Below are 71,685 nucleotides of genomic sequence, written 5' to 3' on the forward strand. Positions count from 1 at the left end.
CCCAGCGGCCGGAAGCCGGACTGTGGGGGAGCGGCAAGAGCTCCGGACGTTTGGGGACATTCATTCCGGAAGAGAAAAGTATGCGCTCTGGTTACCTGCACACTGGTCTCAGATAGCTGAGTAGGGAGGAAAGGATAAGTTCTTTTCCGCTTCGCCCGCTCGTGCCCACCGGGAAGAGCAGCGCGCCGGTGGCCGCAGAGTGAGTCACCTCCTGGGCCTCCTTGGCCCGGGCGGGGGTCGGAAGGAATGAAAATTCTGCCCCGGAACCGCACGCAGCCTGGCGTTGGAGGCCTGTCGGCCTTGCGGAGAATGGGTTCCAGGCACTGAAAGGCCCCCAAGCCACCCGGGTGAACTTCAGCATCCCGACCTTCCTAACTCTGAACGCCAGCGCAGGAATTTGGCCCTAGAGCCCGCGCTTTGACCACTAGCGCCCGCGCTTCCTGCACCAGCGCTGACAGTTTCTGCTAAGACCCTCTTCCCAGCCGCTCCCCTGGACAAAGGTGCAAAACTAGGAAGAACGTCCGAGTGGATTTTCACTATTAAATAAGTGCTACTCAATTACTACTCGTGGATGTGCCTCAATCGACATTCTACTAGATGTCGATTTAAAAAGAGTTACTAGAGAAAAACGCCTAAGAATCAATGTCATAGGTCAGAAAACCAAACAATCTCCTAAGTGGGGCAGGATGCCGGCTTTATTGTTTATTCGAGAGAAAGGGAAGTTACAGTATTTATCAAATTAATGTTGCCAAGGACCAGATACCCATATAAAACCTCCTACATGCGACTTAAAGTTTCAGCTAGGGTCTTAAAATTAAACAGATTACCCCCTCTTCCCTCTGCTCACCTCCCCAGCCTTTTCAAGACAGTTTGGAAAGCGCGAGAGAGTGTACATCTGTCCCAGTTAACCGGCAGGCGCAAGGAGACCATTCTCAACAAATATTAAGACAGACTGGGGGGAACGTTGTCAGTGACTTCCGGCTAGATTTTCCCTTGCTTAACTTTCTAAATCAGGGTCTGTTGGGGCCCTCCCCTGAGCCCAGAGTGTGGAATTGGGTACGCGGTGGGGCTGGATATACGTCCCATTGGCTTTCCCTTTTCCATCCTTATCTCTGCTCTGTAACTCTCACACTCAGGAACCAGATGGCGAACTCTTGGATGGGGACTGCACAAGGCAACTACAGCCAAGGCTGGCTCCAGGATCGAGTGCGGAAAAGCGCGCGTGTACAGGAGAGCGCCACTCAACTGGGTGGGACCAAGCTCCTCCAGCTCTGGGTCACTCCAGCATCCTCACCATCTGCTCCTGTCACCAGCCGGTAGCCCCGCCTCCCCGAGCCCGCCTCTTGAATTCTGAAGCCAATACTAACCCCAGACTGCTCTCCCCCCCTTTCCGAGCCCTTTCCACACCCCCACGTTCCGTGAGACGATTGGCTGTTTCGACTTGGGTGAAGCTCTGACATTTGCATGCTGCTCGCGGTTCCTGGTAGGTAGCGCGGCCCGTCACTCGGAAGGCCGGGACCGCCCACTCCACCTCAGTGCCGGGCTCTCTTCCTGCGCAGTTCTCCTCCGCAGCCTCTGCCGGCAAGCGCCGGGGCTGCTCTCAATCTCCTGGCTGCGAGGAGGCAGCCCCGGCGAGCTGCCGTGCGTCCCGTCCAGAGTATCCGGGGTGCGGGCTACAGCGTCCTCGCAGCGCGTCTGCCCGCAGTTCCCGCCGCCCGGACTTTGCGTTCCAGTCCCGGCTTCTGGTGGGCAACATGTCAAGAGCCGTCGCCGCTGCAGCTGCCGCCGCCACCCGAGGAAGAGCCGCAGCCTCGGCAGCCGCGCGCCCACGAGGGCAATAAACCGAATCCCTCGGGCGCAGAGCGGCAGGGGACCCTACCGGTGCTCTCTGCTCCGGCAGGACTCGCGCCATGTGCTGAGCCATGCCCCTGGCCGCGCCCGCGGGCCGCGTATGGGGCAGCGCCTGAGCGGCGGCCGGTCCTGCCTCGATGTCCCAGGCCGGCTCCTGCCACAGCCGCCGCCGCCCCCGCCGCCGGTGAGGAGGAAGCTCGCGCTGCTCTTCGCCATGCTCTGCATCTGGCTGTACATGTTCCTGTACTCGTGCGCCGGCTCTTGCACCGCCGCGCCCGGCCTGCTGCTTCTGGGCTCGGGATCCCGCGCTGCTCACGCTCAGCCAGCCCTGGTAACAGCTCCGAATGAGACATCCCCAAAGATGCCTTTCCGGGCACCGCCGGCCAACTCACTGGCTGCAGGCAAGGATAAGACAGTAGTCGCCGGGAGCCAAGAGGAGCAGAGTCCCGAGGCACCGGACTCCCCCAGCCCCATCTCCAGCTTCTTCAGCGGCTCCGGGAGCAAGCAGCTGCCGCAGGCCATCATCATCGGCGTGAAGAAGGGCGGCACGAGGGCGCTGCTGGAGTTCCTGCGCGTGCACCCCGACGTGCGCGCCGTGGGCGCCGAGCCCCACTTCTTCGACCGCAGCTACCACAAGGGCCTCGCCTGGTACCGGTGAGTTTCCTATCCGGGGGCCAGCTACGCTGGCCGCGATCCCGACCGTGTCCCCCCACGGAGCCGTTGCGCGTCAGGTGGGGAGGTAGCAGGGGTACAACTTCGGGCAACCGAGGGAGGGCAGGGACCAAAGAGTGACCTCACATTGCGGGTGGACGGTGGCAGAAATCCGGGTGCGCCCGGCTAGGCTGTGACAGCAACCTACAGAAACTTGTAGCGGGGCGCCGGTGGCTCCGTAGTAGTCCGCTGAGCCCTAGAATCATTCTGGCGACCTCGCTGCAAAGACACCCGGCAGCTACTGAGAAAGCGCCAGAGGAACCGGCTACCTTCCGGCGGTGGCGACATCCCACTCGAATAAATCGGCGTGGCTAGTACTTTGTTGTCGTTCTCGTAGCCCGGGACGCGGGGAGGAGTGCTGTCGGAGTGTTGTGCGCCTCTGGGTCGCAGCCTCCTCCATGCACCAACAACTAGAGTCGCTTCTGCTGCCCAGATGGAGAGAGGGGCTCAGGCTAAGGCGCAGCGCCAAGGCCGCCTCGAGTCTGTTAACTTTTTGTTACAATTCTCCTTGTTACCGGAACCCGAAGGGGGTCTGACCCGCTTGGCTGGCGAGCCCCCCTGTGTTTGGGAGGGTGGCGGTGTGGCTACGCGGCTTTGCTAGCTGCAGCGCGCCGGGCGTGGAGCTGTGCTGGTCCCTGTCGGGCAAAGGCGCGCACTGCAGCCCGCAGCCTCTTCAAGGCTTCTAGGCTCCCAAGCTCCCGGGAAGCTGCCGGTCGGTTGCCTCCTCCCCAGCCTCTGTGCTGGGAGAGCCTAGGCAAGGGCGCGAGATTCCGCGGACCCAGTACGTGTCCGGACTCAAAGAATATCCCTGGATCATGGATTGAGAAATAAGGGTTGCCTCGAGGTCGCGGCTTCCGGATGTGAGTCCAGTTCCAAAGGGACCTAGACTCCGGGGTCACAATCGCGACCTCTGCCCACTGCATCCCGGGTTGCTGGTCTGGTGTGAGCTGCTGGAAGGGTCACACCCCAGTCTCCGGAAACCCGGTCGGGTCCCCAGCCCCTTAGGTCACCACCCAGCCCTCGCGTCTCCCCCGAGTTTTTTCCAGACCCAATTACTTTCAAAGAGGGTCACGACTTCCGAAAACAGGGAGAGACACGAACCGAACCCCGCTCTCCACTTCGACCATACTTTCCAGGACGCCATGGCGTGGCGAATAAAAGGGCCTGACCCCTAGGATTAAAGCAGCTCCTTTCCCAGCCTCGCTCCCTCCCTCCCCTTTGTCCTTTATGCTTTTTTTTTTTTTTTTTTTTTAATTGTGAGGAGTTGCCCAAGTCTCGAGATTTAAGCCCTCTGTGACGGCCGCCCTTCTCGCAGTTCCCAGGACACTGCGGGTTAAGAATGGGTACTCGGATGCAACGCCCGGGTTCACATCCCACCGGTGGGCCTGGGTGCTCTTATCCGGGCACTGGGAATAACGTGGATTCTGGGTGGGCCCGGAAAGGTGCAGTTTACCATGGGGGCCTCGCTAACCGTAGGCTGTTGCCATCGATGTGTTGATAATATTACCTCTATCCCACCATGCTCCCCATACACACCCCCGCTCCCGGGATAATGTTCCGAGGACCGGGTGGCAGGCTAATGATTAGAACCATTTGTGTCGGAGCCGAGCCCGAGCCAGCCCCGGCTTTTTGGTCAGACCCACTTGAGGCCGGCTTGGGAGGAACTGGCAGGCGAGTCACTGCGCCCCTGAGGGTGTTAGAGGCACCTGAGGCAGGCGATGGAAATCCCCACTGGAAGATTCACGCGGAGGCGGAGGTGGCTGCCTCCACCTGCCACCGCCCTTGGTGCGCTGGAGGCTCTGGCTGCTCTCGGACCGCGGAGAGCGCAGCCCAAAGAGCGTGGCGGAGACCGGCGACCCGAAGCCGCAACGCCAGCAGCCTCAGAGACGCGCGGACCACCGGGCTCAACCAGGCCGCGGTGGATCAGGGTCCTCTTCCTTCTGACGCCACCGGGAGGCACAGGCCCCGAGGCGGTGACCTGGTGGATCTAACTGCCATGGTACAAGTGTCCTTCCCGGCCGCGGCCTTCCCGGGCTGTCCCACCCAGGGATCGGCGGGCCAGCCGAGTTACTGGATATTTTCTTAAAGAAAAAAAAAATATTTAAAATGCTATCTGTTTACTTAAAACTTGTAAATCATTTTAGACCGTTCTGGGTGCCTGGCAATGTAAAAAACTTCACGATTAATTTGAAAGCAACCCTGAAACTGTAAATCCAACAAGCGCCCAAGACGCTGACCCAGAGGGTTGCACCTAGCCCGGCTGGAGTCTACCAGGCTCGCAGGGCTGCGCTCCAAATCAGGCCTGCAGGGTCCCTTCTACTCTGTCCGGAGATAGACCGCCCGCTGGAGAACAGCATAAATAATAATTAACCAGGGAGTTGCAAGGCAGAATCGTGGTTAGAACAAGTCCTCAGAGCCAGAGTGTGAGCGAGGAGAGAGGCCTTTTTAAAGGCATTTGAGACGAAATGGGAGGGGGTGTGGAATGGATGGCTGAGTTCTGGGGTCAGCAGGCAATCGGTTGTAGAATGAGGTCGTAGCTGTGTCTGAGCGAGCCGTTAATGAGTTTAATGGGTTAATACACAGCCCCGCCAGGGGCCTGACCAGTGGCCCAGGGCCTGGTGGATTTTCCTGGATGCCAGGGAATTGGCAATCTTTATACTCCCTACCAAGAAACTATCAGCCAATGGGTGACCCAGACTCCTGGGAGGCCAGAGCCTGCAGAGGTGGCAGCTTGGGGCTGACTCTGCGCCACCACCCAGCCATTGGGATTCTTTACAGCGCCCAAGTTTGCAAAAATCACAAAGCTAATGTGAGCTCGTTCGGGCCTCTGTCTGCTCGGGTCCCAGTTTGTCCAAGAGTTCTGAGCTGACTTTCCAGTTCACATCCTGTGTTCTCTAATTACCCTCCAAACTTAGTGAGTGCCTGATAGTGATGTCTAAGAGGCTCATGGGGGCTGTCTGGTGGCCTTTACTCTCAGGTGGGGGTGTGGTGTCTGGGAGATTTGGAGCTAGGGGAGCAGGATCTTTAAATCCCCAGGTGGAGCAAACATCCAACTAGCTTGGTACTCGAATTTAAACTGGAGAAGTGTTTTTTTTTAATTAATCTTTTTTTTATATATTTTTATATAACCTGGTCACAAATTTTTATATAACCTGGTCACAAATTTATTATTATGTATGGAAATACTAGCTTTTAAAGATTTTCCAAAATGGAGAAGTATTAATGATGCAGTTTTTAAAAAGCATTTCTTCTTGATCCAGCTTAATTTTTTTGTATATTTCCACGAATTTGATGATCGGAGTTGAAGAATTAACTTACTCAGACCTTGTTTGATTGTCATTTGCTCCACAGTTGACAGTGGTGGGAACTCCTTTCTCAGAATGGCTCCCCTTTCAGTTGTACAAAATAAGCTGGCACTTCAGTGCTGTGGCCAATACCACACCCCATCCCGTGTGTGTGTGTGTATGTGTGTGTGTGTGTGTGTGTGTGTGTGTGTGTGTGTGCGCGCGCGTGCGTGTGTGTGGTTTAACAACGTTGTAGTTAAACTGTACTAACTGTTCGTACCAGTTTCAAGTGTTTAGCTTAGCTAGTTTAATCCCCGTTACTGTTCTGTGAAGTGGATACTTTGACAGGTGAGGAAACACGGGCACAGAGAGGTTAACCAACTTGCTCAAAGTCTCACAGCTAGAAAGCGGCAGAGGTCTTATTCCAACAAGAGGTCATTCTGTGCCAGGCTCCCTGATTTTAGTGACCAAAACATACTGTTAATCATGTGTAATTATTCAAAGTGATTTCTGCGCTAATAGAGTTTCTTGCCCACTTCCAGTGCCCCCCCCCCCATGCAGAGTGCCCACTTTGTCATTTGTCTTAAAGCCTTTGTAATGCCCGGACAGTTGACTTGGAATCCTCCTGCACTGGTTTCTAACTAGATGAGGACAATCATACCATTCTGGCACTTTTATTTCTCTGCACAGGACAGCTAGAATCAAAGGAGTCATTAAAATGACAAAAATACCCCTCAGGTCTAGTGGCTGAGAAAACAGCCAGTGTCTCCCGGAGGAAGTGGTTTATTCAATGCCATTTGCCCCTTTCAGGCTGGGAGGCCCAGGTTAAGTGACATGTTCTCAAGCTCCTTGGAATTAATTTGTTCATTTAAAAAGATAGAATGATCCGAAGTCAAGAAGGACACAGTGATTACTGGGTGCTTATTAATCAAAAGGCAGATGATGTAACTAGAACTCAGATTTTCCTAGAGATCCTAAAACCCAGTAATAAATGTCTCTCTGAGACAACTGAAAAATAGTAATTTCCTTTATATTTTTAACTGATCTCCCACTTCCATATGCCTAGTCTGTTTCTAAAAACTTGGTGGCTAGCCCTGTTTCTGACTTCGCTGGAAGCTAAGATCTCATTGGAGATAATCTGTTTCTAAATAATTGCACTTCCTCGGTTCTGGAGTTTAAGGCAAGTATGAGGCTCACTTCTAGGCTGCTGGGAGAAGATCAGACATTGATATCGAGATGCAACAATGTGAAATACAAACCATTATGTTAGAACGCTGTCAAGATTTACCAGCAAGACTGTGTAGCATGTGTTGAGCTCTGTTTTTAATTAGGCCCCTAAATTACACCATAAAATGGTTGATTAATCTTTTACAAGTTGGGGGGAAAATATAACATAAATTAACCTAATCATAAGTGTTTTCCCAGATGCTGAGTTAATAAAATTGTCAATATTTAATAGCGGCCTATTAGTTTTAGATAAATAAAATGCCGAAATGTATGAATTAAATTACACTTATTATCTTCCAAATGGTGTTACTCTCCAGCAGGTCTGTGAAAATTAGTTTGCAGCCCATATCTTAGGAGACATTCTTAAAAGATAGGCTACTACAGTAAATAGGAATTAAATGCTGACCTCATTTGATTTTGCATTTTTTAAAAGGATCTACTTATTTAAAAAGCGGTAGTTTAATGCACACTAATAATGACAAGATCTATTTTCCCAGTCAGAAGTATCCTGTTTGCCACTGCAAAGTGATCTTACACGGCTCCTGTTTTTCTGATTTTTTTTTTTTATGTTTTGAAAAATCAGTGTGTCACAAATTCTCATTCTAAATATGCATGGTTGAGTTTAATCCCTTCAGTTTAAAACAGACCATGAGACAAGGTTTTCTCCTTCGACAAAATGACTGTTTGAATCACTAGAATTATTTACAATCTAAAGCTCACTAGGAGTACACATTTTTGTTTTCAAGCAAAACAAAAACAACTGACAGCTCTCTTAGATCGGAGGTGGTGTGTTTACACAGCATCAGAACCGAAGCCCAGGACCCAGACAGCGAGCCCACTGGGTCCCTTGGAATGCTTTGTGCTCTGACTCTGAACACGGAAGTTAAACTGACCGGCAGAAGCACAAAATGCCCACGCTACAGGCACAGCGTAAGGACAACTTCTAGTGCAGAGAGTTTCGATGGGGCTCTAACAGGACTGTTCCAGAGAGTCAGAGAAACTTCAGGGCGGGGCTGGTGGGGGAGACTTGACTCCCCCAACTATGTGGCACAGTGTTGAGGCCAAGGAGAGCTTATCCTGCTCTCCTCAAGTGACAAGAAAGAAGAAATGGGATACTGGTATCATTAAAGACTAACAGGCCAGAAAACTTCTTTATATCTAAATTGTTACCTAGCCAGGACTGTCTTATTCCTTGCTCTCAGACTACCCAGCCTCAGATAAAATTGCTGTTTGTGCATGTCAGGTTAGTTCTTTTTCTTGTCCAGAGATGGGGGAAGTTATCTTTGAGGAACAACAATTATTCTTAGTAACTTGATAGTAAATTCTGTTATAGGCACGAGGCTAAGTGTTACAACATCCTTGGTGCTCAAGAAACCGCACAACACAGCTCTGAGCCAGAAGAGTGGCTCTTTCTTACATGCATTTAAAATTCTTTTATGTGTGCACTCCCCACACTTTGCTGTCATTTGACAAATTTTTTTTAAAAAATAGCTTAAGTTACTGACTCACTCAAAAAGCTAACTTCACTATGATATGTAAGAAACATGTATAAATGAAGTTGTACTACTCTATTTTTGCCCCACAAAGTTATGAAAATTATGTGGTAGGTACAGCAGGGAGAATCCAATTAACAATAAGGCATTCTATAACAGAAGAGGAGAAAACTGTATGTACCCACCACAAAGAAATGATAAAAGCTTGAGGTGATGGATATGCTAATGACCCTAGTGTATACAGGAATTAAGACATCACATTCAACCTCATGACTACATAGAAATGGTGTCAATCAAAAACCAAATGTAAAAGTTGAGTGTGTAGCCATGGAAATAGACACGATTAAAGACCTTTGATGAAGAGGATTTCACATTTCTCAGGACACGAAGTACGTTGTTAGAATGAGATATTTTCTTTGTGTGCAGGGTAGATGTAAACAGTGAGCATCCTGTTAGCATCAGGTTTGTGGCACTTCAGCTCAGCCAGACTGCTTTGAACCTCCTTGGATGAGACCTTAACCGTTCCAAGTGTGTGCATCCGTGATTTAGTGGGGCATGGGATCCAGAATCTCTGGGGTTCTCGAATTTGCCCCACACCACCCTGCAGCCTTATAGTAAACTACACACACACACACACACACACACACACACACACACACACACACACACACACACACACACACACACACACACACACACACACACACACAGTGTTATTGTAAAACGGTTCTGGGCATTGAGACTGGGATTAGTCAGTGAAGAGTGAAAACTGTACTGGGAGGGGCCGAGAGAAGCCGTTTTCCACGCCCTCTCCTGATATAAGGGAGGAGCCGCCGCCCCCTTTCCAGGCCTGGTGACATAAGTGTGCAAAGGGGCCCACGCCGGCTGACCGCTGCCACGCGTGCGCTTCCATGGGGTCCTCACCTGTGGGGCTGAGCGGGGCGGAGCTGCCTCGGGCCGCGCTGATTGGTCGGAAGGGCTGCCGAGAGACCAATGGAGTCGGGCCTGCACGGAGGCCCGCCCACGGGCTTTCTCAGAGCGAGTCTCTGGATGTTTGCCCAGTTCTAGCCTCTTGTTAGCCTTGCTTCCCTGTGTAACTGGACGGCGTTAGACTCATCTGCCCTGCAGGGCCAGCCTTCAGGACACCGGCCTGCAAGTGTCTAGTGGATACTAACTTCAGTTTGGCGTGAGGAGAGGGATGGAGATGCTTACTTATTGCTGCAAGTGGCGCTGAAAAAAAAAAAAAAATCAAGATTTAGCCCATTCTTGTTGCCCTAAAGTGCAGTCTCTCTCGGAAGAGAGGAAGGCTGGAAGGCTGACACAATCAGAGACACCAATCCCTCCAGACCCCTCCCAGGGCCTTGTGGAAGCTGGTCCTTGTTCAATCCAGCCCTTACTTTTGGCTTGCTGTTTGACTAGTCCCTGGAGCCCTCCCATGTGATTGTTCCAGAAGCTCCAGGCATTTAGCATATGCCAGCTCCGCCAGCTAACACAGATACACAAAGAAGAAACATCCTGTTTCCACCCATGAGCTTCGTTCGCAGAAGCCCCAAGTGGGTGGGTGGGTGTGTACTGGAGGGAGTGGAGCGAAGCTTAATTCCCAGGCAGATTTCCAGTCAAGTCACCCAGGCTGACCTTTATCTTGGGGTCCTTCTGGATACTGAGTAGGTTGGATTAGACGTTGTGTGCCACCAGGCTCCATGAATAAAGAATGCACTCTTATAAATTGCATTTACCTTTTTCCCCCTACTGATCTAACAAGGGCATATTTATCCAGCAGTTGCCTTTAAAAAATAGACTTCATTTTCTGGAGCAGTTTTAGGCTCAAAACAGAAGCAGGTGTGACGCACAAAGATTTTCCCATGTACCTTCACTTCTATACATCATTCTTCCAAGACCCATTCTCCACCAAGGGGTGCATTTCTCGAAGTGGACAAGCCTGTGCTAACAGGTCTTCACTCAGGCCCTGGTTCGAATAAGGGCCTTGCCACCACCCTGGCTTTTTATAGGGGTTTGATAGCCTGTGAACATGCTGCCGTTGATGAGGCTGGGCTCTTCATACAGCAGTCCAGAGCTGGTGCTACTTTGGCAAAGGGTCCAGCTGGAGAGCCTCTCTCAGCTGTCCTGGGTATGGAACACAGTGTTCGTCTGTCCTTATTAACCTTGTCATCCCACATGCAGCCTAGTTCCCTCATTTGTAACCTGGCATTGTGGGGAGCTCCGTGCCCTGCTCCATGCCAAGAACGCACTTTTCCTCGTTAGGTTTCCACAGCCCAGTTCCTCACAGACATTCTGAATGGGGTTTGCCATTCATTCTCAATCCATTTCACTTCCTTTGCATTTGGAACCCGTGTAGCCATCCTGGGACAGGCCTGCCTCATCAGGTGCCCTCCCTAAGTCAATTCCAGTGAGAAATTTCTGTCTTGAAGTTTATGGTTCCCTGATAGTATTTCCCCACCTGTTGGTAACTCTTAAGGTCAGGTCTTGGCTACAAACACTTACATACCTGAGAAAGTTACCTGTCTCTGATGCCAGCATCCCTCTCACACAGCTAAGGCAGAACCCAACAGGGTGGCTGAGCCAATGACGCAGTGTGCAGGATACAGCCCTGCCACAGAGTAGCTACACTGCACATTGGCCCATTCTGTGTAGTGAGCTCTCTGGCTAAAGTTATTGGTGTTATCGGAATGTCCAATTCTCTCTCTTTCTCTCTCTGTGATCATATATATGACATATATAATATATATGTTTAATTTTGTTCAACCTAGCATCTCCTTTTGAGCCAGAATCCTGTATGTATCCTGTTTTAATTCATAACAACCATCATCATTTTGTGACGTGTTTGTCTGCATGCCAATTTGGAGTATATTGGTGGAGCAAGCCTCTGAGTCTTCTTGCAGCTCTTTGAACTCCTGATCCTGTTCTCTGTCTCTTTTTGCCTCCCTCCTTCCATCTCTGCCCCCCTCCATCCTTACCCTAGGAACAGATAGCCCCTTCTTATTGTTAGAATCAAATCCCATACATAAGCCTGCTTCTTGGGGTATCTGTTCAGACGTCATGCTGCACCCTCCAAGATGTTTGCTACAAAGTGAGCAATAAAGAAGGAGCAGCAATAGACAGTCCATCCAAGGCTGGGTGAGGAAGTGGCCAGCTGAGGAGTGGGAAGCAGGCTTGCAAGTGAGGATTTCAAGTCAGGTCTTGCCGCCATCAGCTTCTGTAGCCGGCCTCCTCTGGCTGTTGTTGCCCAGAGCAGGCTAATTGCAGGTTCCACTTTCCCCAACAGCTTAGGTCTGCTTTCAAAGGCAGGTCTTGTGAGTTGGTGGTGTTTACAGAGCAGGGTGTTTGCCCTGTGTTGGAAACGATGGAGCTAGTCTCCGCCCTGCTCAGCACAGTGTTCCTGTGGTCTCTGTGTGTTTTGTCCTGGCCCCAAGATCTTTGTTCTTCCTGGATGCAGTGCCGAGGTCTTCACTAAATAATGTGAACAACACTTAGAAACACCAGCAGCCTGGGGCTGGAAACAAAGCCAGTAACAACAACAAAAAAAAACCCATGTTCTGTTTTTGTATCTGCAGCCATAGAGAATGCTGGAAGGCACCCTGAGTCCTCACGGCACCGGAAACAGAGGAGCTCTCAGGATTAGGTGTCATAAGGACAGGAGGCAGGTGGGACATTCTAGCTGAAGAACTTGGGGTCGATTACTGCTGATGTACACTTAGGTTTCAGGGGTGTCTGCATTTCAGCCTGCTAGGATCACCTTCTTATCTCTTGGCTCACTGTCTTGGGTAGGCTCCTCCCACTTGGTGACAGTCTAACACCTGTCAGGATGCCCCCGCCCCCAAGCCTGCTCAGAGGCAGACATTTGGCAGAGGCAGTCCACAGGGCACACAGCGGGATCCTGTTGGCTGGTCCTTGGCTAGATTTTCATGCTTATCTCATTTCTGGTCCTCTAAAGTTCCGTGTCTGTTTCAGGGACATTGAATGCCCTCTCCCTCTTCCCTTGGGGCCTTACAGGATCTGGGCAGTTACAGGGCAGGTTTACCGCCAGTCATGCCTTAGGTGGTACTTCTCACACCAGTCATTCATTCATGATTTTCTCCACCACATTTTCGAACATCTAAACTGGATCGAGCAGGAAGTAGACACTTAGTAAGTAGGCAAGCTGTTGGTTTACTATCGGGATCTTCGGGGAGCTCACAGTATCAGCTAGGGTGGATTGAATGAGGGGCATATGAAACAAAGGGAAACGCAGCGGGCCCAAGCATAGGGCCCTCCTGAGTTGGGCTTTGAAGGGTGGATATGAGTTTAGTGGCAGATCATGAAGGGAGCTGTTAAGGTGTTCGGGGCAGACAAAAAGGCCCGAGAATCATGGTAGAATACTAAAGGTTGGTTGGAGCACACAAGAAGTAGGAGTTTAGGTAGAGGCAGGAGAATCCTTCATTTTACCAGTCATAGGGACTTTTCAGGCCACCAGATTCTCCTGTGTCAAGCATGGTCACCAGCTTTGTTTGAGCTGTGTGTCTGAATTCTTCAATATATATCTTTGAGGGAAATGAAGTAATTCGATATGTCAAGGCAGGGTAGACAGGAAAATTGGTAAGGGTCACCCTGAGGTAGCTAGCACTGAGCCTGCTGGACCAGACTTGCTCAGGCATCTCAGGCAGATGCTGTGTCTTCCCACCTGCTACCACGGCAGTGTTCCTGCAGTTTTTTGGGTACCCACATGCCCCAGGTCCATAGATCTCTCCTTCCTCCTGGGCTCTGAAGCTCTGTAGGGAAAGGCTGTGGTCTGTTATTCCCATCTACTCCAGACACCAGGATGCACAGAAGCCCGTGGACCATAGTCTGCTGTGGGCCTGGCTGCCGGCGTCTCCCTGTCCTTTACTCAGGGTTAGAACTCAGGCATGCCTGGGCAGGGTTTCTCTGCCAGCACAGTGAGCCAGGAGGCCAGTGAAGGAATGCCACGTGGGCAGGGCCAACCTTCATTTCTAAGTCTCAGACTTCTGAGGCCTGGAGAAGCCACATTGGCTCCCGACTGCCCTTTTTCCCACATGGCTTAGGCCTGTCCCTGCCCTGACTACAAAGTAACTCAGTCCTGTCTAGAACCTTCCATGAGGGCATATAAAAGTGATCACAATTGCTGACTAGCTCTGGCTTAGAACTGCACCCTTATATCTAGTGTGCTGAGGTTCTGGGAGACCCCAGAAAAGGGGTAGCTCCTGGGTAGGGCTGCCCCACCCCTTCCTCCCTTCCTACCATCTCCTCTAGGGCATGACCACCCGTTCATTTTTAGTTATTTTTAGGATTGTATTTTCTTCCAGTTGCAGCTGGAAACCCCAAAACAGGCTCCTGAGGATTTTGTGTTCTGAATAAAGAACATTTGTCAAGAGCGGCCTACAGTATATGGGCATTCTCTCCTTTGGGAAACTTGGAAGCCACCTCTTCTTACCCATGTGGCCTCCTGTGGGAGAGGTGAGTTTGGGGCGTGGATAGTAGGTCCTGCAGATCGAGATGTGGAAGGCTGGAGCAGCCAGTGGGGGTCACCAGTCAGGATCAGCAGTGGGACCCAGCACCTGGCAAGCCAAGGCAGGAGGCTCGGGAGCTGATGGCCAGGCTACATTGCCAAATATAAATAATTAAAAAGCTGGCCTTTCATTTTGCCAGGTGACCTTTATAAAGAATTCAATTCTTTATTTCTATGTTTATTGCTGTTTTATTCACTATAGCAAAGAATTGGAATCAACCTAGTTGTCCATCAACAGATGAATGGACAAGAAAATTTGTTATCTATATACTATACTGTAAAGAAAAATGAAGTTAGAAAATCTGCAGGAAAATGGATGGGCTTAAAGTATAGAATATTAAGTAAGGTGACATAACCTCAAGAAGAGAAAATTGCATTTTCTCTCTCATACACAGAACCTAGTTAATTCTCTCTCTCTCTCTCTCTCTCTCTCTCTCTCTCTCTCTCTCTCTCTCTCTGTGTGTGTGTGTGTGTGTGTGTGTGTGTGTGTAAACAAATATACATGTGGGTAACAGTATAAATATAGAAAAGAAAAGACAAAAGGTTAACTATAAGAGGATGAAGAAAGACTGGAAACACATCATGGACACGAGCTATGACAGAGGATATAAAGCTAATTGTTTTTATAACTAACTCTAGCTCTCACAGCTTTTTGGTTTGGGGTGGTGGGTAAGTATTATAAAACATACTTGATACTGAAAGTGTAAAATCTAGTGTGAAACTTCACAGCTTCTGTTTCGAATGCTACCTAACCACATGCGTGTTCATTAAGTCACATAGACTTTGGACCTGGTCAGTTATGGTGTGTGATTTGTTTATTTTCAAGTTTTTCTTAATAATAACGTTTATTTTAAAAAAAAGAATTTTGCACTTGATGCTTGTCTGTCAATTGTGTTCTGACTTGGAATTGTTTGGATTGTCCCCGTTCTAAAAATCTCTGCATCTCCTTCCCCCAGAGAATAACTTGTAGAATTCTCCCTGCCAGCTGGGAGAATTAATCCCAGCACTCAGGAGGCAGAGGCAGGCAGATCTCTGTGAGTTCAAGGCCAGCCTGGTCTACAGAGGGAGTTCCAGCACAGCTAGGGCTTTTACACAGAAAAGCCTTGTCTTGAAAAAACCAAAACCACCACCACCCCCATTCCCCACCCCCGCAAAAAAAAAAAAAATCCAACTCCCCTAAAACAAAAAAAGATTACTCACTGCCAGGGGACTGCCTTGGGGACCAATAGCAGCCCAGGAAGGAATGAGGGGTTTTCATCAGGGATTTTGTTATTATCCGGATGTCCCTTGCTTTGGGTTTTGTCCTTTGTAGTTGCTCTTGTGTTTGAATGTGAGATGCTCTCCACAGGCTCATGTGTTTGAACATCTGTCCACAGCTGCTGCTGCCGCTGCTGCTTGGGAGACTGTGAACCTTTAGGAGGTGGAGCCCGGCTGGAGGAAGTATTTTAGCCAGCTCCACTTCCTGTTTACACTGTACTTCCTGTGTTCACACCATACTTCCTTCCAGCCAACTTCCTGTTCCTGCCTCCAGTCCTATCCTGCCATGGTGGACTGCGTCCCCTGTGGAACTAGAAGCCACACAAGCACTTTCTCCCTTGAGTCCCTGTTGTTCAGGGCACTTTATCATAACACAGGACCAAGAGAGGTGCAGTCTGATATTTTTTTGTAGTTTGCTGAGCGCTTGCTTTTTGTTTGCTTTTACCAAGGTGTGAGGTGAGGGTTCCTGCCTTCACACTCCTACCACAAGGAGCCGTCCTCCTCCAGGCCGTTCTCTCCATAGGACTGGGTCCCCTCATAAGCCCTTCCTCTCTATAGCGCCTTCTCATCATATATTTGGGCATAATGACGAGTGACTAAAACTGGGTGACTAATGCAGGCTGTCCTGTGCTTCCGTCCCCATGCCCCAAGTATTTCAACCTGGAAGCCAAAAATGGCAATTCTGTTGAACAGTATTCAGCAGGGACTACTTTCGCTCATGAGCAGTAACGATGGTGCCCAGACCAAGCGGCCATTACTAGAGAGCCTTCATGATGAGGGAGAGGGCGTCCATCCTCAGAGAGGTTCTGTTGCGTGTTGGGATGGAGCCTGTCATTAAAGGAAAGCCCTATAATTAGAAATTCTACTTGAAGTGGGACCTGCAGCCGGAGCAGCTGCAGACTCTCTGCACTGCGTTCCTGGATGCTGAAGAGGAGGGTGCTGGAGCCAGGGTACCCACCTGGCAGTGGGTGGGTGGCTCTGCAGGTGACCACCTGTACTGAGGGTGTGGTCAGTCCCCTCCCCTTTGCAGGGGCCAGGGTGGTGGATATACAGCTGATTCCCTCTTCACTGGTTCCTCATTTTCAACACCTCCCCCCCAACCCATCCCCTGGCTCCTTCTTTCTTAAAATTTTTATTGTGTATCTGTATGAGGGCATTGAATCCCGTGGAACTGGAGTTACAGACAGTTGTGAGCTGTCCTGTGGGTGCTGGGAATTGAACCTGGGTCCTTTGGAAGAGCAGTCAGTGCTCTTAACCACTGAACCATCTCTCCAGCCCCCTCTTTTTCTTTCTTTCTTTCTTTCTTTCTTTCTTTCTTTCTTTCTTTCTTTCTTTCTTTCTTTCTTTCTTTCCCTCTCTCTCTCTCTCTCTCTCTCTCTCTCTCTCTCTCTCTCTCTCTCTCTCTCTCTCTCTCTTTCTTTCTTTCTGATCTCAATATCCTTTCATCCCCCTGCCCCCAGTGCCAAACTTCTTTCTGAGTATTGAACTCGGGCTCTTGCGCATGCTAGCCAAGTGTCCTACAGACATGAGCCATCATCCTCAGGCCTCAGCGCCAAACATCATGAAGCTGTCAACTCGAGCCAAGACTGGTAGTGCACACCTGTACTCCCAGCACTTGGTAGGCAGGCAGTCCGCAGTGTCTCAGTTCAAGGCTGCTTAGTGCGAAGTCCACCTCAAAAGACAACGGGAAAATAGCTCTCTCTTCATTCGTTCGCATGGCACAACCTATTTTACTTCCACTTTTATCTGACCACCAAAGAAGAGGCTGGGGTCAGGGGACAAGACAGATAGAGGGGCCCAGTCCGTGGCTGCGTTTTCCCCGGGACTGCCGTCTCAACAGACCCATCCACTCTCTGGTTTATAGCTAGGCTAATTTAATTTTCAGCTCAGAGGCCACCCCGCATTTGGTGGTAATCTCAGATAGTTAATGAGCTAGAAGGAGAGCCAGCCTATGGGATGGCGTCTCTCTCCTCGCCTCAGTGACTTCGCAGGACTGATTTATTAGCCGTTTGTTCCTGGTGTGAGCGGGCCCAGGCAGTCTGGAACAGCCTCCTGATTCTCCCCTCTTCTAAAGACCAACTGAGCGCTGGCTTCTGGCCTTAGCTTTTGGACCTCTCTCTTCCTTTCACAGCTGGGGTTGAGTGGAAAGGAGGAGGAGGGCCTGGGACACAGAGAGCCTCAGGCCCGCTCATCTGCCCAGCCAGCCCGCCGCAGTGCCTGTGAAACTCCTCCAGCTCTTTATTTCAGAAGCATTTGTCCCCAGCCAAGCCAGAATTGAGCAATTCTGGCCTGAAATTCTGTCTCAACATTTGGGCAAGTGTTTTCCTTCTGCAGGACAGTGACACACTTGAGAAAAGAGTGAAAGCCTGAGCTGTGGAGTGGGCATTCAGCAACTGGGGTAGGCAGAGCTGCGGGCTTAGTTTTGTGACTACCAGCTTTAGGAAAGGCCATTTACCTTCCGCTTCCTAAATCAATCCGTCCTTCTTATGCACATATACCCGCAGTCACACGCCACTTAGTGATGTTCTGAGAAATGGCTCATATGCCAATCACACCCTTTGTGTCAACATCGGAGTGCACTTATACCCGGATGGTACAGCCAGGGACCCACTGAGGCCACATGGGACGCCTGTCACATATGTAGCCTGTTGATAACCAACCCCTGCTGTGTGTGCACACATCATCTCAAATATGTCATTTCATGGATGTGAATGTGTAATTCTATTTGTATACATATAAAGATATACACATGCTCTTTGTTTTATTATAACAGGTGGTCCTTATAATTACAAACAACATTAATTTTAAATCAAACCTTTCCAGGTTTGATTGGCAGACAGGGAGGGCAGAGATCCTTAGAAAGGAGGTTGGTGATAATGGACGGGTCCAAGAGTGGTGGTGATGATATTTGTGCATTTTGATCTCATGGGCTAGCTCCCCTTCTATCTCCTTCACTATCTCAGATTACCACCACATGGGGAGTGGCCCTTCCTAGAGCCATAGCCTTGGGATGGACATGGCCCTAGGAATCCAGCATTCTGGAGTCTGAGTTCCTGCTCCTTCAAATGATTTTTGGGGCCCATATCTGCAGGGCTCCGTGGTAACATGGCTGATGTAGTGTTAGCCTGCTTCTTCCTTACTAGAGGCAGACTGCTATGTTTCTGTAGGGGACTTTGAGCATCATACCAGGCAGTGCCTTTGAGATTTAGCCAAATCATGCAGACCTCATCCTTTCAAAGCTTAATAAAATGTAACTGCCCCAGCCTCACACAAACATCTAAGAATGACCTGAGCCCATGGGCCTTAGTGTGACAGGATCTGAACACTCAGGCGAAACCATCCATTTCCACTCAGGCCTGTTAGCACCTTGAGCAGGCTATTGGTCAGTGGCCAGCTGGTGGGCTGACATCAGGTGCTCTTACCCTGTGTCTGTGCACCCCTAAAACTGAGGACCAACTTCCATTTATTTGCTGCAAAGAGGTCCTCTGCTTTCTCAGACTCTGTAACTCCCAAAGGCTGAGGAACTCTGGCCCAAGGCATGGAATTCAGTGACTATCATTAGTTTCCTTTTGTTTTTTGCTCCCTGCCACACCTCCCCGCCTCCTTTTTTTTTCAACAAGAGTCTTGCTTTGTAGCATAGCTCAGGATTTTCTCCAACTTGAAATCCTCCTGCTTCAGGTTCCAGGCACATTCCACCATGCCTGGCTACACACCCTCCTTGCTTGCTGTGATATTTAATGAGCTTCATTTCTGTTCTTCACAGACAGGAGCTCCAGCCGCAACTATGACGACCCCTCTATGACGGACGGTACCCTCAAACCATGAGAAAAAAAAAAAAAAACCAGACCTTTCCTTCTTCCTTAACCTGCTCTTGCTGAGTGTTTTGTCACAGCAGTAATGAAGGCGTAACTAACCCCCAGCCTTGTGGAGATGGGCCACCCTGGATGGCTCTAGATGAGGAGGCTGGAGTAGGGCCTCTTCATACTGTGCTTGGTCCCCGGTTGTCTGTCACTTGGGCATCTTGACACCTCGGAAAGACAAGTTACTCTGTGCATTTAGCAAACCCAGGAGAGCTTTCAGTTTGATTTGTTTTCCAAACGTGCTAATGGGGCTGAGGAAAGCAGGGCTCTGATCCTTCCTTTAGGTGGTGTTTACTTATGGGCTTAGTGTGTGTTCTCAGCCCAGGGACTTGGGAGTGGATTCCCAGGGCGGGGGGGGGGGGGGGGGGGGGGGGGGGGGGGGAAGCTGACACTTAGAAGTTTGATCTGGCGTTTTCAGAGCTCAGAGAACCCAGAGGCTCAGTGGCGCCTCTCTGAGGGAGGCAATCACTGGCTCACACCCGACCCGGACTCCCCCCCCCCCCCCCGACCCCCACCATCACGCACCCATCCAATATGCCCAAATGGCTTCGCAGCAGCTTGATAGCCTAGAGTCTGGAGCAGCATCAGACTTCTGCCCATTTCTGTCTGTGTTCACTCTTGGGCCCAGAGCCTGAATCTTCTCAGGCTCTGATCTTTCCTGAATGATCCCACCCCCAAAACTTCCGGGGAAGCAGCGCTGCTGCTCCTCAGGCGGATGAATTCAGAGCACGCAGGTGCCACACCCCCTGACAGTTTCCTTAAGGCCTTCCACCTAGCTCTCCTGTTGCTGGCTTTCCCCTCTTTCCAAGTTGTTTTTGAATGAGTTGACCCATTGCCAGCCACCCCACCCCACCCCCAGCCGCACCTTCAGATCCACATCATTTCATTTATTTTAATATACTCTCTTGGGAAGTGAGTGTGTGTGTGTGTGTGTGTGTGTGTGTGTGTGTGTGTGAAGTAAAGCATATAAAATATGGACACTAAAAGAAGTCCAGTAGCGATATAAAGAGGAGTCAGGAATTGGTCACATTCGTGCCTCTGGTGTGACTACAGCTTTTCAGCCTTTGTGAGGGGGTGAGCCGCCGTTACGCAAGGGCAGTCTTGCTGTGTAACGCAGCTCAATTTTCTCCAACTCAAAATCCTCCTGCCTCGGATTCTACCAACGGGCCACCATGCCTGGCTGCATACCCTTCTTGCCTGCTGTAGTAGTTAATGAGTCTCATTTCTGTTCCTCACAGAGAGGAGCTCCGGTGGGTATGATGTCCCCTCTGTGACGCTTGTCTGGGCAAAAGAAAAGAAGACTGTTCTGGAGTTGAGATGGGAGGCTGGCCACTGGCACACACACAGCTAAACCTCAAAGTTCCTCCAGGCTTTTTTTGTTACAGGATAATGGAAAGAAGGAGAGAGGAAGGGAGGGGAGGAAAGAAGGAAGGACCATGACTCATGTTGCAGACAGACAGACCGAGACCACATTAGGGTTTTTTTTTAAAGATTTATTATATTATATATATATAAAGATTTATTATATTTATTACATATACAGCATTCTGCATGCATGTGTCCTTGCAGGCCAGATGAGGGCACCAGATCTCATTACAGATGGTTGTGAGCCACCATGTGGTTGCTGGGAATTTAACTCAGGACCTCTGGAAGAGCAGCCAGTGCTCTTAACCTCTGAGCCATCTCTCCAGCCCCACATTAGGGATTTTATCTTACCCACTGTGAGTGAAAGAATTAGGCAAATCTTACTGTTTTAAGGGAAAAGTCAAAAGAATTTGTAAATTTTCTTGTAGTAAGGTAATGTTGACGTAAATTTACAAATGGATGATGGACTTTGTCTTAGAGAGGTGGGAAGGAAGATCCATGGAACTTGGGCCAGAGGCTTGATCTGCATCTCCATGCTCAAGACTTCCATCCCATTGGGACACATTGTAACTTCTGGAGCTCCCAAGTCACCAAGGCTAAAATCTTGACAATGCACAACTTTCGAGTGGAGACACCTTAATGTTTTCTTATTATTTCTTTGAATTCCTTAAAATTTCCTTCTGTCATTATTATTATTGTTGTTGTTATTATTATTATTTTGGTTTTTCGAGACAAGGTTTCTCTGTGTAGCTTTGCGCCTTTCCTGAAACTCACTCTGTAGTCCAGGCTGGCCTCGAACTCACAGAGATCTGCCTGCCTCTGTCTCCTGAGTGCTGGGATTAAAGGCGTGTGCCACCACCGTCCAGCTGAAATTATTATTTATTTATTTATTTAATATTGGTCTTTGGCAGGCCCATGATATTGATAATCAGCTAAAACCTCAAATCTTTTGAAGACATGCCCTGGTGTCTCCTCCACTCCTGAGATGGCATTTCATGCCACTCATCACGGTTAAGATGATAACCGTGCTTAAAACACTACGAAAGGCTTAGAAGGTTTTTAGATTTGTCTTTTTAAAAAAATGGCTGTGGAATCATCGTGTAGAAGTGATGGTCAGGGTGGGTGAGGGCCACCTCAGCCTGCTTCCCAACATTGATGGGAAGGAAGACAGTTCGTTCTCTGAGCCTGGTGTGTTAGTGTTCACGGATATCCATACCTGGATGGCTGAGGCAGGAAGATCATGAGTTCTGGGCCAGGGTGGGCTATAAAACATTGAGAGAGACAGAGGGAGGGATGAGGGGTAAGAAAGAGAGAGAAAGAAGGAGTTCCTTTTCTGAGCCAAATATGAGTTACCATAGCCTGACAATAGAAATTCAGGTTGCCTCAAATGGCATGTTCTACCATCAAAACGTTTACGTATGCTTTTATAATCATAGAACACTGTCGTGAATCAGTGCATTTCCGGATACACTCGTAGGGACATCAGCACAGTAGGCAGCTGTAGGAAGATTCTGCTATAGGTCTGAGACACTATCTGATGACATTCTTACTTTTGGGGTTGGTGGCATGTGGTGACGTGCTAAGTTAATACATTCTAGAGGTTTTTATCTGATAGTCAGAAGAATAACAGTTCAAATAGAGAGGTGAGTGATAATTGGCTATTGAGAATAAAGATCCAAGATTGCTTAGGCTTGTAATCTGCGACATTCCAACTTCTCGTGGTCACAAAGCTCAAGTCAGCCAGTCTCCAGTCTCCAACATAAGTGTGGCATCTTCCAGGAACTGCGTTTCACCCTTATGAGTTCTTTTCCTCATCTTGAGCTATATGGGCTCTCTCCATTGGGAGGCTTCCTGCATATGGAATAGCCCTCGCGGAAGTCACCTCATTGACTCATCCTTCGTGGAGGCTGTGCTGTTCAAATGTCAGCCTGCTTTCCTCTTGCCGCTGTCCCAGTCTTGATCACCTTAGCCTGCCACCGCCTGATGGATGCCTGGACAGGCAAACCGACGTTAAGAACAACCTAAGCAGAAGGGTGCATCCTGTGGCTGCTCGCCACAGCCAGCTTCTTCGCTGACACTAGCTAGAGTCCTTTATGAGTTTGAACCAGAGGGCATAGCTTATTACTGGCCGACCCTTGCTGGCTGTTTGATCGTGCCTCTCAAGTAGCATGGATTCTCTGAGTTCAGAGCACGTTTGTCTCTTCGCCTTTGATTGGCATTCAAGCCCGGGACCTTCTTAATGTTGATGGCCTCTTAATGTAATTGTGTCACTTAATGTAATGGGAGTGGGTGATACATAAATGTGTCATCTTTGAGAGTTGGGGGCTGAGGTCCCCTGGTAATTTATCCTTCCGGGTTGCCCCCAATTCTTTTTACATGTCTGCCCCGTGACCTTCCATTCTGAGCCACAAACGTAGCTCACAGCTTCCTTTTGGATGCTCGACAGCTTCCAGGTGCTCCCCGATATCCTGCCATTTCACCAATTCCTGTTTCAAAGATAAATGTCTTCAAAATTCACAACCCAGGGGCTGCAGAGATGGCTCAGCAGTTAAGAGCACTGACTGCTCTCCCAGAGGACCCAGGTTCAATTCCTAGCACCCACATGCAGCTCACAATGGTCTAGAACTCCAGTTCCAGGGGACCCAGCACCCATAAAAATAAATAAGTTAAAAACAAACAAACAAACATACAAAAATCCACAGTCCAATAAGTACAAAGCAAAACATGGAAGGTAGTAAGATGTAATAAAGTATTTTGCTTTCAGGTATGTAGGCTTGGGGCTGCAGCGGTTCAGAGCACTGGGTGTTCTTCCAAAGTACTGAACTCAATTCTCAGCACCCGACAAGGGTTCATGTTTGTAATTGCAGTTCCAGGAGAACCCAATATGCCTTCTGACCTCCATAGGTGCCAGACGGGAAAGTAGTGCACAGACATATATGCAGGCAAAAACAACCAGGTTAATACAATAAGAAAGAAATTAAAGCCAGATATGTGGACTTTAAAAAATAAAAAGTTACCAGGCTAGTTTTTCAGTGAGACTTGTGCAAGGTAAACAGCTAATCTCCTGTCATTCTCAGCTCCCTCAGTAACTGCGTGGGCACACTCGGTTTCCTTGTGTCTACTTTTGTTCTCTTGAAGTGGGTGTGGGGGCAGGGTGAGGATGCTTTCTTCTGAACGCAGGAGAGATGCTGGAGATTTGATCTAAGGACTCATCTGTTAGGCAACACCACCTTCTAAAAAGTTTCCATAGGATACAATAAGTGATGACGAGGACGACATAGTCAGATCCTGTACGGTATGTAGCAATCGCTTCAGCCACCAAAGCTTTCCCTTTCTCCCGTCTTCCATTGTGAAATATACCAAGCAAATTGGAGTCTGTAGCGATCTGTTGCAAATTCATCGAGCTTCTAGAAATCATGGTTGACTCCAGCAACAAACGAGTGAGCCTGGATGGTGTGAGGAGTCTTTTTCTCTTGCTGAGGGCCAACTCTGGGAAGCTCCAGTCATGGAAAGCTGAAAGTCTCTCATCTCATCCCTCTCATCTGGGAGGATCCCGGCCGGGGCTTCCACTGGCTGTTAAACTAAAAGTTTTCCTTGGTCAGCTTCAAACCAACCAGGAAATAAACCAGAGTGAAGTTGTGTGAGAGACAGCAGCTGGTCCTCGGTCAGCAGCCTTTCCAGGTTTCACACCTCGGGAGTTGCTGTGTTAGAAAGTACTTCTCTTGTTTTCTAAAATGTTCTGGGTTCCTTTAAAGTCAGCGATAAGAGGACTGGGCTTGCGTTTGCCCCCCTGAACCTGCCTTCCTAGTAGATTTTTGGTTGATAGGCAGAAAAAGGTGGGGGGAAGGGATTGCTGGCTGAACAGAAGAGGGGGAGGGGGTGGGGATTAGCCATTATGGCCAACTTAACTTCCCAGGAGGGAGAAGGGAGCTCACTGGTGGCTTGGATTATGACTTTTCACCTCCTCTCAGGGACCTCTGCCCCCTCACTCCTGTCTGCCCTATGAAAAGCTGCCTCATCCCCAGGTCCTGCCGCCAGTGTCTTTATGGCTGGCACCCTTCTTGGGGCCGAGAAGGAGACGGCACGGAGTGCAAAGGGATACAGGGAACCAGGGCTCTTTCAAATGCCTGTTTTTAAATAAATCTTTGAGTTTAAGAACCGAGATGGTGCAGTGTCTGTTGTCCACCCCTGACCCCGGAGCTAGGAGCCATCCGAAGGAATGAGACTAGCCCACCCGCCCACCTTGCGAGAATTCTGCGGTTTTCAGAGCTCATTCATCTACAAGCTATGCTAGAAAGGAGGAGGAGGAAGAGGAGGAGAAGGACAAGAAGAAGAGGAGGAGGAGGAGGAGAAAAAAAGGAAAGAAGGAAGAGAGAGGAGGGGGCGGGGAAATGGAAGGACAAATGTTTCTGTTTCACAGACCTGGACCACAGACAGCTTACAAGTGGGTGCCTAGATCTAAGGTATATTTGACACTGACCTTTCCCCAGTCAGATCCCCCTGGGGTCTGGATGATGCGCCCCCCCAGGAGTATCTTGTAAGTACTCAACCGTCAAGTGTTGATGGTTTCTGCTTACCCTCTGCTGGCTCATGCTAACCTAATGTGGCCTATAGGGGAAGGTGAATGGGAAGGCGGCAGTTGTAAGAGTTACTTTACACAACCTTTGAACCAATTCATTGGTCTTAAAAAAGTTATTGTATTTTGATTATTGTTATTGTCTGTGTGTGTCGGTGCCCACATGCTCCTGCGTGCGTGTGTGTGTGTGTGTGTGTATACATTAGAGGATGACTTTTGGGAATTGGTTCTCCCCTTCTCCCTTCAGTTCCCAAAACTGAACTCAGGTCATGGAGCCTGGGGGGGCAAATGCTTTTCCTTGCTGAGGCGTCTCCCTGGTCCAAATCCACTCATCTGTACACACTGGAGACACTGATTCCAAGGCTTGGCAGGGTTCATTCAAAGTCCCACCCTGGTGCACAGGCAGGGCAGGAACAGAAGCCCTGGGTTTCTTAGGTTTGTGGGCCACTGTGTAGAGAAGCTGGCTCTCTGTCCCTCCCTATGTATCTGGGGTCAGATGGGGTGGGGTCTTACTCCGAGATTTCCATTGGTTCTGTCTTGACCATGGCTGCCCAAGGGGTTTGAAGCTCTTGAGTGAGTCTGTACACACACACCACCACCACTACCACCACCACCACCACCACCACCACCAAGCTGCCTAAACTTGACTCCTAGTAGGAAGGTGAAGTCACAGGACTGGATCTGCACCCATCCTGGGTATTCCTGACCCTAGGGACCAATCATTGTGTGGTGAGACTATGCACAGTAGGATCTTGGGCCATTCCATTCTCACTCTGGGTCTCCAGCAGCCTTTTTTTTTTTTTTTTTTTTTTTTTTGCTTTTGCTTTCTACTAAGTCTGGCCAGAAAAATCTTCTGTCTTTCTTTCTGATGATTTTAAGGTTTCTTTTTTTTTTCCAGGAAAGAGGACACAGATCCTTCATATTTCGCAAGATTTGCCCCTCTCAGGCCTCAGTGAGACCCAGTAAACAGAAGCAGAAGCCCGGGGATCTGGAACACAAAAGCTCATTAGCTTTTCACTCCCCCTCCAAGGCCCAGCCCCTTCCCGGAACAGGAACCACCCCCTTTGTGAGCTGGGCCTAAGACCCAGGCAAAGGCCCCAAGGAAAGGGGGCTCCCTCCAGCTGCCCGGCAGTGAGATGCTCATTCGCACCCCCCACCCCACCCCCAGCATTGAGAAGCTTTTATTTCAGAGCAGCATTGAAACTCCAGGACAATGGAGGCCAAATCCTTGGGCAGGGGTTGGGGCCAGGACTGGGGAGCTCTCCTTTGTTATTTCTCTTCTTTCCAACCCATTACCTTAAAAAAAAAAAAAAGGTGAAAGGACAAAAGGACCCATGAACTTTTTAAGAATCATGACATCACTTCCGCAAGACCTGAAATCTAGACTATTTACAGTTTCATTTGAAATGATTTTAAACTCTCCCAAAGGAGTGCTTTGATATGCAAACATCTCCCCCAAAGGGAGACAGTTACTTATGGAGATGTGGCCCTTTGAAGGGGTTCAGCGGCTGGTGGGCTCCAGGCCTCTGAGGAAGTGAGAAGGCCCAGCTGAAGGCCCATACTGACAACTGATAGCATGGTCCTGCTCCACCACGTGGAGCCCCCTGGGAAGAAAGAGGAGTGTGCTGTAAAGAAAGACCCCAGGTCAGCTTCCGCTTCTCATTGGCTGTCTGTCCGCACACGCGCGCGCGCGCACACACAGGCTAGCTTTCCTAGCAGAGCTCTTTTCACAGCCTTGGCTGGGTACTGTCTTCCTGCAGAAGAGGACACGGGAGGAACAATTGTCCTCTCACTCCCCAGGCTCCCCGTGACTTCGACTATCACCAGGTGCAAAGACAGCAGAGGATTTGGGGGCGCCTTCTTCAAGCGGAGGCTGGCCTTTCCGCAGGAGTGTGTCTGCCACCGCCTCAGATCCTGTGATGAGGACTAATGGCCTTGCTGCACTCTGTCTTCCTTAGAGTTTCTTTTGAAAGGCCCTGGAGCATGCCTGCCTGGAGTGCCCTCTGCCCAAACCCTTCTGCTCCATTGGGAGCTGCTGGAGCTTTTAGGAGGTTACCCTTGTAGAAGGAAGTTGAGTTACAGGGGGTGTGCCCCTGAGCGGGACGTTGGCCTTCTCCCAACCTTTCCTCTCTCTGAACCTCAGGCACAATCCTCCATGGCCTTGATGTTCTGTCTTGCTACAGGCCTAAAGGCAACAGGGCCCAGGGTCCATGAAATGAACCTCTGAAACCCTGAGCCCAACCTTTCTTCCCTGGAAGTGGTTTCTCTTCGGTAATTCATCGCAGCAATGGAAAGCTGGTTAAGACTCCCCGTTCCCACTGTTGTAGTGTCTTAGGAGGTTTTCCTGCCTTGGAACACCTCCCATCTAGTCATCCCTCCCTGGACCCCAGGACATTTTTAGTTCAGCTGCTAGTGTTTATGGGTTTGCCGGATGCCCCAAAAAGGACACTTGGTTTACTTTCCCACTTTTCAAGGCAGCTTCCTCATTGCTGGGACCTGCTGGGAAACCGGTTTTGTTTTTTTTTTTTTTCTTTGAAAGGGGTGTGAGACACAATCTTCCTAGAAACCTTGGTTCTTCTGTCACGCGTCTATGAACGGTGCAAGGCTAGACATGGACTTTTCGGAAATGCTAAGCGGGCGGGTCATCCGTTTCCTGGCCTGGGCCTTGAGATTTTGGTCAGAGCTGTGGAACTGAATGGGCAGAGCCATTTTGGCCTCTTCTCCTGGCTAATTAACAGATGTGGGATCCAAGGCCTGAGAATCTGGGGATCTAGCCAAGAGGTCACACCGATTAGCAGCAGAGAGCCTCACAGAATAACTTCATTTTGATGCTTCAGAAACTCTATCTATTTTATCAAAATTTGGTCAAATGTTGAGTGACCATTTTCTCATTTCTCTTGTATTTTCCCTGGGATGGTATCCCGGACTTGGTCAGCCTTTGGCCCTGTATTAGGGGACATGCCAAGCCATGGTGGGCCAGGGCACCACAGGGAGCTCGGCTACGGTGGGACTGTTCTTTCATGATTGTAAGGGGGGCTGTTTCATTCTGTGTATTTGTCAACATTCTTAGTACGGGACATGATTGATTCTTTTCCCCTGTAAGTTTAAAAAGTAAAACTTTTTAAAAGAAGAAAGCGTCTTCATTGACATTCAGAAAACACGGGGTATTTCCGTAACTTGGCAAGGATGTGATTGTCCATGGAAGAGGAAGAGGAAGAGGGGTTTCATCGCCGCTGCCTGCTCAGCCCTCCTCAGTTGACTGAAGACCAGACAGACCTATCCCACACCAGCCTAGTCTCTGAAGGCCATTACCTCGCATCAGCTGTTTTGTGTGACTACCCAGCATCTGTCAGGCTACAGCGAGGGGGTTACGCCCATTTTAATCATCCTCCTTTTGGGCCATGTCATTTTCCCATTCAAGTAGTAAATTCCATTGCTGGATGGTCAGATGGGGGTATTGCTAGAGGAAAAAAAAGAAGAACAAGAACAAGAACAAAGGAAGAAAATCGGGGCAGCATTTGGTGCTCAGAAACTTCAAAACTGGTGCGTTTTGTAGAACTTCTCTGGTCCATTCTCATTTCTTACTCCCTCGGGTTTTGTTTTTAACAACCTGATTCCAGCCAGGCTTAGAAGCCCTACTAGGGCTTGGGATATTGCTAGTGGACTCTGATTCTCTTCTGGGGGAAACCAACCGCCATTCATGGACTCCACTTCTGTGCTGAGTTCTCCAGTCTGCAGAGAATGGCATGGAATATCTGATACCCGGACCCTAGGCTGGGACACTAGTTGTCCACCTTATCTTCCCCGCCTGAATATTAGAAAGGATAACCAAGCCTGTCCATGCAGGCCTGTAAGTCCACTGGCTTCAGAAGCTGAGGCAGGAGGATCACAACAAGTTCAAGACCAGTCCAGGCAACTTAATGAGACCCTGCATCAAAGTAAAAAGAAGGTTTAGAGTATAGATTATAGAGCACTTAGCACGTGCATTACCCTGGTTAAACGTCTAACATCACCACCAAAAGGCTCAATAGCCTTTTCTTCCTTCCTTCCCTCCTCTTTCCTTTTTTGGTCGGCAGCTATACTGGCCTCTAACTGGAAGCAGTCCTCCTGCCTCAGTTTCCCAAATGCAGGGATTCCAGGCATGTGCTACCATGTCCAGCTCTAGCTGCCGATTTTTACATTCATTGGAATTCTATGAGACTTTTAAAAATAGGGGATTTAAACCACCATCTTTGAGAAAAGCAAACAGGGCGATGGTGAGTTTATTCTTCCTTCGGTCTGGCACCGTGTGGTCTAGCCTTCGGCAATGAAAGGAGGAGGTGTACCTCTTGGTTTTCCTTGGTCTCGTGAGTAGGGGTGTGCTTCAGCGGCTGCAGTTGCTTCCTTCTATTTTACTCTAGTCAGATCTGTGTGTGGAGAGAGAACGATCAGTGACAGGAAACACCTTCGCTTCGGTTTGCAATAAGCCTGACTCTATTTGTATGTTCCTGTCTGCAATTTGCAGACCACCAGGACGCACAACCCCACTCCTATGAAGTATAATGACAGCTGAGAGAATGGGATACTCTTCCCACCTGACCTCTGGGACTTTGACCCATATGGTCTTAGAGTCACCAAATAATCTGCTCACGATATTGTACCCCAGGCATGCTTTTAAAAAGATTCATCTCATTTTTATGTATGTGTGCATAAGTGTGTGTGTGTGTGTGTGTGTGTGTGTGTGTGTGTGTGTGTGTGTGTGTATACTAGTGTCCACAGGGGCCGGAAGAACTAATTGGATCCCCTGGAGCTGGAGTTATAGGCAGTTGTGAGCTGTCTCCTGATGTGCTGGGACTCGAACTCAGGTCCTCTCCAAGGCATTACACACTCCCAGACTGGCCTGGAATTCACTATGTGGCCAAAGCTGGCCTCCAACTCTCAGTCCAGAGTATCAGGATTTTCAGTGTGTATCCCTCTCCCCCATCTTTTCTTCAAAGTAGCCAATGGTGGGGGGGAGGGTGGGGCACCGAAGTGCATGATAGAGTCTGAGGCCATAGATGCTCCATCCTGTCTGCACAGGAGAATTGTTAGGGTTCCATGCTGGAGCCCTGCCCAGCCAGGGCCTGGTTCATTGGGTCTGTGTGGGTGGAGCCCAGGCATTTAGTCCTTGTTAAACCACCCTCAGTGGTTCTGATGTGCACCTAGAGGAGAACTTGGGCAGCAATGAGATACACATGACTTCCTTGTAAATGTTCCCACAGAGTCAAAGCCCGTGCTCCTCTCAGGCCGCCTAGCCTGCCAGGTACTGCTTTGAGGTACAGCTCTTTCAGGCTGCGGATGTCCCTGGGAGTTCCTGGGCATCTCTCGAGGCTTTAAGATTGGGTGACAAGCCTGCCTCGCTCTGCAGGTTTCACTGGAGGAGTGGATCCTTTCTGCTATCTGTCTCTCTGTTTCCGAGGTAGGCACCCATGCCAAGACTGTCTCCCAGGCCATCCTAAGGGACGTTTCCACGCATGCGCTGTGGGTAGTGGCTCACTTCTTAGCCTTGGACTGAGATGGTCTGTGCCCTCAGTTTCACAAGCCTTGATTCGTGACGCGTTCCAGGGTTTTGGGCTTTCAGAGAGGTGTACTCTCCCACCCAGGTGGCAAAGGGGAAAGGAGGGGCTGAGCCAGGGATGCTGGAGGGCAGGGCTGTTGGAACCATTGGTGATTTTCCAGGCACCCTGTCATGCAGGTAACGATGGAGATATGTGAGCCAAAGAGGCTTATTGTTTTGAAATCTGACTCCTATTTGAACAATTATGATCAGCAGTGGTCTGATTGGGACTTAAGTATCTACCATTAAGATTCTAATCTACAAACCAGGGGTAGGTATTTAATCTACCAACACACCGGTATCTAAAAAGAGACGTGCCAAGCTCCACGCACTCTTAGGTCTTGTTCAGACACAAGGATTACCATCAGGGAGAGATGGGGATGGGTGGAATGGGGTGCACCAGCAGTCCCAGCTCCGTGACCCACGCATCACCCTCTCTGCTTTAGACTCAGCTTCTTCATAAGTAAATTGGGGATTACAATACCTACCTCAAAGGCCTGTGGTGAGGGATTAAATCAGATAATGCATGTGAAAGTTCCTTTGTGAGCCTCCAAAGCACAGCATAATTATTAGCTGTGACTATCCATTTGAGAAACTGGCTTTCGTAATGAGCAGCTCAATTACCCCATGGGATGTGCTTCTGTGGGGGCCAGCCCGGGGCTGCAGTGGCCTCTGGGATGCCTGGGGTGGGCAGGCAGCCTGCTCGAGAGGGAAGGGTCTTGCCCTTGGCTGCTAGTTTATCCTTTCTCCTCTGAACCACTGTTGAGCTCAGGAAGGTTGTGGAAGGTGTGTGCATGCATGTGTGCATGCATGTGTGCATGTGTGTAGTGCGTGGGAAGAACCTGGCTTCAGAACCTGCTGGTGGGATGTGAGGAAAAGGTCAGCTCCAAGTAGAAGGAGAGGACTTACTGGAAGCACCTGGAAAGTTCCGTGTAAGGAGTTCTTCATATGCTTAGGTGGTGCTCTGTTCCCTGCTCGGTGGAAACAAAGGTTCAGCCCTTGACTAATTTTGAGTCAGGCCTCTGAGCCTTCCCTTAGGCTTGTCTGTAGCTGTGTGGGAGATGGATGCCAGATCTGTCAGAGCTCCAGAGCCTGACATAGATGGGCCCCAAGTCTGCAGAGGGGGTTCTGGAAGCATTTAGTGGTGGAGAACCCAGACACACACTCACTTCTGACTGTCCACCGTCTGCATCAAACCCTCTGGGGAGAGCAGCCTCAGATTCCGTCACACCAGGGACTGAGTGTCACAGTCACAGAAGTAGGTCCCCTGGCTCTCAGAGTCCTATAGCTTGAGGAGTGTCCTGTGAGGCGTGTCTGGAGACAGTGGTTTCCCCAGCCAATGTCCCCTAACGCTCTAGCAGACTAGCAGGTGTTCAGGCACAGTTAAGTGCCCATAACTCGGGGACTATGTAATGCAGCCGCTGTTCCTTTTCACTGCTCCTACTACATGGCTTCCTATTCACAAATGACAATCAAGACATTTTGTTCAGTTACCACCAGGCCCTCCTAAGGGATGCCGTGGAGCCAGGCAGGCTGAGAGCAGATCCTTGTATGCATTGCTGTCTGTGAGTAGAGCTGGAGGAGTGACCAGTGCTCTGCGTGCAGACACTCTGTTCTGTCTTGCCAAGATCCTGGCAGAAGGTGATGGGTAGGTAGTGTTTTCCTAGTGCCAATGGGGTACCACCAGTCTAGGGTACGAAGATCAGCTTCCTAAACACCTGTAAGAGCAGGACACCATCCTTGCTGTCAGTGTTCAGCTGCGGAAGCTGTCACATGGATGGGCAGGTCACCCATCCAGGGTCACACAGTCTTTAATACACTGTGGTCTTGAGAGGTACACCAGGGCCAGACTTCAAAGTCTATGTCAGATCAGAATGCATCTCTGAAGACAGGTATCCTGAGTCTTCCGGTCTCTGGTGGCTCTGGCCACCCAAGGGGGTGGGGGGAAGGGCTGGGAAGAAACAACCCAGGACACTGGATTGCTTCTCAGCATGGCCATCTTGCTTTCATTTTGAGTCTGGATTTCTTATAAGCCGCCCAGTCGCAGACAGCTCAACACAGAGAAGAAACCTGGCCCGTGTCTGAGCTGACCCACTTTTTAGAGACGTGCTAAGTAAGTTGAGAGCTGGGACTCCTTAATCCTTGATTACTTCGGCCTGATGGCACCACTACCCTACACTAAGTGGGCAAAATGGGTTAATCTGGCTTTAGCACCCAGCGGGGCTATGAGGAGCTTCCTCTAGACCAGGTGAAGCGTGCCTGTGTGGAACTCCCAGTGGGCTTGTCCTGGAAGGAGCTGCGCTCTCCAGCAAAACAAACTTTCTGTCTTATGTAATAAACTTTATGCCGTCATTTCTAAAAATGGGCTCTGATTACTGCCGCAGGCAGTATGATGGCTTGAAATTAGACATTTAGAATGTTCTGCCTGCTGAGAAGGAAATATTTACCAAAAAAAAAAAAGTGAAAATTTCTCTCTTTTTTTTTTCATCCTTGTGCCCAGGCGAAAATCAATCAGAATCTCTACCCCACAGCTAACAGGTGACTTTAGATCTGTGACCAAATCTAGTGCCTAGTTATTTAATGTACCTCCTTTGACAGAGCTACCCCGGCAGGAATCATGTGCATGGGGATAATAAATGATGGGGCTAGAGTGATATTATTGGGCATTCACCAGACCCGGTGAGCATGTCATGTATGCTCTACATAGTGATTACTCACTATTTTTATCCTCATCAAACACTGATGAGGTAGCCACTGCTATCTCCATTTTCACAGATGAAGAGAAGATGCCCCACCCCCCAAAATAAGAAAGTCAAGGTAAAAAGCAACAAAAGCAAGAGCTGAATCTAGGCCTGACCTCAAGACCCACATCCTTCATGCCTTAAGCTAGATTGCTGTGGCTCTGAAATCCTCCTTTAATTTTCTCAACAACTCAGCAGGTAGATGGAATTATTCCTGTTTTGTACATTAGGGTACCAAAGCTCAGAGGTGTTGATTAACTCATCTCCTGGCCGTCCAGCCGTGAAGCAGTAGAGAGGGATTCCCAGTCCAGCTCACTCACACTGTGAAACAAGGCACAGACATTTGCCTTTACTATTTCTACTTGGGGCTTACCTATCAGCAAGACCACTTACCCGTCACTGTTTATGTTTATTTAGTGGACACCTGCTGGGGTTCTGTGCACCATGTTAGGCGCTAGGGATTGAACAGTGTGTGTGTGTGTGTGTGTGTGTGTGTGTGTGTGTGTGTGTGTGTGTGTCGGTGAGGGGGTAGAGGAAGATACCCATGGCTTCTGACTTCATGGAGCCTTTTTAGAATTGTCCTTACATCTGAACCTCTCACCATAGGAGGATTTGTCACTCAGCTCTCCTCTTTCTCTCTGTCCTTCAGTTTGCCCCCTGCAGAGATAGGCATGTCTGTATGTCTGTCGTATTCTTGTCTGCCACCCTCCCTACCCAGAGTTCCCCGGTTCTCTTTCTCCCATGCTCCCCTTTGCTTGCCTTTGATGGGTGCTGTTTTACTCCCTAGAGCTTCTTCATCCAATTTACTGAAAATGTCCTCAAGTCGACTAACAGGATCCAGACTCCTCAATCCGAGATTCTGGGCTTGGCCCCCACCCACCCCCAGCTTCATAGCAGTCATTTCATGGTCACATATCAGAATCTATGGACTACCACAAACTACTACAGATGGTGGCTAGTTCAGCTCCCTTTATTTTCACATCTTGGAACCAAGGTGCCACATCATTGAAGTACGTAGTCAAAATGATTGTCATTTGCCAATGCAAAAATCCAGTCCAGATGTCATGACCTGTGTTGACTGTGTCAACAGTGTTATCTAGTGCTTTGGGTGAAATTAATTCTGGTAGATATCTTGTAATTATTTTGCTCTAATGGAATCTAAGATTTTCTTTGGAAGTTTCTCGAATTGTGTCTTGAGATTTTCATGTGGTGTATTTCTGTCCGTTTATACTGACCTCATTGAGTTTTGGGATATTGCCTGCTTGGTTGCTTTTTGGCCATTTTGTCAAGTCACATTTCTGGTGCCCAAGACCATCTTGGTTGGTGGACATGTGAAGGATTGCTGGACATTACCATTTCTGAGGAAAGACCTATCAGGTGTGTGTGTGTGTGTGTGTGTGTGTGTGTGTGTGCGTGCCGGGGGTGGGGCATTGTGAAAACCAGATGCGATGAGTTAACTTAAGGAGAGGCAACACCCACACCAGCACCTCAAAGAAACTGGCCTTGTTCTTCCGCCTAGAGAGAAGATGCTTCAGCTGGGAGCTATGTGGCCTCCAAGCCTGGGGTTGGAGTCGCATTAATGTACCCTACCTCTAAAATCCTGTTTATGTTTGTTTTGAAAAATGGCCTCAATTATAAGAGGGAGCTGGGGTAGATGTAACATTGAGTCAGGAGGCTGAAGAAGCTCCTTTTTTTTTTTTTTTTTTTTTGGTTTTGGTTTTTCAAGACAGGGTTTCTCTGTGTAGCTCTGGCTGTCCTGGAACTCGCTCCCTAGACCAAGCTGGCCTCGAACTCACGGAGATCCGCCTGCCTCTGCTTCTGGAGTGCTGGGATTAAAAGTGTGAGCCATCGCCCCCTAGCTAGAAGCTCTATTTTCTGACCCCAGATTATTTCTTTGCCTCCCGCAGAGACCTGATGCCCAGAACCCTGGAGGGACAGATCACCATGGAGAAGACGCCCAGCTACTTCGTGACCCGGGAGGCACCCGCGCGCATCTCGGCCATGTCCAAGGACACCAAGCTCATCGTGGTGGTGCGCGACCCGGTGACCAGGGCCATCTCGGACTACACGCAGACGCTGTCCAAGCGGCCGGACATCCCCAGCTTCGAGAGCCTGACTTTCCGCAACCGCAGCGCGGGCCTCATCGACACGTCCTGGAGCGCCATCCAGATCGGCCTGTACGCCAAGCACCTGGAGCCCTGGCTGCGCCACTTCCCGCTGGGCCAGATGCTCTTCGTGAGCGGGGAGCGGCTGGTCAGCGACCCGGCCGGGGAGCTGCGCCGCGTGCAGGATTTCCTGGGCCTCAAGCGCATCATCACCGACAAGCACTTCTACTTCAACCAGACCAAGGGCTTCCCGTGCCTCAAGAAGGCGGAGGGCAGCGGCAAGCCGCACTGCCTGGGCAAGACCAAGGGTCGCGCGCACCCCGCCATCGCGCGCGAGGTGCTGCGGCAGCTGCGTGACTTTTACCGGCCCTTCAACCGCAAGTTCTACCAGATGACCGGTCGCGACTTCGGCTGGGACTGAGTCTCCCTTCGGGGCTTATCTATTGAGAGAGTATATGTATGTAAAATGTACAGAAATCTATTTTATAATAATTTATTTTTAATTCACAAGCAATTAATTCACTAAGCTGCCTAGCCACACTCTGCAGAGAGTTCGAGTCACGGTCTGTTAACATTCCAAAGTGTTTAACACGGATATTTTGTTCTGTCCCTCACAATCGATGGTGCTTCCGTGGTTTTTTTTCCCCCCCCTTCCCCGTTGTATTTAAGAAGAAGAAAAGCACAACTTGAGATTTTTGTTACGGGTATTCAGCCTTCGATCACCTTGGGTCCTCAACCTGCTATCTCCTTGGGTCTTGGCTGCCTCAGCTGGTTTGTCGTGTGTTCTTGCCTGGGTACCTCCTGGAAACACTGAGCAGCCTCAGCATGCTGTGGTCTGAGGGTGGAATTCACATAGGCAGTTCATCACCCCCACTGATGTAGCACCAAGGTGAGTTTCACTCGCCTCCCTTACAGGGACCTGTGTCCTCATGATCCCGAATCCCCTTCTGCTCTACCCCTCCATCCATTTTGGCTAGCTATAAGTGTATACAAACAATTGACCCCTTTGCCAGATTCCACAAGTAAGATGCTCCAGTGCTGCTTTACAAAAAAAGGTGATGTTCATTTGCATAAGAGTGACCACACCATGTTCCTCTCTTCAGTCAGACAGTTCTGCTGGGACACACCAAAGAGCCTCCCAGGCTTCCATACAGAGCCACGGGCACAAACCTAGGGTGCTGGATGTTGAGACCCAGAAGGGGGCAGATGTATCCTTCAATATCAGCGTTTAGAGAGGTATTGCGGTGTGTAGACCCAACTGGCGCTGGACAGTAGGCTCGTGGCCTCAGTAGAGAAAAAACAAAAACAAAACACTCAGATCTGACGAGCAGCCTGGCAGAGGAAGAGGATGCCCAGCACTGCAGCCAAATGCCTCTGAAATGCCTAGGCCACCCCAGAGATGCTCTGTAGGCAATGACCACAGCAGGGTTTGAAGGATGGTCCTCCAGGGCCCAGGCTGGGAAAGCTGGTGCTTGTAAGATACTCAAGTCTGACACTTGTGCAGCTTCCCCTGAGGCAGTCAGTGGGGTCTTACCAGAAGAGTTGCCAGCTCTGCTATTGAAATATGCAGACGATTCTCCCTGCATACCGCTGTGTTGGGAGGTTCTTTGGCCTGTTAGTGGCAGTTGTATAGCTGTATAGTGACATGACATCAAGATATATTCAGTTAATCCTCAACTTCCTAAACCAGAATGCTTCTACCCCAGAAGGATTGTTGTCTGAGTTAGACTTTCATCAAGAATGCATGGATGGTTGAAATGGCTGCACTGTGGCATTTACAAAGGATTGTTTGGGACACTTTATGGGCTAACTTGACTGGGTGAGCCAAGTCACGTGGACCGAGAAGACATGGTGTCTTTAGAAACTAGTGAGAGGTGTCCATGGTCTATAGGGATATTCTGGTGAGCAAATTTGTGATTTCCAACAAGTTATAGCCCAGCTTGAATTAGTTTATTCTGGGCAGCAAAATGGTCCCTGGGCAGGTTTAGAGCGGGAAGAAGGTGATCATCGGCTATGTTTATTCCTTAGATGTTACATCCATTCCTTTTCTTTTTTTTTCTTTTTTTGTGGGCCTGTTGCACACTGGGCAAACACTGAGCCACATCCCCAGCCCATTTCACGGTTATCTGTTCATTTTCTTCTCTCCATACACAGTAGTGTACTGCCTGCACTAGGCCCACACCGCAATCCTAGCATCTCCTGGCTGGCTGCTTGAGTGTGGAAACACCTGTGCAAAAGGTGCTCGCCACACTTGACCGAAATCAGAGTGAGGACACCATCCCTCACAGAGAGCAGCATCTTGCTCACGGGCAGAGGCCGTGTCAGAGGCCTTCACCAAGGTTTTCTGGCTGCTTGCAGAGTCTGATGTAACTCACGAAGCAGAAGTGTGGAGCGTTCAGAGAATGGTACCCAGCCAAGTGGGAGGAAAATGTGAGCCTGCCTGCCCGATTCCCAAGCTGGACACTTTTTTTTTTTTTCATTAAACTGTTTACGCCTGGCTTTAGACAATAACAAAAACAGGACGCATTGAGGTAGAAGGAGGTCCTTTAGTTATGAACCCTGAAGTGAGTCAAGATTCTGTTCCCGGTCAAGTCCTTGACTCTAAGCAGGTGTCAGTAATTAGTACTGATGGAGCAGGGGGAGGTTTTCAGTGTTAGTCAGATAAATCAAACAGCATGTGCGCCTCTTCATCAGGCCCTGATTGCTTACAGTTCCTGACTGATCCGGATGCTGCATCTGCCCAGGATGCTGCTTCATCATGTGATAGTTATTACTGACCCACATGGCCTCTTTTCGGAGAAGTTAGGCAACATGGAAAGTTAAGCCGTAGGTCTCTTCCTGTCCTGGCCATCTGCAGAGCTACTGAGCCTCACTTCTGAGCTGCTAGGAGACAGACACCAGGTCATGTCTTGGCAGTTTGTCCCACCACATGTTTGCAGTTTCTTCCAGTTTATGTAGGAAAGCTCTGACGTATTCCTGGTGTGCTTTATTTCTCAAAAGTTTCTCTTGTTTGAAATCAAACAAAAAAAAAGCGCCCACAAAAACTTAGATTATTATTATTACTATTCCTATCCATGGAAAGCCTTCTTGGGGATGTTCGCATGCAGGTGTGTTCACTTACTCTGTAGTACCTAAAAAGGTATTTCAGGCAGAATGACTAAGGAATAAACTCTTCATTGGATGGTGGAGGAGAGATGTTCTGGGGGACGGGGGAGGGGACTCTTCGGGAGTCATTTTGAGTGACAGATGCACTTGAGCTCCTGAGGGAAACCCAGTTGCAGATCCTGCCGGGCTGTTTTCCTAAGAAAGGAAAATGGAAGGCTCCACAGCCACGTTAGTGAGTGTCTAAGGTGCTGGTCCAGGGATCAGTGTCAGTTCTCCTTCCAGTTTTCCAGAAAGAATGCTTCCTGAGTTTGGAAGGTGTGGTTAGTTCCTTTGTTGTTGTTGTTTTCATTTTTATAACATTAATTTATGACTGAGTTTCATTCAGCCCAGTAATCAAAAATGCTGTGCAAGTTCCAGCAGCTTGTCTTCTATAACATGGATGGTAGAATAGCCAATATGTACAAAAAAAAAATAAATCAAGTATTTTGTCCTACGTATAACACAAATTAATTTTACACAGAGAAAGATGTTTCTAGGCAAATGAAATTCTGGTAATTCATACCTTTTCTTTGTATGGACAAATAAAATATATTTTACCAACATGTGGGTATGTTCCTGTTCTGCTGGGTGTGGCGGTTGGGAGAAGACAGTGGTATGCTTCAGTAACTTGTCACGTGTGGACGGACATGTTTGCACACTCCCAAAGTCATTCTGAGGCAGGTGGATAGATATCTTTTTCAGGCTTCTTTATTGTTTATGTTTCTGAAACAGTCTCACACTATAGCCCTGGTTGGCATCAAACTCCTAACAACCCTGCCTCCTGGATGCTAGGATTACAGACTCTGCTGATTTTTCAGCCTAATTTGTTATTACATTAAAATAATTCTATTTAGGGCCCACGAGCATTCGTGTGTGTGTGTGTGTGTGTGTGTGTGTGTGTGTGTGTGTGTGTGTGTGTGTGTGTAGGTCAAGTTGCAAGATCTGGTTCTCTCCTATCATGTAGTCTTTAGGATTGAACTCGGGTCATCAGAATTGGTTACAAGCACCCACCGAGGCGTCTTGCCAGCCCTGATTTTTCAATCCTTTAAAGGTGAAATAACAAAAGCCAATTGCTCCATAAATACTGTGGATGGATTTTCTGTTAAATGACTGTTAAAGCAAGACAGTGTGGAGCCCCGCGCTCTGGGAGAAGCTTCCACCACCCCACCATATATTGTCCATTACTCAGGATTCTAACAGCTGCTGAAGCCACTGTATGTCAAGGGCTTCCAGAGCCAAGGTGGGTAGGAGTGGGCAGTCACATGTACTTAAAGGTCTGGTGTGAGCATGCACGCATGGCTGGGTGCATTTAAATAACAGTGTTCCTTTCTCACATCTGCTGCGTGTGCTCATGTTAAGTGGGATCCTTATTTGTGAGGTAAAGACAGCCTGGAAAAGACAATCTAGACATTTAGTTTTCCCCAAACCACCTTATTTTCTTTCTGACATAGCGTAACATCTGCATAATTATAGGCTTTTATGTAGAAACAAAACAAAACAAAGCAAACCAACAATAACAAAAAGTTGAATGATTCTTATTGTACGTAATTATTAAAACAAGAACCTGTTTTATTTTTTTCTAGATACAGAAGTTTGCATGTTTCACAAATATTGCTTCTGTATGTATGGAGCCTTCTGTCCAATAGCATGTAAACACAAATGTGTATCACAGGGTAACAGCTGTATGTACAGGGCCTCGAGTCCAATAGCGTGTAAACACAAACGTGCATCCCAGGTGCAAATGTCAGCTCAGCAAGTTTATTTGCATACACTTGCCACATAAGCAAAATGAATGATCAAACCAGACTGTTTTGTCAAGGTCAGTAGGTGGACAGTTCTCAACAGAAAAAATTGGGCAGTGTGTGTCTATCCAAGTGGTATCAGTACTGTTTGCAAATAACTGATTCAAGGGCTCCAACTTAGGGGCTAATTCACTTTGACATAGGAATTAGAGAGAGACTGTCAACATGGCTTTAGGGTAGGGAAGAACTGGGCTTCTCAGAACATGAGGAATCGTCCTTGCTTCCTTAAGAATAAAGGTCACAGTGAAACCAGTTTCTTCTTTCACAAAACCTAAATGATAAGCCAGTTACGACCACTTGAAAATTAGGATTGTTCAGTTTCTGCTTCCCTCTTTGAACAAAAGTTAGTTTCCACAGATGCAAAACACTATACTCAAGTGTAGTTTCCTGAAAGAAAAACCTTAATTTAAAAAACTTTATTACATTTGCTTGTGCGTGTGTGTGTGTGTGTGTGTGTGTGTGTGTGTATACTCAGAGAACATCTTGAAGGAGCTCTCTCCTTCTACCATGTGGGTCCTAAAGATAGATCTTGGGTCAGCTGACTCTGTTTCAAAAGGAATATTACAATTCCAAGTGGAAATCCATGAGCACTAGCCATATAAAAAGGAGGTAGTCACCCAGGCATGGTGGAGTACTACCACAACCCCAGTACTCGGGGTGCTGAGGTGAAACTGTGCATTTGGAGTCAGCATGGACCCCACAAAACAATGCCTGATCCCCAAGGATGTAATAAAGCGTGTGAGAATAAATGATGTTAACGTCTGCAGAGACAGTGTAGCAAAAGCCCCACCAGTCTTGGTTGGGCTCACTATTCCCGGCGGGGGAAATGTTGCAAGATGGGTACTTGAGGGAACTCGGGATCTTGCCTGAAGAACAGAAGATTATTGAAGGTTTCGCCTGCTGCTCAGTGTTATTTAGTGTTGAACCCAGACATGCATTAAACAGGAGCACCTTCCCCAAATCATTTGAACACTCAGCCTTCCCACACTGGAAAGCACTGACTCTCACCAAGAGGACCTCTTGGGTAGAGGAACAGAGATGGGAATTAGAAAGCTATTGGGGGAAGAAGGAGAGAAAAGAGGAGGCAAGCTGGTTAGCCACCGTTCATGTGTGTGGAGAAGAGCTTCTTCACTCTAGGAAAACGTCATGTGGTAACGTGTGCTGTGGTGTTGTGACTCAGCAGCCCATCCCATCAGTTTATGCAGAGAGGCAATGAGGTGGGTGGACAGGCCAGCTACTCATGGACCTGACAGTACATGTTAGAGCAGAAATTTTCCATCTTGGGCAATAGATGACCTGGCCTTAATTCTAAAGTTCAGACAGATCCCAGGCCATTTTACATCTAGAATCTCTAAGGGCTGAGACCCTAGATAGGCAGTCAGGTGATGTATCTCTAATCTAAAAATCTGAAATCCAAAATGCTTCAGAAAACCAAACCTTCTCATCACCAACATGATGCCCCAGGCAGATGATTCCACGTGTACCCTCGTGACTGGTCACTGTCAAGACCCAAGTACAGTGGGTGAGTGTTGGATACAATTATCTTCAGGCTGTGCATATGGAGCATATATGGAACACAAGAGAGTACCTTGTTTAGATCTGTGTTTCACTCCCTAGATATCCCACTACGCAGAAGCAAATACTCCAGATACAAAAAACACCCAACATCTGGTATGTGATAACTCCAAATATTTTAGATAAAGATGCTCAGTCGACGCTTAAAGAATGTCTTCATGACCCTAATGGCCATAGTTGAGAGGCACCTGTCGTAGTGGTTCTCAAAGTGTGGTTCCCTGATGACATCAGCGCATCAGGGAAACATGGCAGATATGTATGTTTTGGGCCCCTCCTCAGACCTCCTGGATCCTAATTTAAACAAAACAAAAAACCATTTTAACAAGCCTTCCAAGTGTGTATCACTTTTCTCACAGCTGCGATTAAATACCCGATCGATAAAAACGGACTTAAGGGGGAAAGGGTTCATCTTGACTCACAGTTTAGGGATGGACACAGCCCACCATTGTGGGGATGTGGAGTCAGGAGCACAGAGGCAGCTCTTATACTATGTCTGCTATCAAGAGGCAGATGGGCAGTGGGTTGGATTACAAACCCTCAAAGCCCTCCCCCAGTGACCCATTTCCTCCACAAGGGTTCCTCAGCCTTCTAAAACAGCACCACCCAGCTGGAGACCAAGTTCAAACACATGAGCTTGTGGGGGAGTGTCCACACTCAAACCACAAGGTGATTTTGATTGACACAGAAGTTTAAGAACCCCAGTGCTTGAACACAGACATTATAGCATGCTAAAAATAGAAAGCTGTAATTTCTAAATCAAGGATGTTTTCCTCTGTTACATGCTTTACATCAAAAAATAGGGATAAGCTATAAAGTCACCCCTTATAAGTCTGGACCTCCTTTTAAGGAGAGCCCCCTCACTGTTGACTGGTAGCCTTCTCATGGTGCCTGGAGCACACGGCTGGCCGAAGCTGTCTGTGCGCCTGGAACTGCAGGAAAGCAGAGCTCCGGGCTAGGCGACTCTCAGAAGAGAAATCACTTTTCCTTACTTTGCTGAGTCAGACTTCAGTAGTACGTCCAGTGTCTTGTGGATAATCGATAACTGATCCTTATTATATCCTATTCTTTGCAACTGAACATCACTGACTGCCTATGCGAGGTGACAGCATCCCTGGTCCTTTGGCCTTCTTCCCGGGAAAAATGCTCACCTCTAGCTGCAGTTCCCACTGCTGGCATTTAGTTTAACGCTCACTCATGACCTTTACGTACATAGATGGCAAAATACTTACACAACTGCACAGTCAACTGTAGACGTACCTACAGCTTTATTCCCAACCTTCCCTAGCTGAGAACTTGTAATGTTTTCATTCCCATCCAATACTCGTGTGTGTGTGTGTGTGTGTGTGTGTGTGTGTGTGTGTGTGTGTGTGTGTGTAATCTGAAAGTGGCTGAAAGGCCTCCACCGATTAGGATTTTTGAGAGAAGTGACTGCAAGGAATTGAGAGAATTCCCTCAAACCTGCTTTTATCCCTTTGAAACACCCCCTTTCTCTACCCCTACCAGCTTCTTGCTTAGTGTCTCCTTTGCTGTGTGGAAGCCATTCAAAACTCATCCAAAAGATCCTGACATTGAGATATCCAGGACTTGCCTGATTCTCTTGTGAGTGTCGTCTATAAAAGAAGAGAGAGGCTGCAACCTCCTTTGGAGCAAGAAACAGCTAGAAGTTTCTAGAGATGCTCTTAAAAGGAGGTCCCAGGGAAGAGGGATGTTGAGAGGAGAATGTGCAGGGGATGGTTTCCCCATCAACTGGAGCAAGAGCGGGTCAGAGTCCAGTTGGTTCATTCATGGCATAGATTTACCAGACCGCTGCTATGCTTGGGACCTGCATCCTGCCTCAAGGAACCCACTCGCCATGGTGAAGTGGAAGGACCTGTGAATGGTGTCCCTGTGACTAAGGGGAAATGAGGTATTGCCAAGTATTGATCATGTTCTCCAGGGAACAATACTGGATAAATATATTTCTTTGATTGGATCAGAAGATCACAGAGACTTGGTCTTACTTCAAGCCATTGGAGAGAAATGGGCAATGTGGCTCAGGCTATAGAGCCACAAACTTTGGAAATGGGGTGGGGACCCACTCTGTCTTCTTTAGTCCAAAGCTAAAAGCCTGAGAAACCCCTGGAGGGACACTGATACAAGTTCCAGATGCCAAAGGACCAGGGGTCTGATGTCATCCAAAGGCGGGAGCGGGGGAATCTTATCCGGAAGGACAAGTCAGAGAGAGTTACTTTCAGTTCACTTTTCTCTTCCATCGCGACTCCCAGAAGAATGGATGGTGTAGGACGCATTCACAGCAGTCGGATCTTTCAAGTTCAGTTTGCTGACCCACAGGACAACCTTCTCTGACTGCCTCAGAGGTTCACCCATCAGTCTGCTTATCAGTTGTCTAGGCATCTCCATGGCCAGGTAGAACTCCAGGGCACTCAACAGGGCTGCAGTGTGGAGAGTTCCCAGAAGGGGAGAGTGGATGAGCCTGCGGGGCTATGGCAGCCCAGCCGCTTTGAGCGGCCAAACGCTCTCAGCTTATGTGCCTGGCATCATTTACAGTCTCACAAGTCCTGTCAGGATGACTTCCGTACAAGCTTCCAAATCCACTCACTCCTCTGAAACTCCACTGTTCTGTGTGCTGAGGAGCTCTTGTGGGAGAGAAACGTCCCCCTGGCCTCCCACGCAAGTCCCCTCTGCCCTCCAATCGATTCTGTACACAACAGATTAGGGACCTTTAGATCATCAGTTAGACTCTGTGCTCCCCTGTGAAAACCCCTTAGCTAATCTCCCATTTCATCTCAGACACACTTACCAGCTCAGCGACCTCAGGATACTGAGGCAGGAGGATCACCTGTGCACAGGAGTACAGGGCCAACCTGGGTCCCCCCATCTCAATTCTTTTAATATAAATACTAGCTAGATCTCAGTTCCGTTGTGCATCTTGGATGTCTATATGCATGCTTATTTCACCTCCTCCCTTCCTTGGTCCCCATGCTCCAACCACAGTGGGCTTTTGTCTCCCGGAAGAGGCCATTTACCTAAGGAAGATTAATTTCTCCCACCATCCTTTCCTCCACTGGCTAATTTACACTCTGTCAAACCTCAGCTTCCTCTCCACCCCTGACTTCTTCATTCCCCATGATACTTGCTAGTTTTTCTTATGGGTAGAAACAATGAGAACTTGGGTCTCTCTCTCTCTCTCTCTCTCTCTCTCTCTCTCTCTCTCTCTCTCTCTCTCTCTCTCCCTCCCTCCCTCCCTCTCTTTCTCCTCTCTCTGAGGAAGTTTAAGCCAGGGATGGTGGTACTAGCCTGTTACCTCAGTACTCAGGAGGCTGAGGCAGGAGAATCACAAGTTTGAGGCCAGCCTGGGCTACACAGTGAGCTCAAAGCTAGCCTGTGCTGTATAGGAAGATTTGTCTCACAAGTAAGCAGGACGTCCATAGGTTGGGAGCTCCATGATTCAGTAGGCTACCAGTGCAAACACATAGTGATTTTTGCTTTACTGCAGGCAGAAGCAGAAAAGCTGGTACTAGATTAGATGAGGAAGGAAGGGAGGTCTCAGGGAATGATTTCATCTTAATCTGGTTACATCTGCAAAGACTCAATGTCCAAGTAAGGTAGCCAGCATAGGTACTGGGGGTAGCACTTCAGTATGTCTTTGGGGAGGGACACCATTCTAGCCATAGAAGCCTCAGATTCAGTGTGTTTATTGGGGGGGTGTGTGTGTTCCAATTTCTTTCCAGTGTGCACCCCAGAGCCTGGCTGAGCCGTGATAGTTTTGTGACCCTTTACAGGGGACTATCAGAGACTTGAGCTCTGAGGCGATATGCAGCAAGACCCTCAGGAGGTGTGAGCCTCAAATGCGAAAGATAAGCGTGGCCTTCCTGCAGTTCTAGTCTCTTATTTTATTTGGCTGGAAAAGAAAAGAAAGGACTTGGAAGGCTGTGGGACTTGGGGGAAGCTCATGTTGCAGTCAGATTAGCACTTTAGAAAGATGATGCTGGCCGCTCCAGAGAATAGATTGAAGAATTAGGAGCCGAGGCAAAGGAGTCCCTTAGGGACTTTCAAGGACTCAGAGGAGGGGTGTGGTGATCAGGATATGGAAATGAGTGGGAAGTGGAGGGGAGCCAATAGTTTTGGGAACCACAGAAAGCTAACTGAAAGATTGAGGGGTAAAAAGTCCCCAGGAGAACAAACGGGTTGGGCTTATGACTCAAACACTTGGGTGGAGAGCAGAGTTCCGATGGGAACTAGTGGAGGAGCGTGCTGTTGCAGTAATGTAGACATTAAGAACAGAAATGGGAACTGGCTAGGCAGGGTTCTGACTTGCTGATTAATCCTTGCTTTCCCAGGTGACTTGCTGCTCAGATGTCCCAGCATGGGCACTGTCAGATCACAGGAGCTCCTAGGTGCTTAGGGAGACGAGGCTCAAATGGAATCAGAAGTCAGAGGACATTGACACTAGCCTGCCAGGGACTGTAGAAACACACACAGACAAATACTGCTTTTGGTTTTTTTGAGGGAACTCTAACCAACCATGCCCCAGGAAGCCAAGTTGTCCCAGCTGAGGATTTATTGGCATAATAAACACAACCATATAAAAAAGTAAGCAATGAAAAACACAGTCACAATGTGCCTCCAATCCCTACAGCCCAAGTTTCTGAGCCCTCTTCTGTGGGAGGGCCAAAAGAGGTAACCCCCAAACTGCTAAGAATACCATAGCTCTAGGCCTCACAAGGACATCCAGGTGCCACCTCCATACATCCAGTAGTTGGTGGAGCAGAAGAGCTCCAAAGTCTAGGTTGAAGGGGAAGTCCAGGTCATGGTTGTTCTTGGTATTGGGCCGCATACTGATCAGGTACCAAAGGTCCTCGACATCTTCACCATCAGGAATTATTTCATGTACACTGCTTCCAGGGCATGTGTGAGAACTTGGTCCTGGTGGAAATGTTGGTCTGCTTGAGAAAGCAGGTAAATTTGGTGTTTAAGTAGGCTACTAGTGTGGGCAAGTAGTCATTCTGCTTTGTTGTAGGTAGAAGCAGGAGGTAAAGGTTGGGTCTTCCAAACTGATGGTGTAGATGCTCATCTTTTTTTAAATGAAGCTGGAACTGGTGACCAGCTGCTTCAGGTCCATCATGCCCACCAGGGGCTCCTTGATGGCCACGTCTGGGAAGACAAGGGAACACCAAAGCCATACACTCTCTCCCACCAGTGGCTCTTGTAGTCTTTGTACTGCTGGTCCTTGATGGCCATGGCAGACAGGGTGGCCATGTCCGGGAAGATGAGTCATTGGGTTCCAGCCACTGGTCACAAGTGTGCAACAGAGTGTTGAACATGAAGATGTCTACCTTCTCCACCTTGCCCTCGACGACGGTTACTACATGGTCTATGTTTTTGGCTTTGAAAATCTCAGTTTAACCTGAGAACACTCATTTCCAAAGACCTTATGGGTCCGGCCTTGGTAGCAAATATGCAAAGGATGCATACTTGTAGTTGGAATTTTTTCTGTGTCCTGCCCAGCTGCGAGGTCCCTCAGCTGCTTATAAAATAGTCATTCAGAAGCTTATATTAATTATAACTCCTCAGTCATTAGCTCAGGCTTATTACTGACTAGCTCTTATATTTAAATTAACCCATAATTCTTATCTATGTTTAGCCACATGGCTTGGTACCTTTTCTCAGTTCTGCCTTGTCATGTTGCTTCCTCTGTGTCTGGCTGGTGGCTCTTCACTCAGTCATTCCTCTTCCCAGAATTCTCATCTGCTTACCCTGCCTATACTTCCTGCCTGGCTACTGGCCAGTCAGCGTTTTATTTATCAACCAATCAGAGCAACACATATTCACAGCATACAGAACGATATCCCACAGCACTTCCCCTTTTCTGTCTAATCAAAAAGGAAGGTTTTTTTTTTCTCTCTCTCTCTGTTCCCTCTCTGCTCCCTGCTCTCTGCTCTGTTCCTGACATCTTTCTTTCTCTCCAGGCCTGGCTGTCCTCCCTCCTATCCCCTACTTCTTTCTAATAAAGCTCTTTGTAACTCTGGTAAAAAACAAAAACAAAAAACAAAAAACAAAAAAAGGAAGGTTTTAACTTTAACATAGTAAAATTACATATAATAGAACAGTTATCAAGCAAGAATTAAAGTTACAATCTAGTCTATTTGTATTTGGTAAAATTAAAGAAAATATTCTATCTATCCTATATTTGTGAGTCTGAAGTTTCATATCTAATTTATCTTTTATCATAACCAAGGAAAATTGTAACTAGCTAGTCTTCAACTACATCAAAGTCCCAGAAGGATATAATATTACCTAAGTAAACAGGAAAAGCATTGTAAGCAACTTCCAAAATTCTGGAAACTAAGAGACAGCTGCCCACCTGGACAGTCATCCAAAGTTCCTCTGCAATGTTGGGGTATCCATTTTCATCCTATAGGCCTAGAGTTTTTTAATCACTTCTCTGTGTGTCCTGTAGAATGTCTTTGGATGTCATGTCTGCAGCATTGGACTTCTTGCTGGTTTTGGTCTGACCAGAGGAAACCATGATATGGTTTGTGACCTTGGCTGAAGCCATGGTCACCAAAGTTTTCTTGCCTCTCAGACCTCCAGCCCCTTCTGAGTTTTTAAAGTCTTCACATTTTCTCTGGAATTAGAGACTACTCTGGACTTTGATCTGATTGGTCAGATTTCTGTTGCTAGCAAAACAATTGAGATAATGAACTTAGAGAGAGGAAAGACTGATTTAGACTCACAGTTTTGAGGCATCAATAAATGACAAATTAGTAGCACATTGTGGTGATAGCATGTGACAGAGAAGTTCACCTCCTACCTGGAATGTGTAAGACAGAGACAGAAGCACCCCACAACCTTCAAGTTGGGACCGCCATTGACTTGACTGCTCTCCATCACAGGCTCCACCTCTTAAGTGTTTACACCATCATCCAATCAAACCAAGTTGAAGGCCAAGTGGTCTTCACAGCATGTTCCATATCCATGCAAAATCAGGTGCCTAATACCTTAGGGAACTCTGACTGCCAATTCGACCTCTGATGTTCTCTAGCCACAGGCTTGAAATTTCAAAGGGGTGAAGTAAATCATGAGGTCATATAGCTGAACGTGGTAACTCACTGCTCTAATCACATGACTCTGAAGGCTGAGACAGGAGGATTTCCATGAGTCTAATGCTAACCTGAGCTACACATCAAGACTATCTATGCTGGGTGTGATGGTGAAGACTTTTGATCCCAGCACTCAGGAAGCAGAAGCAGATGGATCTCTGTGAGTCTGAGTTCAAAGCCATCCTGATCTACCTAGCAAGTTCTAGCACAGACAGGGTTACAAAGTGAAACCCTGTTTCAAAAAAATGAAATAAAATAATATAGACTATTAAAAACGGGGTTGGAGAGATGGTTCAGCAGGTAAGGGCATGGTGCACTGCTCCTACAGGGTATCTGAATTGATCTCAACTTCCACGTTGAGGGGTTCACATGGTTCACAGCTGCCTGCAGCTCCAGCTCCAGGAGATCCAGCACTCATGTATACACACACACACACACACACACACACACACACACACACACACACACACACAAAATTTTAAATGATAGCCAAAAAAGAAGTGAAACAGCTTTGGAGGCCTTGAGCCAGGGAATCCCTTAAGTCTGTTTTGGTGCCTATACAACCTACTACCTCATAAAAACATTTTAAAAATATAATAGAGTGCCAGGCATGTTGGCTCATACCTTATCTCCAGTACATGAGAAACAGAAGCAGGTGGATTTCTGAGTTCAAGGTCAGCCTGGTCTACATTTCCAGTTCCAGGACAGCCAGGGCTACACAGAGACTTCATCTCAAAAAGAATTACAACTAAAACAACTAATAAAACAAGAGCAACAACAAAAATAGAGGTCTTTTATTATTGCACCATTGAAATATCAGACATTGGTCTTATAATCCGGGAACTTGGCCCTTGCTCACCATCCTGCTGAAGTTTTTTTTGAATAGACGTAGATGTTATCCAAAGCCCATCTCACATGCTTCTTTTCATTTCTATGGCTTCCTGGATCAGGGGAGAGGAAATTGGCGCAAGTGCAGGGCCATTTTCTCAAAAGTGGAACTCATCTTCCGGGTCTTGAGTTACTGACCAGGCAATTCCCACCTCATCTGGCCCCCAAGGATGCTTTGTACCCTGGGAACTGTGGATTTGAACAAGAGACCCATTCTCTGAAGTAAGAAAGCTATTGAAGTGAGCCCGCAGGCATTCTAGTAGGGAGAGCTACGCCACACACTTCCTTGCTCTGTACCTGACTGGAGGTAGAGGACTGTAGCCAGCTCCGTTTCTCCATCACTTGTCAAGCTGGAGCATCTTATGCTCTCCTGAGGCCAAGTTCCATTCATTGTTGATGTGACCTTGGGACTTTCCCAGAAGCCCTCCATAGTAACTGTATTCTTGCAGAGTGATGTGTCATTTTCTGGAGTTTCCATAGTGTGAATGCTGAGCTCACAGTGGGTACAGTAGGAAGCATGTGGCTGTAACTTCTAAAGGACAGTGCCCCCTACTCTAGCAGTCTGGTCCTCTAGCAACTCTTCCTCCCATCCTGTTCTCTGCTTCTTTCCTCTTTCTCTTGGCCTTGTAGACCGGGCTGCTACTTTGAGGTCACATTACAGATGCTCAAATGCATTCAGTTTCTCTGCAGGCCATCATGTGTCTTTTCTTGCGTCTGGTACCCTGTGAACGGGCTGGATTGCATTACTTAGAAGGAGAAGCAAGACTCTGGAAAAGCACATTTTTGACCTGAAGAGTTTGTAAAACTCAATTCTCCATCGTCTTTGATCATCTTTTGTGCTCCCAATGTTGGTGAAATAACATTTCAAAATGTTGCCAAGAACTTGGCCTGGATATGAGGGTTGAGCCACATGCCTGACAGCTTTGGTGCTTATCTTGGGTTTTTGAAGCTGAAGATTAAAACTAAACCCAAGAAAGTTCCTTCTGAAGTACGACCGTTTCTCCCCAACTAAGGACTGCCACACAGCTATGATTTACCGACAGCTCTCCTTCATGAGGAAAGTAGGATGCTCTGAATTAACAAACCGCCCCCCCCCATAATGATCTTTGTGCCTTAACCCAAACAGGCATTTCCAAAGTTTTGTATTTCCTTCTCCATTAAAAAAAATTAATGTCCGCTTACACAAAGTTTAGAAAGTACAGAAAAAAAAAATACTGAGAACATAAAAGCCATTAGAAAGTAACTGGATATAATCATGCTGAACACCTTCAAGCCAATATTATTACTTTTAAATATATAGTCACATGAATTTATATATGTGGGTTACAAATCTGGAATATATGGGTTTGGATTCTGCTTTTATCTAACATTATATCATAAATTATTACCCTTTATCTATTAGTGTTCTTAGAAAACAATTCTTATGGCTTCCAGGGTATCCATCTTATATATTTGTTTATTCTTTTTTTTGTATGTGTTATTAGAAATTGTAATTGCTCCAGGTTTTCTATTTTTTACTATTATAAACAATATTTTAATGACTAGTTTGTGTCATCAATTTAGATAGTTTTTCTAAGTCTGCATATGAGTAATTTGGTAGTATGAATATCTAATCATCCATTTTTCTTCCTTCCTTCCTTCCTTCCTTCCTTCCTTCCTTCCTTCCTTCCTCCCTTTCTTCCTTCCTCCCTCCCCTCCCTCCTTCTCTCCCTCCCTCCCTCCCTCCCTCCCTTCTTTCTTTCTTTCTTTCTTTCTTTCTTTCTTTCTTCCTTTCTTCCTTTCTTCCTTTCTTCCTTTCTTCCTTTCTTCACTGTTACAGAGACTTTATGGAGGCCACTGTTTCTGTTTTAAGCCTTGGCTGACTTTACCCAGGATAACAGCGGTGTGTATTCCCGCTCCACACCGAGCATTGCTTTTTCTTTTTCTTTTTTTTAAATAATTTATTTACTTTTATTTCATTTGCATTGGTATTTCGCCTGCATGTATGTCTGTGTGAGAGTGCCAGATCTTGGAGTTAGAGACAGTTGTGAGCTGCCATGTGGGTGCTGGGAATTGAACCCGAGTCCTCTGGAAGAGCAGTCAGTGCTCTTAACTGCTGAGCCATCTCTTCAGCCCCCATTTTTCCTTTTGTAGGAAAAAAAAATGCTTTCATGGCATCTTCTGAAAAAAAGTAGGTTGCCAAGTTACATTTTCACTCAAACCACAAGAAAACATTGGCGGAAATGCTCCCAAGTGACTGTCAGAATGTCCCTGGTCCTTTGAGCTTGTTGGACCTCCTAGCAGTCAGGATTCCTCTGGTGGATGTGAACCTGTCCTCACGTGACACCGTTTGTTAATGTTGTTGCTTTGTAGTTTCCATTTGCTCAGAGGCAGGGTCTCCTAAAGCCCCATTGGCCTCCGCCTCACTGTGAAGCCGAAGATGGCTTCGCCTCCTGACCCCCTTGCCCCCACTTCTCAAGCTCTGGGGTTATATAGACATACACCACTGTGCACAGGTCATACAATTTTTAAAAAAATATTTTATTTTGAATTATGTTTACATGTGTGCCTGTGTGCGGGTGTATGCCTATCACTGCAGCCTGAGTCCATGGAGGCCAGAAGAAGGCACGGGGTCTCCTGGAGCTGGAGTTACAAGCAGTTGTGAACTGCCTGATATGGGTGCTGGGAATCAAACTTGGGTCCTCTGGAAGATCGGTATGTGCTCTTAACAGCTGAGCCATCTTCCAGCCTCCCATTTTATACATACATAACACATACATGCATGCATACATACATACATTTATTAGCATATTTTTCTTCTGCAAAACAATGGCCATCATTCCAACACATTTGTCCATGTGTATAACGTACTTTACTCAAATTAACCCCCCATGACACTTGGCTGTCCCTTTCCTTTGGTCCCTTTCCTCTTTCCACACACTCCTTCCACTTTTTTGTTTGTTTTATTTTGTTTTTGTTTTTGTTTTTGTTTTTGTTTTTGGAGGCAGGGTTTCTCTGTGCAGCCCTGGCCATTCTGGAACTCACTCTGTAGCCCAGGCTGGCTTCCAACTCAGATATCCACCTGTCTCTGCCTCCCGAGAGCTGGGATTAAAGGACTCTGCTGCTACCACCCGGCCATCCTACTACTTTTATGCCTTTAAAGAAAACAGTTTTTGCACCTCAAACAAAATGCCTGCATGGCACTTTCGGTGCTGACGTAATACACCACGCTCATCTCCGCCCATGATCTGGTGTCTGTTATTTTTAACTTTTAATTTACTATTTTTCTTCTTTTTCCCTTTTGTGTTGTCGGGGTGGTTTGGTTTGGTTTTGGGGTGCTTCTTCAAGACTCCTAGCCCAACCCATATTGTGCTGTTACTTATTTCCAATCCTCACCGACAGTCAACACGTTTTGAGGCTTACTTCCCATCTCGTCTCTCTTAAATCGTTCTGATGCCCAATTACCTTAAGACCCCCAATTTATTAAAGTGAACAAAATGAGTGCTGAAGGCTCAAAGGATTCTGGATATTAATCATGTCCAACAAAAAAGTTCAAGGTGAGTTGAAATGAGCTTTGCTGGGGCTGAGGAGATGGTTAGGATTAGGTTAACGTATGATGAAGAACCATCAGATTTATGGAGAAAATTAAGTACTGAATTGTATATAACCCCATCAAAGAGGTTTCTGCGTGCCTCGTCTAAAAGGTTTGAGTAAGAACATTTGTTTAGGAAAATCTTTTTTTTTTTTTTTTGAAGAGCAAGCACATTCCCTGCGGTTGTCTGCAGTGATAGGGAAATGGTTGTGTGTGGACGGGAGAGATCATCTAATGAGAGGGAAATCAAGGAGCCTCAGGATGACTCTTTTCATGTTCTTAACTAGTTTTCTTTGTTTTTGATGATTTTGTAAACCCATACGATGAAATAAGATCACATCTACCCCATTTCCCTTCTTCAACTCCTCCATAACCCCCAAGCCCCACACTCCATATCTTCTTTTTAAACGATCCACTGATCATTAGCTCTGCCTGTGTATGCATGGGTGTGGGGTATCCTTGAAGCCCGGCCAAGAAGCTCCCTCTTTTTACAATGGCGCACTTTCCTGGGATCTAACCGGGATTCCTTGAGAACTACATTAGTTTCCTCTGAACATGGCCCTGCCCGCAAGGACCAAATTATTCCCATCAGTTTCCGTCCTGTGGGTTTACCAGCTCAGCATTGTCATTAGCAAGTAGCAAACTCCCAACACAGCAACCTTTGGGAGACACACTCAAGTCACGCCTGAGCAACTGCAGCATCCGATGGAATGCCGTCCAGTCTCCAGAAGAAGAAGAGCCAGAATCCCATTGCAGCACAGCGACCCTGAAGACACTATGGAAGGTGAAATGAGCAGGTCACCAACATGATCATACTGAGCTGGGTGCGAAGTCACATGCCTTTGATCCTAGCACTCAGGAGGAGACAGAAGCCAACAGATCTCTATGGGTTTGAGGCCAGCCTGGTTTACACAGTGAGTTCCAGGCCAGCCAGGGCTACACAGTAAGCCCCCCACTCCACCCCCCGAGTCTCAGCAAGGACACAAGTCTCGGATAAGCATCATCTTTGAGAGCCTGCCCTCAGGCCTCATTCTCCACCTGGCCTTTGAAGCTCTCTGGTTGGTTCAATTCTACCCATTCACATTTCCCACTCTGAGGCTTCACTACCTACCCTTCTGGTCCATCCTTCCATTCGCCTCTGTCAGATGCTGACCCCCCTCCTTATTTGGTACTCTGACTCTGTTCTGAGTCACCTGCTTCTCATACTGGTGGTTGAGAGTGAGCAGCTCTGGGTTCTGTGCTGTCATGCTGACCTCCAAAGCTGAGGAGCAGGGGCTCGTCCAGGCCAGGCATACCTCTGCTGTCTAGTGGGGACAGTGGCCGCTGCACACACAGACCTTAGGACTGGCGCAGAGGCACATACCGAAGCAACATACTTTCTCTCTTGCTCTTTCTTTTCCTTTACTTGTTTGTTTGATTTGTTCTTATGGCATATCCCACAATGCGTTCTGTGAATCATTTTTAAGTACAGTTTGGTGGTGTTGACTATGTTCACACTGTTCTGAAGCCATGACCACCATCCATCTCCAGAAATTTTCATCTTTGAAAACAGAAACTCTGTTCATTAAATAATCCCACCCCACCCCGACTCCTCCCAGCCCTTGGTAAGCACCTCTCCCCAAGACTCTCTCCCCAGGACTCTGGCTGCTCTAGCCATCTCAAGGAAGTGCAATTACAAAGTGGTTTTGTTGTTTGTTTGTTTTGTTTTTGTTTTGGATTTGGATTTTGTTTGAGAGAGAGAGAGAGAGAGAGAGACAGAGAGAAAGAGAGAGAGAGAGGTACAAACTTGGGATACCCCAAATCTTTGAAACCTACCGGCCTGCCTCTAGTGATGTACTCCCCCAGCAAGGCCCCACATCCCAAACAGTACCATCAACTGGGTATCAAGTGTCCAATACCTGAAACTATGGTCAAATCTCATTTAAGCTACCGAAGTCTATACTTCCAGCACTTGGAGGCCGAGGCAGGAGGATCATGAATTTGAAACCAATCCAGGCTATCTATAGAAACAAACAAACAAACAAACAAACAAACAAACAAAACATAGCCACAGAGGGAAGAGCAGTGTGTGTGTGCACAAAGTTCGTGTTTGACTCTAAGCACACCGGGAAGCTGTTGAAAAGGTTTTTACTTTTTAAAAAAGGCTTATTTAGTTTTATGTGTATGAATGTTTTGCCTTCATGAACATGCATGTCCCATGCCTGTGGAGCTCAGAAGAGAGTGCTGGATCCCTTGGAGCTGGAGTTAAGATGTGTGTGAGCTCCCATGTGGGTGCTGGGCATCAAAGCCAGTCCTCTGCAAGAACAACAAATGCTCCAAACTGTTGAGCCCTCTCTCCAGCCCTGGTTGTTTTAAAGTCTTAATTCAAAGGGAGACATGTTCGTATCTCTGCTTCTTAAAACCATCACCATGGCCATGCTGTGGCCACACACACAAAGCCAGCAGAAGCTCTGGAAATCATCTGTACTGCTGAGGTTTGGCGTTTCCCACATTACTTTGCTGGTACAGCCCCCTTCCTCTCCGGGGAGCACTTTGAGGCTTTGTGATGCTGCTCAGGAGAGACCTGGTGGGGTGCATGCAGGTCATTTCCCAATGAGTTTAATGTTCCAAAGATTTTGGGCATCCAAATTGAAATCTTGCATGTTTCCTAGGAGGTTTTAATAAAGAAGAGAAATAATAGCGTCTGGTATGGAGTACATACTGCTTGGCATTCCCTGGCAAAGAGTTATTTTAATCATCTTCATTTCCCAGCTATGTGAGGGGATGCTTTAGACCTGGATCAGCTCCTTCAGTTGCAGTAGCTCCTTAGCTGCCATGTTGCAAGCAGGTTCCTGAGTTTTAGCACAGGGAGGCTTCACATGCTGCCCTCTCCTGTAGGTTGTCCTGGGATTCATGGAGAATAATTGTGTCCTCCTACCACACAGCCTTTACTTTTGTCTTTTAAAAGCCTGAAAGGGCTTTCTGGTGAGCTTACATGAAGTCAGACCATCCTTCCTAACCCACTAATTCTCTTAAGAGCAGGTTATAAAAACAGTAGGCCTGGCCCTCGGGTCCCCTGGCTTCTCGTTTCTCTGGATCTCTGTCTGGCGCTAGGGTGTTTCCGTCTCCTCCATCCTATGCTAACACAGCTGAGAGGCCTCTCAGAAGCCAAACACATTGTGCTGTCTGGTCGTGAGCTACACAGTCCTCTTTTCTTCTCACATATTCAGCCTCAGGCCTTTTGTGACAATGGACCGATGCATATGCCACATTTTATTTACGAATTCCTTGGCTGGCAGACACCGGGGTGAGCTCTGCTGCTAAGGATATGGAATACAGGAGTAGAGTCCTTGCATTTAATTCTTTGGCCTGCAGGACCCTTAGATATTCTTTAGGGATCTAGTCCTGCTATTGAACACCATGGGACCACAAAGCAGACTATTCCTCAATTCACAAACTGGGGGTGGAAGGGATTCATTTTGGGGTGGAGCCTCCCTCAGATTTGCAGGGGGCTGAGACATTTTAAGTGCAGGCAGCAGGGAGATCTCAGAATGACTCTCCAGGGGGAGAACTGTTGCAGTCAGCAAGGCAGTAATGGGGATTCTGGGTTCAATGTCATGGCTGACTTCCTCCACCTCCCCTTAAATGGCTGTACAAATGGGGGAGTATGTGGGCAAAGGATTATTGTTACCTTAATTATTTTCAGTTCTTGAGAAATTAATCAGTGTCCCCTGATGGTTGTTTACATTAGGCCGTGAAGAACTGATCCCAACCCTGGCAATTCCTCCAGCTGTTCACAGATGTTGAAAGGGACCATCCAGAGCATCTGGGAGGCCTGTGAAGGGTGAAGCTCAGGATACATTCCTGGTGACTTATCAAACATGGGGTACTTGGTTCTACCTTCATTTTAGTTTTTAATAGTGACCTTTATTTGGTCAGAAATAGGGGTTTGAGGAAGCACCCCGAGGCAGGATTCTTTTTAATTTTTTTATATTTTTTGAGATAATTTCATCATTTATCCTTTCCCTTCCCCTTTCCTCTCTCCAACCCGCTTTCATATACCCCTCCTTGTGCTCTTTCAAATCCATAGCCTCTTATTTCATTAATTGTTATTATATGTATAAATACATATTTTTTTCTTAACACATTTTCCTAAACTCACAAATACAACCATCTCAGACTGTACACACCCTTTTAAACACAGCCCTCTTCCTGGGTGAAATGAATACTTCCATTACTGGGAGAACTCAGCCATAAGGTAAAGGTCCGGGCTCCCGGAGACCTGCTTTGTTCAGCTGTGCGTGGAACTTGTAAACAGCATTGCATTGTTTTATGAGAGTCAAGGGATGGCAAGTTCACCCTTGAGTTTCCTTTTACAGATCTCTCTCATGGGCTTGTTTATACGGATAATGTCACGTTATGTACCAGAAAAGGTTTTTCTACACATTGCTCCCTAATCAGTCATGGCGAGAGTGGATTCAATCATCCTCCCTTTCAGCAAATCCCTGTCTCAGTCCCACAGTCAGCCAAAAGCCTCGGGTTTGCTCGCCCCAAGGCAGGGCTGGAGACAAGAAATGAGGGTGCAGCTGGGTTATTTGGTATGTCGCTTATCAAGCCAGGGTAAGATAGGTAGAAATGTAAGCCTACAAGGATGAGGAGCTCATGGGGATCACATTGATGAGGGGCTCAGTCTTGCTGTGGTCACTGAGGAAGCACACAGAGCATTTCAGCCTGGTCTACATAGAGGGTGGGGAAACAGGCTGGCTGGGTACCAACTCCTCGCCCTCAGCAGTTGAGACATCATCTGGGAGGCATTGATTTGCCTGTGTCCTTATGACACCACCCGAGATAGCAATGACGACTTGACATAGAATGCTGCCAAGTCGCAGGTCAACTCAGAAGTATTCAAGGTGTTACGGGCCTAGACACTGTGAGCATCTGATACCCTGTATTGTGCCAGTGCCAGGAACATAGCGGGACGCTAAATCAATATTATTATATCGAAGATATACCTGCCTTGGCAGACATGAAACAAAGACCATTGTGTTTAAGAGATAGCTGCATTCCCAAGCTCCTTGTAATATGTGCACTGTGCATGCCAAGATATGGAATGAGCCAAGCCATTCGTTAGTAGAGGACTGACAGGGATAATATGGTAGGTATACGTCAGCGAGTACTAGCCACCAAGAAGACAAAATCCTGTTACTCGCTGCAATGTGAGTGGAGCTGGTGTGTATAGTGCCAACTGCAATTAGCCTGACGTTCAAAGCTGGACACCACCGTCACTTGTTTATCTTATTTTTATTTTTTTATTTTTTTTATTTTTATTTTTATTTTTTTTTTTTTGGTTTTTCGAGACAGGGTTTCTCTGTGTAGCTTTGCGCCTTTCCTGGAACTCACTTGGTAGCCCAGGCTGGCCTCGAACTCACAGAGATCCGCCTGGCTCTGCCTCCCGAGTGCTGGGATTAAAGGCGTGCGCCACCACCGCCCGGCAACCGTCACTTGTTTATCAAAGGTAAAATGTAGACCATGTAACAGTGGAGAGCAGAACAGTGGTCACCCGGGGTTAGGAGAGGTAAGAAAGAGGGATAGAGATACTGATTGGATGATGGAAACCAAGGTCAAATTAGCAGGAGAAATTCGTTCTACTTCTCCAGGATAGTGAGTGAGTTCACGGTAGTCTACCACAGTTCATGGTATATTTTAGAAGAACTAGAAAATTCCGAAGGGTCCCCAGAGAGAAATGACAAACGCTCATTAGTGTAGGTCACAGATAGGTGCCAACACAAGGCATGGACTAAAAGTAGAAGCAGCGTCACCAACCCTGTCCTTGTCTATTAGAGGAGTCAGGCTACGAGCAAAGACACACACACACACACACACACACACACACACACACACACACACACACGCCCCACTTGGGGGCATGCTTGTAAATCCCAGCACTCAGGAGGACTGAGGCCTAGCCTAAGCTACTGTGTGAGACTCTGCTTTAAAAGAGAAAAAGAAATGCACAGCTTAATTGTGATGGATGCTGTGTAGGAGAGGCTCAAGGTAGGCAGGCATGTAACAAGGAGCAAGGAGCTTGGCTTTTCCTGGGGATTAAAATTCTTTTGAATTCCAAACACTGAGAGTCCTGATTAGCATGACTTATTGAGTGAATGCTGAAAGTGAGTTTTTTAATTGGGCATCATGACAAGTTCCTAAAAGTTTTTGTGTTCATCCTAATCATTCTAAGAGTCACGGAGGTATGAACCAAGGCACTAGGCAACAAGCTAATTCTGGAACTTTCTGGAAGTCCTGGCAGCTTGAAACCAGGCCTACATTGTTCTGCTTGTAAAGTCTGGACTGTTCTGAGGAAATCATTTACACAGGAATGCATTTTTAACAATCACTTCATTTTAAAACACAAAATACAAGTTTAATAGTTGGATACGACTTTTTAATTATAAACAACGATAATAGGTTTACTGGATAATATAATAGGCAAATGCACAAAACATTTGTTAATTAGTTTACATGCATACATGTGGTGCATATTTATATAATAAAAACCGTTCCAGAGGAAAACGGAACGGCTGGAGTGGAGCCTCCTCTCATATTTTGAGTCCCAGGTTTGGTAAGACTTTGACAGTCCTCAGTGTACTGTATGCTTTCTGTTCCTGACAGATCTGCAGTCCTCTGTGCTCAGGAAGCTGCAAAAATGCAGGGGTGTGGGTATCAGTGATATACCACCAGAGCAGATGTCCCCAGCCAGCCAGTGAACAGGCTCCATGTACAACAAAATCTTTTGCTCTTTGATACTACTTGTCAATTTGGAAATATGTGCAAATACTCAGGCTTCCTGTCCCTTCCTTGTGAATTTTCATAGATAGGTCACATATAGGCAAACTGAGATCATGTGTGGGTATCGAAGCACACATGAGTGTATATTTCTCATATTTGACATCATACAGTACCTGATCTTATTTCTCGTTTTTTGCTAAAATCGCTTTCTGCATGTTACAATTTTTCCTGGTAATTTTGTTAGCTGAATGGCATTCTGTGACAGTGTGTGCCATAGTATGTGCTCAAGCCTCATTCTACAATGGAAATGTGAGTTATCCCCAGGTTTCTGTTACAGTGATCGTAACTGGGAATCTTGGGAGTAATAGAGGCCAAAGCGTAAAATAATTTCTTGGTATAGACTTATAAATTTTAAATTTCTGGGTCAAAGGAATGAACACTTTAAAGGTTTTTAAGTTAATGTCCTCCAATCACTTGTCAGAAAATGTAAAGTGTGAATATGAATTTAAAACCATAGAGGCTGGTGTAGATTTACAGGTGCGCAGTGCTGAAGTGGAAGAGTTTAGAAAACTCAAGGTCAGCCTGGTCTCTGGAGTGAGAGCTGGCCTACAAACTAACCATCCAACCCCCCAGACTCGCAAGCTTTTGAGCTATAGTAATTTATTTATTTTGTCAAAAAAAAATTAATCTGGGAGCTAGTGCGATGGCATGGCAGGTAAAGGCACTTGCTTCTAATCCTCAGGATCCGACTTCAACTTCTGGATCCCACGTGGTAGAGAGAGAGAACAGACCCTCTGCCAGTTGTCACTCTGACCCATACATTAATCAATAAAATAAAAAAATAAATCTGTATAAACTCAGAGCTGTTAGATGTTTTCATTTTCATTACTGAGAAGAGAGAATGGGGTAAAAAAGTTGCACCTGTCCAGACTTAACACAGAGATTTCTAGCACATTCATTTTAAACTAAAAGATACTACACTTTCCAATGGTTTCCTCCCCCCCCCCCCCCCCCTTTCTTGCCAACTCCACACTTCTTTCTGTGCTCTGGTCACTGGCTTTGATCCCTGTTTGTGACTCACGTAGGGGAGCACGTACCTTTGTGTACACACGTCTGTGGCCCATGTCATCCAGGGTCCATCCTCCAACGCTTGCTATCTACCTTGGGTATAGCCAGTTTTTTTCCTTGATTTTTTTTTTTTAAAGCCAGAAATCTGAGTTGCTACACTGAGAGCACCCACCCACAGACCCTTGCTTACCTGGAAGAGGTGAGTTTTGAAGGCCTGGATGGAGACCTTAGAGAAGGGTTTGTTGTTTTGTAAGCAAAACGTTGGGAATGTTTTCAAAACAGAACATTTAAAAAACTCTGAGGGAGGAGGATAAAGCAGCAGTGTTTCCTCTTTCTTTGTGGCAGATCTGATGTAGTTGAAGAAAGGAGGCCTTGAACCCATCCTCTCCCCCATCTATTTACTGAGGGTAAATCTATCAGGCTGCCCTGAGGCCCCTGGGAGCCCGGGTCAAATGGCCGATCAATTCAAGTTAAACAACTTATTTGCTTCAAGAAGAAACAGAGAAAAGCAACCTTTCTTTCTAACCACGCGGCGGAGCCAATGGAACCCCCCCACCCCCACCCGCTTCCCATGTTTGCTGTGGTGTCGACATCCAGTTCAGTCCAGCAGGACAGGAACAAAGTGGTGACAGTAACAGAAAGAACGGATAATGCTGGACACCGACAGACAGCGGGGTCAAAGGCCAAAGGACCAGACGAAGATCAAGGGACATGGATAACTAGGGCCAAAGCCTACACTAACCCCTGGCCACCATGAGGGTGGCGGGGACTAGGAAGCTGCACAGCCCACTGGACCACGGTCACCCAGTCAAGGTTTCGGGAGCTGCTGAGGCACTTGCTTGTCCAACCCCGCAGGGGGTTCTCCAGGGCTTCTGCTTGGAGACCCTACAGGTGCTAAAAAGTAGACACAGCCAGCCAGGACAAGTTGGGGAAGCTGGAATGCCCAGGCCCTGGTGAAATCAGTGCCTGCTGCCGCCTGGTAAAAGCGATGCCCTGCTACTACTCTGGAAAAGAGAGAGCTTTACTGTTTCTCCGCCAGGCTACGCTGTCTTAGGGACAGTCGGATTCTCCCCCAAGAGAAGGCACAGGCAGTGAGAGCAGGCTCTTCATTTGAGAGAGTTGGTTGATCCGTGTTCAGCCACGTCTAACAGGAACCCGAGAAAGAAGCCAAGATAACGGAAGAGGCAGGTTTCAACGTGGGCTTCTTGGGGGTCCTAGCTTTAGCATTCGGAAAGCAGGGCCTGAGACCAAGCTGCTGTGCGCGCAGTCTGCTTGGGATACGAAGCAGAAGCCGGAAGCTGATAGAGTGCTCACTGATGTACAGATTCGCACCAGTGGGCCACTAGGCGCAAAATTCTCTGTGAATGCCCAGGGATCCTGGAGAGCAGTTTATCTCTCCCAGGAGAAAGGGAAGGGCAATCTGTCAGCTCTTGAAGTCATCCTTTGGAGATTTTCCAGGGACTGGGAGTTTCTGGGCTTTTCTTGGCCATGTGGGCTCCAGTGGCCAAGAAGAGCCCCCAAAGAGAGCAGAGGGAAAGTGGTGGAAGCCATTTCTGGCAGAGGTGGGTGGCAGAGTACCGGCCAATGAGTAAATTTGACGTTCTGTCCAGAGGCACTCAGGAGCCCTCCACAAACGTTCTGTTTTACTGGTCAGAAGCACACTCTTCCTGTGGCATCCTGGTCACCAGCCCCTCCATCTACTTGGACGGGTTTTACTCTCAGCTCAGGAATATATCTCATGGGTGTTTTTTTTTTTTTTTTTTTGTACAAATTCAGGCTTGCAATGCAATGAAATATAAATGATAGCAACCTCTAAAGGCAGCCAAACCTCTAGTTACAGTGATGGAGGAGGTGAATTCGGTGGGCAGCTGTGGGGCCACGTAGACCCACGTGCCAAGTTCATAATTTCTGAGATTGTGGTCTTCTGACAGTTTTGACTCATGTTTTACATAATCATCTATTATCTTAATTTGTAGCATTTCTTTGAAACTCACCCAAGGGCATGTTCTTCCAGAAGCTCAATTACATGCCCTTGGTTGTCTGAGAACACGCTTGGCAAACAGTTTTTGTGAGAATAGGATGTGCATTTTGACAGGCAGGGGGATACAGCCAGTTCTCAACAGGTGCCTCTGGTAGGGCACTCCAGGTGAGAGGGGAAAACCATCCTGGAAATTTCTTGGGAAGTATAATGCAGTGATTAGCATAGATGTGAAGGTGCCCAGGCTTCTTTTCTTTTTAAGGATTAAAAAAAATTTCCTTTTATGCATATGGGCATTTTTGCCTGCATGTATATGTGCCATGCGAGGACAGTGCCCAAAGTGGCCAAAGAGAGTGTCAGGTCACTTGGGACTAGAGTTACAGATGGTTGTGAGTCACTATGTGGGTGCTAGAAGTCAAACCCAGATTCTCTATAAGCAGCCAGCCCCCTTCACCACGAAGCCAGACCTCCAGCCCATTAAAGATTTGTTTTTGTTTATGTGTACGTGTGTGTTTGTTTGAGCGTACGCCACATGTGTGTGGATAACCTGCAGAAAGGACACTGGATCACCTGGAGCTAGAGTTACAAGCTGTTGTCAATCACTCAACATGAACCTACCTTGGGTCCCCTGGAAGAGCATCCCGTGTTCTAACCACTCTGCCATCTCTCCAGCCCCCAAGCCTCTTTTCTTTTTTAAACTTTGCTTTTACTTGTAATAGACACACAACGGTTTTACTGTCATGGCTGTGGTGTGTAATGTTCTCCATAGACTCTTGTGTTTGAATACTTGGTCCCCAGCTGGTAGTGCTGCTTGGAAGGTTCTGGAACCTACGGGACGGGTCTTAGGGTGATCACCTGGCCCTGGTCTGGGCCCAGGCTCACTGCTTCCTGTTCTGCTGAGCACATGGTCCTCCTGCCAAGGTGCTGCCCTCAGCATGCCTTCCCCAACAAAGAGGACTGGATTCTCTGCTACTGTGAGCCAAAGTGAATCCATCCCTTATAAGTCACCTCTTGTCAGGTATTTGGTCACAGAAGAAAAAAGTAACTAATCCCTATGCATGTTTCCACAGGAAACTGTGACATTTCGATAATGTGCACAGTTTGTTATCACTGCTTGAAGCAGGTTCGTGGACACGTCACCTTAGACACGGTATTAGCTGCTTTTCTGTTGCTGTGATAAAACACCATGATCAAAGCAACTTGTGGAAGGAGGGCTTATGAAGGATAAGAGTCCATCATGGTGGGTTGGCGCGGAAGCAGGCAGCACAGTGGCAGGAGCAGGGAGCCGAGAGTTCACACTCTGGACCTCATGGAGCAGAAAGAATAAGCTGCAAGCAGGGTAAGGCTTTAAGCTCTGAAGGTATCCCCAGGTGATGGACTTTCTCCAGCAATCCTGCCCTACAACCTCCCCAGACAGCACCACCCACTCAGGCTAAGCAATCAAACACTGGAGTTTATAGAGGACCTTTCTCATTTAAGCCACCACAATACACATCCTTTCTCTACGTTTACAGCCTTTAAAATATTCTCTGGTTGTTATTTTGAAATAATCAATCAATGGCAGTCATCCACAGATATCCTACTGTGGTGTGGGACATCAGAAGGTAATTCTCCTTCCTAGCTGCCCCCCTCCACCAATTAACCATGCTCTCCTCCCCACAACTGCCCCTCCCTATCTGGTAATGATTCTTCGACTCATTAATAAGTCCTGACTCTTGGGTAGTAGGACAAGTTGTGTGTGTGTGTGTGTGTGTGTGTGTGTGTGTGTGTGTGTGTGTGTGTGTGAAAGAGAAAGAGATAAAGAGAGGGAGAAAACACAGAAATGTTTATTGAGCATTTACTACATGCTAAACTTTATACTCTTGAAAATGATTGGAAACCACAAAGTGCTGCTTCTTGTGTGGGTTATGTCTGTTGACTATAACCATATTAGAACTAGAAACTGAAAAAACACGCCAAAATTTGTTTTATTTCTCAGAAATAATCACTGTAATATTCCATGTTAACAAAGAACTTACTTCTTTGGAAATAGTTTCCTAAACCAAAATACACTTCGCAGGTAATTGCTTTAGCTTTGTGCAAGTCTCTTAGGTCAGGCCTGAGAGAAGGTAACTGGATTTTCACATCTACTTCTGTGTTCAATTTGCTGTGTTATATTGATATTGGTGAAACATACAAAGAAAATCTGGTCTCCCTAAGATATGTGGCTCCAAAAAGGAAGAGTGTAAATGGAAGTTTTCCTGTGCCCCACAGCTGCTCTCAAATAATCACTCAGAGGTAAGATAAATTATAAATGCTCAGCCAGTAGCTCAGGCTTATTACTAACTAGCTCTTACACTTAAAATGACTCATAATTCTTGTCTATCTCTAGCCACATGGCTTGGTACCTTTTCTCAGTACAACATTTTGATCTTGCTTCTTCTGCACCTGGCTGGCAACTCCTGACTCTGCCCTTCCTCTTCCCAGCATTCTTAGTTTGGTTGCCCCTACACTTCCTGCCTGGATACTGGCCAATCAGTGTTTTATTAAACCAATTTGAGTGACAAATCTTTACAGTGTACAAGAGGATCATTCCATAGCATTTCTCTCTTTTTGTCTAATTAAAAAGGAAGGTTTTAACTTTCTTTTTTCTTTTTTTTCATTGTTAAGAAATTTTCCATTCGTTTTACATACCAACCACAGATCCCCCTCTCCTTCCTCCTCCCACACCTAGGATTTAATTTTAACATAGTAAGATTATGTACAACAAAAACAGTTATTAAATAAGAATTACAGTAACAGTATCCAGTCTATTTGTATTTGGCAAAATTAAAGAAAATACTCTATTATCAACCTTATCTATGTGAGTCCAAAGTTTTGTATCTAATTTATCTTTTATTACAACTAAACAAAACTGTAACTATAACTATCTAGTCTTCAACTCCATCAAAGACCTCCAGAAGGACAAATGTTACCTAATGACAGGGACATCATGCTGTCTGGACAATCACCCTAGGTTCTTTTGGAAGGTTGGGGCATCCAACTCTGGCCTACAGGCCTAGCATATCTGACAGACTTTCCTGTGAAGCAGAGAATTGTGAAGGATTGTCCTGCCTTGTCTTGGCAAAATTCAGCAGTCACCTTTCTTGTGTCCTGCTGGTCCAGTTTTGACAGTAACTGTCAGCAATTGAGGCAAGGGCAGTTTCTTTGCCTACATGGCTAGCTTTTGCCATAACAAAAAAAATGCCCATCATCCTCTTTGAAGTAATTGGTGCTGCCAGGAGCAGACGTGTCTCACTGTTGAGAAAAGTCTAAGTTCTTAAAACATTTTAAATGCCGTATTCTGTAGGCCTTTGAAGTGTTTGAGGATTGCTTATCTATCTGAAATATATCTCTGTATGACCTTGAAAACATACCTAACATGACTATAAGTTTGGAATTATAAATGACTATTAATCTGTATTTCTTAAATATATATTACATTTTTAAATGAGCTGCAAAAACATAATACCTTCAACAAGAGCAGAAATACATATAGTATATATATAATATAACAAAATTAACTTTAAATTTGTATCAATAAACCAAAATCCATACTAATGTAAAATATGTATGATTAATAGTTGTTTTTTGGATTAAAGCAGATTCAATAATCTACCCTTTCTTTCTATCATAATAACCTACCCTTTCCCCCATCATTTCTATATCATATCCCCTTTCTTTTTTATAAAGAGATTGACTATGACCGATAACAATTTATAACCAACCCCCTAAACAAAGACAAATATCCATAGTCTATTTTTTGGGGGAATGTGGACATAGTTCTCTAGACTATTTCCTGCTCATTGGGGTACTGGTACTCTTTTTGGGACCCTGAGAAAATTTAAGATAATTGTTAAGTCTTGGCTATAGTATTTTGTGAGGTGGTTCATCTTAGTCAGTGGCCTGGATGCAGAACTCAGAGGAAATTGCAACAGAAGTGCTCTGAAATGTTGGATCATCTGGGCCATCTGTTCCCATTGGAGCTTTTTCAGGGTGTCTTCCTCAATCAAATCTGAATGAATCCAGAGGCTCTCATTTTTTGTGGAAATAAAAGCAGAACCTCTTTCCCAAGTAACATATCTTTTGACTTATATTTTGAAGTCAATATATTTTTAAAATGTATAGGTTGGTTTTATCTATCAGCTTTTATAATTAAATGTCTCTTAGCAGTTATTTGTTCATTAGAAGTCAAAAAATTTGAAGACAACATAATAACATACAGTATCCAGACTCTCTGTGTGTTTTCCATCTTTATGTGGCTTTTTAAAAAATATTACTTTACAGATTTATTACTTTATTTCTTTTTAAGGGCTTTCTCTACCCTTTTTCTTTTCTCTCCTAAGCCTGCATATATCTTTAAACACACTGTAGCCCATTTAGAGGATTTTGTCATCTAGATCTTCTTTACTGTGTATCTTTTCGCCTCCTTTGACTGTGTAAGCGAACCTTTAAACTGCTAACCTACAGCTGGGTCCTCTGAGAGGCTCTCTTGGCTGGCTCTGCCCACTTCTTGGGTCATAAAAGCCAAGCCTAGGTGACTTAGTCAAAGGTGAATGACCAAGAACTGTGTTCAACCTTCCTAGAGCTCTAAAATGCTGATGCTTGCACTGTGGCAGGCATTTTCACTTAGTTTCTTTTGTTCCTGCTTAATGTACTGGCTGCTCAAGGGCTCACCAGCAGGCAGAAACTCTTAATGGAGCTGTATCCTCTTTTTTTCCCCCTTCAGCTTCTTTCTTAAGCCCTATGTGGAAAATTGGCCCCATATTGGGTGCCAGAAGAGGAGCCTGATAGGTTCCTAGAGAAACTGTGGCTATATTAATGTGGTGCTCAATTAGCCAAAATTTTGCCCTTCCCTCCCTCTCTCCTTCCTCCCCATCCTCATTTTAGCCATTCTAAGGTGTACACTCATAATGTCATATAGCCATCACCATCATCAATATACAGAACTTTGTCATCTTGCACAACTGAAACTGTGATTTATTAAAGAACAAATCCCTGCTCCACCCTGTTCCCAACCCTGGCAGCTTCCATTATCCTTCCTGTGCTGATGGACTTGACAACCCTGAGTCCTTTATGTGAGTGGCCTCCTGAAATGTTCGTTGTCTTCAAACTAGCTTGTTTCTCTCTGCATAATATCCTAAACCTGCATTTATGCTGTTGAATGTGTCAGGATCTCCTTCCTTTTTAAAGCTAATATTTACTGCAGCCCCCGGTGAATGAAAAAAGGAAATAAGAAAAGGAAAGGGCATGACTACTCCTAGGTATGGTGGAGGAGGAAGTTTATTGTAGATAAAACAGAGAACATAGCCAGAAGAAGGATCATCCGGCAGAGTACAGAGTGAACATGACCAGACTGAGCTGGGTCATGTGAGGAGAAGGGGGAGAGGAGAGGAGAGGAGTACCTCTCCCCACACACACATGCATACACCAGGAGGGGCAGAAGGTAAAGGGTAGAAAAAAGGGTCAGATAACAAAAATGACTGGATTATATAGAGAAGGGCAGCCCAGTCCCTGGGCTAGAGAAGTTTAGAGTAAGGGGTGGGGTATTCCAGCCATACCCTGTCACAGGTAGGGACTGAGGGATCCTGGGGGAACCTGATGCCTAGGTCCACTTTAATATGTAAAGTAGGTACCTCATTTGTTTGGCCTGGGTTTGAGACCTAACACCAGGGTCTTGCTGAACAGAAACTCTGTGCACAGGATAAGCAAACATACCCTGCTCCGCAACAGTTAAAGCTGGGTGAGCATCCGATAACATTTTCAGAACTGAACATGTCTTTGTACTCCAAGTTTGTAGAGAGAGGGAACGAGGCACCCACGGTGGCTTTTTGTTGTATTTTGCTTATAATTACACATTGAGTGTCCCTGATTTGGAAATGAAAAATGTGACACTTTCTGAATGTTGACAGAATGCCACAAGTGTAAAATTTCTCAGATGAGACTTAATCTGGGCATACAGTTATAAAAAATGAATACAACTGCCTTTGATTCATGTGGAATAAAGTGCATAGAGGGCAGAAATGAATTTTGGCCTGGGTCCCATGCCTCAAATACCTCATCATGTTTATGAAAATATCCTCAATCTGAAAACAAAACATCTGAAATTACAAACCTTTTGGATGTAGGCCGCCCACCCTGCACTATTGTTCTTGACTACGGTGTAGCACACATTACACGAGGCTTACTCATTCACCAATTTCCACATGTTCAGTTGAGTAGCTGAGCACACCGTTGGACAGTGCTTGGGCCAGCACCGCCACCCGAGGCAGACTTCCCTCTGGCAAACTCGGAACTCCTCACTACCAAGCAGCCCCTCCCTACCAGTGTTCCCTGAGCCCACTGTCGTCTGTAGCTGGTTTTGTCTGCTCTGGTTCCTACACAGCAAAACCACCTGGAACCACCCAGTCTTGTCCACCTGTAGTTACGTCAGTTCACAACCAGCTAGCTGCTTGACAGTCTGCTCTCCGGAGCCTCTGTCAGGACTGCATCGGGACAATTGTTCTGAGTGTTTGCACAAGGATGTTGTCAAGATTTCCGTGCTCCCGAACAAACGTGGCAACGAGTGGGGTGTGTCAACAGTGGTCTTGCCGCGGAGGGGGGTTGTTTGTCTAAATGAGGGCTGAGAAGAAGTCACGTGACGTTGTTGATAATGAGAACCTCAGGGAACATCTGACAACAGGCCGGCCATTCACCCACGTGCTTTCTGGATGTTTTCTGTGGTGAGGAGGATGTCATCTCAGGCTGAGAGGGATGTCACCGTCTCTAGGTTTCATGATCTTTACATTTCCACCTAAACCAAAGGACATCTTGCTCCATTAGCTGGTTGGACTGTGTGCCGCTCAAACATTCACACCCAAGTTGCTGGTCACACCCAGTCAGACACTGTCCACACCTTTGAGATATTTTAAGCTATCCACAAAGCTGAGAGAATCCAACTACTCCGAGTATGCGATGTGAAAGTTAAAGACTGTCTGTGTGGAGAGAGATTACTTTAATAGCTAGAATGCCCTACCTGGGGGTTGGCTTGAGCTAGGCATTTTTATTGAGCATTAACTCACTCCATTTTCACAAAAATGCTGGGGCTACTTACTAGCTGTCCTGCGTCCTAGGGAGGAAATAGGACAAAGTGTTCAATAACATCTTTAAAGTCACTCGGCTGTAAGCCACGGCCCAGGGTTTGAATTCAGAGTGTCCAGTTTTAGACTCAGGAGCTCAGTCAACCATGCCCACCATTCCCAACCCTTTAACAGACTGTTGAGTATTTATTAGATTGACTGTTCAAGAAAGAAAACCCCTTAAGAGTGTTCTGGTTTGAATCTGGAACATTCTTCACAGGCTTGTGTTTTGAAATCTTGGTCCTTGGGTGGTGACACCATTTGAAGTCTGTGGGGCCTTTAGGAGGTGGAGCTCTGTGGGCCCCTCTGAGGATTGTAGTGGCCCCTGGTTCCTGTCCTGTGGCCTCTATTTCTGAAACCTTTATATACTCCTCTACCAACGGCTGAGTCAGTCCCACATGGCTCTCCAGTGTGATGGACAGAAGCCGCTGCACCCTGAGCCAAAATAAGCCCTTGCTCCCTCTGGTTGTTTATGTCAGCTACTTAGTCAGCAAGTCACAAAAATAGCCAATTCGAAGAGTGATAATACAGCTTTGTTTTAATATCTCAATATTCCTGGTACTTATGTAAACCCACAAGGAAAATGTTCCCATAACTGCTTTTTAAAGTAATGGAGGAGGAACCTGGAAAGCAAAAGCGTTGAGCAATTTTGTCCTTGTTACACGTGACTTGGGGAGAAAATGAGTCAAATAATCTAATCTGATTATGAATGAGAGATAATAAAAATATTTAGGTCTAATGGGCAAGAAGTAGCACAGTGGAGATCACACTGATGGCCTGGAACATTCAAGGCAGAGTAATAAAACACAGAGTAAGGACTGGCCTCAGTAGAGCACATGAAACATTCTCCCTTTATGAAGCATGGGTGTGGGTGATTCTGCTATATGAAGCATGGGTGTGGGTGATTCTGCTATATGAAGCATGGGTGTGGGTGATTCTGCTATAAGGAAATATCACTAAACAGAGGAACCAGGCAAGAAGGGTCACACTCCAGTGACAACATGAATGAGTAAAAAGCTTTAATGACCTTCCTCCTGTTGATTACAGTATCCCACTGTTTTGTGTTTGTTTTTTGAGACAGGGTCTCTC

At 47.1% G+C, this 71,685-nt stretch overlaps 1 protein-coding gene across 1 annotated transcript; it reads left to right on the forward strand.

The window, feature by feature from the left end:
• Positions 1 to 727: 727 nt before the first annotated feature.
• On the forward strand, positions 728 to 39,232 carry Hs3st3b1 (heparan sulfate-glucosamine 3-sulfotransferase 3B1). Its single transcript, XM_052759022.1, has 2 exons — positions 728 to 2,505; positions 35,369 to 39,232. The coding sequence occupies exons 1-2, from the start codon at positions 1,952 to 1,954 to the stop codon at positions 35,985 to 35,987; spliced, it is 1,173 nt and encodes a 390-aa protein (XP_052614982.1). The 5' UTR covers positions 728 to 1,951; the 3' UTR covers positions 35,988 to 39,232.
• The last annotated feature ends 32,453 nt before the right edge of the window (positions 39,233 to 71,685 follow it).

Source organism: Peromyscus californicus, unplaced genomic scaffold (assembly GCF_007827085.1).
Source record: "Peromyscus californicus insignis strain IS unplaced genomic scaffold, ASM782708v3 Scaffold_3__1_contigs__length_106647218, whole genome shotgun sequence".
Taxonomy (NCBI): Eukaryota; Metazoa; Chordata; class Mammalia; order Rodentia; family Cricetidae; genus Peromyscus; species Peromyscus californicus.

Coding starts and splice junctions, on each gene's coding strand:
- Hs3st3b1 (XM_052759022.1), top strand. CDS start 1,952: ATGGGGCAGCGCCTGAGCGGCGGCCGGTCCTGCCTCGATGTCCCAGGC. Junction 2,506..35,368: donor AAGGGCCTCGCCTGGTACCG/GTGAGTTTCCTA, acceptor TGCCTCCCGCAG/AGACCTGATGCCCAGAACCC.